At 43.4% G+C, this 60,750-nt stretch overlaps 1 protein-coding gene across 7 annotated transcripts; it reads right to left on the bottom strand.

The window, feature by feature from the left end:
- Window positions 1-38,634: 38,634 nt before the first annotated feature.
- PEX5 (peroxisomal biogenesis factor 5) lies at window positions 38,635-57,680 on the bottom strand. Of its 7 annotated transcripts, none has more exons than XM_042945709.1 (16): window positions 57,510-57,680; window positions 56,709-56,941; window positions 56,335-56,370; window positions 55,941-56,073; window positions 55,595-55,726; window positions 49,757-49,862; window positions 48,465-48,555; window positions 47,956-48,066; window positions 47,617-47,709; window positions 47,156-47,251; window positions 42,352-42,495; window positions 42,082-42,152; window positions 41,476-41,688; window positions 40,724-40,889; window positions 40,238-40,395; window positions 38,635-40,061 (listed from the first exon to the last, which is right to left on the bottom strand). In XM_042945709.1, the coding sequence occupies exons 2-16, from the start codon at window positions 56,853-56,855 to the stop codon at window positions 39,860-39,862; spliced, it is 1,899 nt and encodes a 632-aa protein (XP_042801643.1). In that variant the 5' UTR covers window positions 56,856-56,941; window positions 57,510-57,680; the 3' UTR covers window positions 38,635-39,859. The 7 variants fall into 7 exon arrangements, with proteins under 7 accessions (XP_042801643.1, XP_042801640.1, XP_042801642.1 ...); XM_042945706.1 differs by having other exon boundaries at window positions 47,156-47,275; window positions 57,510-57,679; XM_042945708.1 differs by lacking the exon at window positions 57,510-57,680 and adding an exon at window positions 57,218-57,308 and having other exon boundaries at window positions 47,156-47,275.
- Window positions 57,681-60,750: the final 3,070 nt, after the last annotated feature.

The following is a 60,750-nucleotide window of genomic DNA, read 5'->3' as shown; positions in this document are numbered from 1 at the left end:
AGTGAGAAGGAAGGCTTCCTCCTCACCCAGCAACAGCCCAGCCAATGAGAGACAGTTACAGTTCAGCCAATGAAAAGCTACTATGCTTAGAACTCCCCATTTAATCCAATGGACAGTTTGTTTATAACAAACTTCCCACTTTCCTCTGCAGAAGAATGTTCCTCTCCCTTGTTCAGACTTGCTTATGGTTTTGCCCTAGTTCCCTGGTCCTATATTCCAATTCTGTGTTATTCCTGAATAAACCATTTCTTGCTAGTAAATTAACTGCCAGGGTCTTACTGTTTAAGATATTTTTAGGGGCGCCTGGGTGCCTCCGTCAGTTAAGCATTCCCCTTCGGCTCAGGCCATGATCTCGCGGTTTGTGAGTTCAAGCCCCGCATAAGGTTCTGTGCTGACAGCTTGGAGCCTGGAGCCTGCTTTGGATTCTGTGTCTCCTCCTCTCTCTCTCTGCCCCTCCCCTACTTACAATCTGTCTCTCTCTCTCTCTCTCTCTCTCTCTCTCTCTCTCTTTCAAAATAAATAAACATTAAAAAATTTTTTTAAAGATTTTATTTTTAAATGATATCTACACCCAATGTAGGGCTCGAATTTACAATCCTGGAGACCAAGAGTCACAGGCTCCACCTACTGAGCCAGCCAGGCACCCCAGCAGCTTTGGTTTTTTCTTAAGGTTAACAGGTTTCATGAAGAATGCATTACATAATCATGGTTGATTAAATCACTGGCCGTTGATTCAAGCTCCTCCCCCGTCTTTCTCCCCAGTTGTTGGCGGGATAGAATCGAAATTCTAAGCATATGGTGGATTCCACTGGAAACCCGCTCCCATCCTTGGGTGCTTTCATGAGTTTGAGCCTCAGCACGGAGCCTGCTTGGGATTCTCTCTCTCCCTCTCTCGCTCTCTCTCTCTGTCTGCCTCTCCCTCACTCAGGCTGTCTCTTTCTCACAAATCAATAAACTTAAAAAAATAAAAAAAGGAAATGAAAATTGTCAGGCCATACCCAGACCTGCTAAATCAGAATCTGGTTGCCACAAACTTTCCAGGCTATTCTTCTGCACATCAAGGTTTGAGAAAGCTTCAAGGCACCTGGATGGCTCAGCCAGTTAAGCATCAGACTCTTGACTTCCGCTTGGGTCATGATCCCTTGGTTCTCGAGATGGAGCCCCACATGAGACTGCACTGACAGCACAGGGCCTGCTTGGGATTCCCCCACCCCTCTCACAATAAATAAATAAACTTAAAAAAAAACAAACCCTCCTTTCTTGACACTATGATCCTTTTAATATCCATGATCTGTTTAAGGGGCCAAGCGCCATGAACCAAATCCAATATATTACCTTTGCCAATTCTGTATTTAGTTGTCTGCCTTCAGAATTTCTTATCATTTACATTTTGATGACTTGGTGACAATTTCGGTTTTAACATTCTACTCCAGAAGCATAAGACAGCTATCAAAAACAAACGGGCTTTTTAAGCCAGAGACTGTCCTTACTGGTCAATATTACAGTCTGGTCTCCTGAAAGACATCTGATATTGTCTCTTTGGAATGGAAGTTACATCCATCTTCGTTGGAAGGATGGGTTTGTCAGTTTTCAGAGCTTGAGGCCATTAAACCTTCCAACTAAATATCCAGCTTCCCCTGTTCATTAACCAGGTTTTCTTTTTTCTTTTCTTTTCTTTTCTTTTCTTTTTTTTTTTTTTTTATTATTTATTTATTGTGAGAGAGACAGAGAGAGGGAGCAGGGAAGGGCAGACAGGGAGGGAGAGAATTGCAAGTGGGCTCGGGGCGGTCAGCGCAGAGCCTGATGGGGGGATTGAATTCATGAACCATGAGATCATGACCTGCGCTGAAACCAAGACTTGAACTCTTAACCCACTGAGCCACCCAGACAGCCCAACTAGCTTTTCAATCATCACATACCAGCCCCTCCCCCACCCTGTGGGTTATGGTCAAAAGATGCCTTGGTCATATTCAGGTAATATCCGGCCAGTCTGACAGTTGCATTTCCCAGTGTAAATTAATAATAATGGTATTCTGATTTTTTTAATGGTATTCTGATTTAAAATTTAAATTGCTTTCTGAAAAGTTGCAGTTACTAGACATATCTTTTTGAACATAAAAACATATTAACAGCTTTCTTAATGGTGATAATTTATCAATAATTATCAGTGAGGAAAAGGAAGAAAAGAATGAAGCATAGGAGGAAGGTGGAAAAGAAAATTCCATATTATTCATTTTCATCTAGCTAATGTCAACATAAAAATCTTTTCACATAAGTTTATCCACATCTCAGATTATTTATCTGCAATAGATGCCCAGAAAAGGAATGATTATTATGACATTTGCAGAAGAAAAATTTATTATTATTTAAGTGGCAAAAATGTTGTTTCTTACCATACTGCCATGTAGTACCTGGAAATCCTTCTATTCTCCTCTGAATCACCCAAACTTCTTGAAGCAGGAGAAAGAAAAAAATTAATTTATCTCCTTCATCCCACTCCATGTCTAAGTCACTGCCTCTTCTAAGATTGGCTGGAGTGGGGAGTATTTCAAGCACAGATGTGTTGAGGACTCCCCCAAGGTCCACTGCCCACTCTCCCTTCAAGTAGATATGGAGTCTTTACATAGTCTTTGATGGGTTCCAGGCTTCTGAGTTCCAAATACTTAAATGGCAATTTTTTTTTTTTAATTTCAAAATCAAACTCTAATCCGCTCGCTGTATCAGTGTCCTTGTCCCATGTGTGAAAACATCAGCTTCTACGTGGATGCTGAGGTTCCTGGCTGCAGGTGTGCCATTTATAGGATCGCCACAAGGTGGCAGAGCTGGGAATGACAAGTTCCTGGAAGCAGAAGGAGCCAAGAGAAATGTAATCGCTTGTTTTTTTTTAAAAAAAAAGATCACAATATTGGGGCGCCTGGGTGTCTCAGTCCGTTAGGCGTCCAACTTCGTCTCAGGTCATGATCTCACGGTTCATGGGCTGGCGCCCAGCCTTGGGCTCTGTGCTGACAGCTCAGAGCCTGGAGCCTGTTTGGGATTCTGTGTCTCCTTCTCTCTCTCTGCCCCTCCCTGGCTCGCTCTCTCTCTCTCTCTCTCTCTCAAAAATAAAGAAACATTTAAAAAAAATTTTTTTAAAGATCACAATATCTATTTCATAGTTAAATGTCCTAGAATGGGAAGCACTTGGGTGCCTCAGTCGGTCGAGCTTCTAACTTTGGTTCAGGTCATGATCTCGGTTCACAAGTTTGAGCCCCATGTCAGGCTCTGTGCTGACAGCTGGGAGCCTGGAGTCTGCTTCAGATTCTGTGTCTCCCTCTCTTTCTCTCTGCCCCTCCCCCGCTCACGATCTCTCTCTCTCTCTCTCTCTCCCCCTCTCTCAAAAATAATTAAACATTAAAAAAATTTTTTTTAATTTAAATGTCCTAGAAGATCTATTGACTAAGATATCAGCGTTCTGTTGTTTGAACTATGAAAGAAATTAATGAAGACAGAAATATGTTAGTATTTGAGGACAACAAAATTCTCCCACTTAGAAGATAGTTTGAAATAAAATTTATATCTACTCTGAGGATGCCATAGCTATAGAGTTAATCAAGTAAATACTTTGACAAGTGTTGGAACCTACCAATTAGGATAGATGCTAAATTATTCAGATGGCAAGAGATCGTTTCATGGAAACTTCTATGATGTGAAAAAATTTATCACATATTTTAAAGCATTGACACAAACTATACTTACTGAATCTCAACTGATGAAATCTCTGGAATTCGTAATTAATAGACTGTATAATTAATAATGGTAGGTAACATTTACCGTGGATCTACTAAGTGACAGAAATACTGCTAAGTGACTTACACAAGTAATATACTCTCTGTTGTTGTAGAAAACATGGGCTCTTACCTCCCACACTAGGAGCGTCTGCTCCGGAGATGTGAATTTTCATGACTTGGCTTACAAGAACGACTCAAATTTAGTCCTTTGTTCCACAAATATTTATTGAATACTTAACTATACATCAGGCATTGTGCTAGGTGCTGAGGATGAAAGAGTCATGTTTTTAGGGAATGAAACTTACACAGTTTTATCTACAATATTTGGTATGCCCAGCATCCACAGGGACCTATATCAGCAGGACCTACCTGGACCAGGAGTACAAATGGAACTCTGCCTGCTGTTGTCTGAATGTTTAAATGTTGTAAGTCAAGCTCACAATCCGTTAAATAACGTATGTTCTGTTCTCCTAAAAAAATAAATTTTTTTAACTTTTAAAAGAGAAATATAGACACTAAAGAAATGGATTAGTTAGATGGTATGATTGATGATGGTGGTGATGGTGATAGATGATGATGGACAGATAATAATAATAATAGATAAATAAATAAATAAATAAATAAATAAATAAATAAATAATAGAGGGATACAACATCTAGACATAAGGGGCTTTTTAATGATGCTACCCTTTTCTTTTATTGTGTTTCACTTTATGTGAACTATACTTTTCCGTTAGTGACCAAATGATCTTTAGGGGAGAAAGAGGTTGTTATTACAGAAAATAGAGAAAGAAGGAGTCGATATTCAACTCCAGCCCTCCAAAATAAGATTTTTAGGTCCTAAGGAGAAAATAAATAGTTTCCAAAGATTATGGTTTTCTAAAATTCTAATTTTTCCCCTTTGTATATTAAGAGTTTGGTTTGGTAGGGCACAGAACACACTTATATTATAAACCACAGCTAAAGAAGACACAAAATATAATTTAAGGGAACTGCCCCAGACAGAAAGGGGAAAGAGAAAGTCCTTTGCTAAGGGGTGGCTGCAAAGGGTAAAGGTCAAAGGAGAGGCATGTGAAACAAAAAATATAAGGGGACAGATGCTGCCTGAAACCACCAGTGACACCCCTCCTGCCCCCCCCCCGCCACGTCCTTAGATCTAAGGCCACGAGGAAAGGTGGGGGCAATGATGAAAGCCCAGATGGGTTGAAGGGAAAGCCAAAAGTGGAAGGGGCTTATGACCAATTTAGCCATTACTGCCTTACTCTGGTTTCCATTGATCAGAAATGTTCCCAAATGTTCCCCCAGAAAGTAGCCCTGGGGTAGGTATGGAGTGAGAAGGGCAAAGAAGGAAAGTGAGAAGGAAAAGCAAAATAGGGCCCCCGCTTCAAAATTGAACCTTGGCAACACCTGCTACCACCCCATTCTTCATGCCCCCTCAAGCTCAGTGCTCCCATAATGCACCCCTGTGGTGCACACAAACCCACCATGTGACCCTCTCACCCTGGCCCTCAGCATGTAAGCACACAGATATGGAAGGAAGCATCTGATGACATCCCCATTCGCAGAATTCCCCCACCCGCACCCCGGAAGCTCAGAGACAGCTTCATGCTCTGCCTCAACCTACACAGGAAGTTCTCCCTGGGGCAAACACTGAGGACAGCTATGAGTCAGTCCACAGCCTTGCCATGTTCTCCACGAGAAGGACCCACCTCATCCAGGTTAGCAGATACAGGTTCTCTGTTCCTGCCATGACCACTTTTTCTCCTCGGGATGTAGGTAAATTAAAAAAGAGAAAAAACAATTGAACACAGGCACTTCTCCCCCTAAATATCTTAATATTGACCTATTAATTTCCCAAGAATCACTTACTTGCCATCCGTTCCTTCCACCAAGTCCCATGGCTATACGTGACCCCTGTCTCCTTCTGTGTCGGCAATCTTACATATTAATAATAATAACTGATTATAAATCTCAGACATGGGATTTGAACTCAGGTGCCACAGGCAGGATGAGGATCTGGTCACTCACTTAGAGTTGATGCTATCCTCCCTCTGGGGCCCAGATTTAAAATTCCTTCCCCAGTTTGAGATTCTACATCATCACCAGAAACCATCTACCAGAAACCTAGAACACAGAATATGCTTGCTGGAATCCAGACATGCCTTCGCCCAAGACGGAGTGCATTGAATGTAATCCATTTAGTGTAACCAGTTTCACAGGATCTCATTTCCCTCAGGACTGAGATCTCATCCAGAAGGCACTGTTCTGGGCTCCACACCCTGTGATAGGGAATGATGGGCTGGAAAGGAGGATCTCAACTCAGGGCTGGGGTGCTGTCTCCACACAGCACCCTGTACTCGAGAGCTGTACAAGGTCAACATGAGTCAACTTGTCCTCCAATAAAGATAAGCTCTGCTTTGACACACGAGGAAATATCAGTGTTACAATCTCATCGAAGATGAGAGGGAGGAAAGTTTGAGAGGACTCCAATCCAGCTGAGTCCCACGTGACCTTGAGAAGGCCACAATGCGGTAGTCGAGAGAACAGACCCAAGAGCCAAACTGTTGAGTCTTGACTCCCAGCTCTGCCACATACTCTAAGAGTGACCTTTGTTAAGAAGAAAACCACAGTCCCAAAATGGCATCTCTTAGGCCAAGTCGCCAAACGGGGACTTGATACCTAATCGAATTGCAGTTTCAACCTCCTCTAGAAATGTAGTCTTAAATGGTCCGTCAGGAATTTTCTGATCAAGGCCAATGATCAGGGCTACTTGGGCCCTCTCCCTTCCAGAAAAGAAAATAAGGAAATCTGCTAAAGACCCCTGCTCTTCCCCCTAAGGGGAATGTACCTTTTTTTTTTTTTTTAATATTCATTTATTTTTGAGAGAGCACAAGCAGGGGAGAAGGGCAGAGAGAGAAGGGGAGACACAGAATCCTAAACAGGCTCCAGGCTCCAAGCTGAGGGCACAAAACCCCACACGGGGCTCGAATCCACAAACCGCAAGATTATGACCTGAGCCAAAGCCAGCACTCAACCAACTGAGCCACCCAGGTGCCTACCTTGGCTGGACCGATCCTTTTCTTTTGCTAATAACTTTCCTGCCCCACCCTCCTTCCTTTAAAAACCTTCCATTTAGGGGTGCCGGGGTGGCATTAATTTTAAATGGATGGATTTCCAGATTCAGCACTAAAGAATATGCCCAGATCAATGGATCCAGAGGATGTGCCTATTTTCAGAAAGGAAAGATTTATATTTCCTGCTGCAGCACTGAAATTTCTTGGATTTGTGAGAAGACAGCTACATTAATGAAGTTTGAAGATCTGGATTAATACGCATCTTCCGAATTCACTAAGATGTAAGGGACTTGTGATTACGTTCACGTGAGGAAAGCGAAAGCTACCTTATATTAACTCATTTATTGACTTGCCAATTTTACTTCATAAGTTCTAATGTTCTGGGTAAAAGTTCTGTGTCTCATTTACCTCTATATCTTCCATTTTAAAAAAAAGTATTTAAAAAAATCCCAAATTGTATGTATTAAGTGAATGAATAAATAAAATGGCACTCAGGTAGGTGTTTTACACAAGTTTTCTCAACTAAAAAGAATTATTTTGAGGAGCACCTGGGTGGCTCGGTGGGTTAAACGTCCAACTCTTGGTTTTGGCTCAGGTCGTGATCACACGCTTCGTGGGTTCAAGCCCCATGTCAGGCTGTGTGCTGGCAGCAGTGCTTTGGATTCTGTCTCTCTCTCTCTCCCTCTCTTTCCACCCCTCCCCCATGTGTGCACATTCTCTCTCTCTCTCAACATAAATAAATAAATAAACTGGAAAAAAAAAAAAGAACTGTTTTGAGAATGTTATTCAACTTGATGTCATGAGGGCTTCCCATCGCAGTGCAAATTATATCATTTGATAGAATGATAATCCAGTAGCATTAAATACTATTCTATTACCATTAAAAGGTAGGAGCGAGGGTTCAAAATAACACAGTGTTTCTGCCATGAATACAGTTAAATTCCCAATTCCAGAAACCAAAGCAGCCCATTCCCAGAGCAGCGATGAGACGGGCAGTTTTAAAAATATACAGTGGAGGGGCGCCTGGGTGGCTCAGTTGGTTAACTGACCGACTCTTGGTTTGGGCTGAGGTCATGATCTCACAGTTCGTGGGTTTGAGCCCTTCCTTGGGCTCTGCGCATTGAGTGCACAAAGCCTGCCTGGGCTCCTCTCTCTCCCTCTCTCTCTGCCCTTCCCCCATTCACTCTGTCTCTTTCTCTCAAAAATAAATAAACTTAAAAATATATATACAGATGCTGCAGGTTTCTCTGCGTGCCCCAAGATACAGAAGACAAACCACAACATACTGACAGGTGAAGACCATGCCGCCTCTAACTCTAGCCTTAATCAGATGTATCAGATACGGCTAAGTCGGCAGGATGTTATAGATTTATCACTTGGCACATTGCCAGCTAAGCCCACACATGACTGTAACAGGAAGAAAACTGTATTATAAAAAAAAATATTCATTCAGCATCTTCTATACTGAATACAAAATACGGAAGTAAAGAGCAGAAAGAATTTTGTTTTGTTTTGTTTTGTTCTGTTTTTTCCTTAGGATAGCTGCTTGATTGGCCTTACGGACTGGAAAGCAAAGCAGTGCGTCCCAACAGTGTCATAACATAAGATTATAATTCCCAATTTATCCATGGGAAAGTGGTTTAAGAGGCTAAATAATCTCTTTTGTGGGAAGTTAATCATGAAGCATTCTTGCACAAGGGACAGTTCCTCGAGAGCTATCAGAAATAGAGTGACTAAGATATTAGAATTAAAACATTCCAACTAAGATATAAAATAACCCTTATGAATTACAAAATACCTATACAAAAAGAAAGTAGTAATTGAGTTGTTTTAGTAATGGAGGTCCACCTCACCAATCTGTGTGCCTCGTGCAGATGGTGCAAGGGTTAGTAAAGGCTCCTTTACCAAAGCCCATTTCGTTTCAAGGGACAAGAGTCATGAGCTGGCTCAGGTCCAACCCATCATGTTTATTGAGCCTCCTGCAGCCTGTGGCTAGCAACATCTAGCAAAGACCTTGGCACTGAATAGGCCGCATTCCTTTGTCCACAAATCCAATACGGTGCCCAGAAACCAGATCAGATCAGACCTATTAAATGAAGACAGGTAGATACTTAAGCAAGGAGACCAAGGACGCTGCACTGCCATTCAGGTAACAAGCCCCTTGGTCCCAGACACCACCTCTGGAAGGAGAAACAGAAGAAATGCTTCCTGGAAAACCCAAACCAACTCCAACAGAGAGTTGCAGTCTAGAATTGGCAAAGTATTTTACTGCGCTGAACCTGAGCTAACTTGAAGAAGACATTTTAAGCGGTAGAGTATGAGTTAACTCTATGGATATTTTTTAATCCACACAAACACCTCTTGCTAGTGGGCACGACGAGATGAGTTATAAAAATAGAAAACACTACATTTGTGCAGATTTGAGTTCCAGAGGACATTCTTGAGTCCACTAAAGATAGATAATTCCTAAATCTACCTGAGGTTTGTTTCTTTTTCACTTTATCTTATTTCTTCATCCTGATAAGTGTACTCTTTAACCCCCATCCCTTATTTTCCCCACCCCCGTATCTGATAACCATCAGTTTGTTCTTTATAGTTAAAAGTCTGTTTCTTGGTTTCTCTCTCTCTCTCTCTCTCTCTCTCTCTCTGTCTCTTCCATTTGTTCATTCGTTTTGTTTCTTAAATTCCACATATGAATGAGATCATATGGCATGTGTCTACAGTTCTCTAACTTACTTCACTTATCATAATACTCTCTAGCTCCATGCATATTGTTGCAAATAGCAAGACTTCATTCTCTATTAAGGCCGAATAATATTCCTTCCATTGTGTATGTATACCACATCTTCTTTATCCCATTCATTTCTCCATGGACACTTGGGGCTGCTTCTATATCTTGGTTATTGTAAATAATGCTGCTATAAACATAGGAGTACATGTATCCCTTTGAAATAGTGTTTTTGTATTTTTTGGGCAAATACACAGCAGTGTCATTCCTGATCCTAGGGGTGTCCTGTTTTTAAATTTTCTGAGATACCTCCATACTGTCTTCCCCAGTGGCTGCACCAGTTTGCATTCCCCTCAACAGTGCACAAAGGTTCCTTTTTCTCCACATCCTCACCAACACCTGTTGTTTCTTGTGTTTTTGATTTTAGCCATTCTGACAGGCGTGAGGTGATCTCTCATTGTAGCTTTTTGTTTTGTTGAGGTTTTGTGTGTGTGTGTGTGTGTTTTAAGTAAGCTCTATACCCAGTGTGGAGCTTGAACTCATGACCCCAAGATCAAGAGTCATGGGCTCTACAGACCGAGCCAGCCGGGTGCCCCTCTCATTGTAGTTTTGATTTGTATTTCCCTGATCATGAGTCACATGGAGGATCTTTTCACATGTCTGTTGGCCGTGTGTCTGTTTTCATCAGAGAAACTTCTGTTCATGGTTTCTGCCCATTTTTAATCGGATTATTTGTTTTTTGGGGTATTGAGTCGTATCAGTTCTTTATATATTTTGGATACTAACTCTTTATCAGATATGTCATTTGTGAATACTCTCTCTCATTCCATAGGTTGCCTTTTAGTTTTTGTCGAATGTCTCCTTCACTGTGCAGAAACCTTTTATTTTGATGCAGTCCCAATAGTTTCTTTTTGCTTTTATTTCCCTCGCCTCAGGAGACACATCTAGAAAAATGTTGCTGTGGCTAATGTCAGAGAGATGACTGCCTGTTCTCTCTTCAGGGATTTTTGTGGTTTCGGGTCTCACATTTAGGTCTTTCCTGAATTTACGAATGCACAGAGCTGTCATCTCTGTGAAACACTTTCTACTCCCTCCAGCCAGAAATTACTGCCGTGTCTCCTTAACCTGTACAAACTTGCTTACCGTCTCCAAACTGGAAGCTTCTTGAGAGCAGGAACTATGTTTTATTCTTCAATGTCTCCTTAGGGCCAGGTAAAGGCACATTGTAAGAGATTAATAGATATTGGATAAAGAAATGAATGCATGAACGAAGGATGAAAACAACACTGCAGTTAAGAACTACTGGCATTCACAGGAGGTAAGGAATAGGAAAGACACGGGTCTGTCTAATCACCTTCGGCACTGACTAAAGTGGAGGTGAGGAGTTAGAGACTCTACCAGTCAAAGGAATCACATGTAAAATGTCTTCCAAACCCACTCTGGGGAAGTTCAAATCATGTTCAGTTTCTACACAAAGCTGGACCTCACAAGCTTCCCCAGAAACAGCCAACAGCATTGCTATCAAATGTTTGATCGAAGAATGTGGCATAGAGAGTAACATACTCATCAAATATTCATTTTCCTAGGCCCAAATGACTAGTTCTGGCCAGTGAAATGTGAGTACGTGTCACATGTGTCCCTTCCAAGTGGAGGCGATGAAAAGCCCAAGTGTGATTCTCTAGGCTCTCTCTTTCTTGCCCCAGAAGTTGCGTGTTCCAGATGGCACACGTACAAAATGGCGGAGACTTCAGTCAGCCTGGGCCCCTGAGTTACTAAAGAGAGCAGAGCCCTCTATTGACCACATGGTGATAGACAAACCTCCGTGCATGTGAACTACTGAGATTTTCGTGTTAACTCGTTCCAGCGGCATAAAGTAGTCTGTTCTGACTGATGTCAAGGAGAAAGAAGACCTGGAAAGAAGATAGAACCTGTCACATGAAGAAGGCGCTTCTCAATAGTTTCCTGCATCCAGGCATCCTTCTGTGTGTTCATTCCAAGCTGCTCTCTCGGATCTCAGTGTGCTTCCTCTGTTGGACTTTGCTGGTTCCCAGTCACCATTTCTTACTTTCTGACAACGAGAACTAAAACCCTTTTAAGATCAGCTAGACCCAGGGGCACCTGGGTGGCTCAGTCAGTTAAGCATCCGACTCTTGACTTCGGCTCAGGGCACGATCTCACAGTTTCACGGGTTCAAGCCCCACATCAGGCTCTGTGCCGGCAGTGCAAAGCCTGCTTGGGATTCTTCCTCCCCCTCTTTCTCTCTCTCTGCCCCTCCCCCACTCATGTTGTCTCTGTCTCTCTCAAAATAAATAAACTTTAAAACAGAAAAAAAAGAAAAGCCACTGAACCTGGATGCATCTCCTTTTCCCTTTTACATCAGTCTGTGCTAACAGTCACACTCCCCTTTCCCTGCTTGTTGTCTCTTAGCATCTTGACCTTAATCCGTAACCATCTCTCCTTTCCTCCAGGTTAATCAAGCTATCACCTTTGACTTTATTTTTCTCCTTCCACCATTCCCTTACTGATGAAAAGGCAGCATGTGCTTTAAACCTCTTCAGTCACTCCTTAGTTTCCTGAGCAAGCCTGATGCCCAGATTCAGGGCTCCATGCTCAGTCCCCTTTAATTACCTCCTTGGCCTTTGGGTAAGAAATAACCTCCCTGACTTGCGTCTTTTCCTCAACCCAAGAAAATGGCACATGCAAAACATATGCCTTTGTGACCACAGTGTTGGGGCCCCCTCCCAGGGCCTCGGAAGGGCCGGTGCAATGCGAGGCCATGACATTAGGCTTTGTTAGTTTCGTGAATCATCCACCACTGATCAGAGTTTATGTGATTAACAACTCCAGAGCAATTTGAGGAGTCCTTGTGGGTGGTGATTCCTTTTTTTTTTTTTAATGTTTATTTATCTTTGAGACAGAGACAGAGAGACAGAGCATGAGCAAGGGAGGGGCAGAGAGGGAGACTCAGAATCAGAAGCAGGCTCCAGGCTCTGAGCTGTCAGCACAGAGCCCGACGCGGGGCTTGAACTCACAAACCGTGAGATCGTGACCTGAGCAGAAGTCAGATGCTTAACTGACTGAGCCACCCAAGCGCCCCTTGTGGGTGGTGATTCTTAAGCCACTTAAGTCCAAGGTTAGTGCTACCAGTTTGTTCTCTAACACGGAAGAAAGTTCAAAGCAAATTAAAAGAGGAGTAGAATTTGGGGGTCTGAGCCATCTATGGCTGGCACTCAGATCTCAAAGCTAGATGCTCCCACATTGGTTGCACATGGACCTTTGGTGCTGCTTTAAGTCCTGCCTGCAGACCTGCTTGAAAACACTGAAAATACAGAAAAATCTGTTATTCCTTTTAACATCTAAAAAGTCTGTAAACGCCCGCCTCCAGCGCTGGGCTGACTGGCTGCCCCCTCGTCTCGTCCCACAGAAGCGGACACTCGACAGAGGCTGCTGCGCACCGTCAAGAAGGAGGAGCAGATAAGATTACTGAGAAATACTCTATAACCAGAATGTCCAGAAACCACGTGTAGCAAAGCTACTGCATTCTTCTTGGCAATCCATGAAAAACATGAGAGCAAAACGTGGCACTGTGAAACCAGAAGGTGGAACCTTATCTGAGGACAACAATCCTGATTCTGAAAATTAAGATATGGCTGAAACTCCACACCAGTAGCCAGAGTTTATGGCGATCCTCTTTGTGTTTTACCATCATCTAAATCTCTTCTGAAATCTTCTCTCAAGACGTTAGCTGTCCTTGGTCTTGCAAAGATGGCGGCGTAGGAGGACGCGGGGCTCACAGCGCGTCCTGCCGATCACTTAGATTCCACCTACACCTGCCTAAAGAACCCAGAAAACCGCCAGAGGATTAGCAGAAGGGAGTCTCCGGAGTCAAGCCCAGACTAGAGGCCCACGGAAGAGGGTAGGAAGGGCGGCGAGGCGGTGCGCGCTCCACGGACTGGCGGGAGGGAGCCGGGGAGGAGGGGCGGCTCGCTGGCCAAGCAGAGCCCCCGAGTCTGGCTGGCAAAAGCGGAGGGGCCGGACAGACTGTGTTCCGACAGCAAGCGCGACTTAGCGTCTGGGAGGTCATAAGTTAACAGCTCTGCTCGGAAAGCGGGAAGGCTGGAGGACAAAGGGAGGGAGAGCTGCTGAGCCCCCTGACGGCAGAGCTCAGCTTGGCAGGGAACAAAGGCGCCAGCGCCATCTCCCCCGCCCATCCCCCAGCCAAAATCCCAAAGGGAACCAGTTCCTGCCAGAGAACTTGCTCACTCCGCGCAAACACCCAACTCTGTGCTTCTGCGGAGCCAAACCTCCGGCAGCGGATCTGACTCCCTCCCGCTGCCACAGGGCTCCTCCTGAAGTGGATCACCTAAGGAGAAGCGAGCTAAGCCTGCCCCTCCAGCCCCCGTGCACCTTGCCTACCCACCCCAGCTAATACGCCAGATCCCCAGCAACACAAGCCTGGCAGTGTGCAAGTAGCCCAGACGGGACACGCCACCCCACAGTGAATCCCGCCCCTAGGAGAGGGGAAGAGAAGGCACACACCAGTCTGACTGTGGCCCCAGCAGTGGGCTGGGGGCAGACATCGGGTCGGACTGCGGCCCCGCCCACTAACTCCAGTTATACACCACAGCACAGGGGAAGTGCACTGCAGGTCCTCACCACGCCAGGGACTCTCCAAAATGACCAAACGGAAGAATTCCCCTGAGAAGAATCTCCAGGAAATAACAACAGCTAATGAACTGATCAAAAAGGATTTAAATAATATAACAGAAAGTGAATTTAGAATAATAGTCATAAAATTAATCTCTGGGCTTGAAAACAGTATACAGGACAGCAGAGAATCTCTTGCCACAAAGATCGAGGGACTAAGGAACAGTCACGAGGAGTTGAAAAACGCTTTAAACGAATTGCAAAACAAAATGGAATCCACGATGGCTCGGCTTGAAGAGGCAGAGGAGAGAATAGGTGAACTAGAAGATAAAGTTATGGAGAAAGAGGAAGCTGAAAGAAAGAGAGATAAAAAAATCCAGGAGTATGAGGGGAAAATTAGAGAACTAAGTGATACACTAAAAAAAAATAATATACGCATAATTGGTATCCCAGAGGAGGAAGAGAGAGGGAAGGGTGCTGAAGGGGTACTTGAACAAATTATAGCTGAGAACTTCCCTGAACTGGGGAAGGAAAAAGGCATTGAAATCCAAGAGGCACAGAGAACTCCCTTCAGACGTAACTTGAATCGATCTTCTGCACGACATATCATAGTGAAACTGGCAAAATACAAGGATAAAGAGAAAATTCTGAAAGCAGCAAGGGATAAACGTGCCCTCACATATAAAGGGAGACCTATAAGACTCGTGACTGATCTCTCCTTTGAAACTTGGCAGGCCAGAAAGGCGTGGCACGATATCTACAGTGTGCTAAACAGAAAAAATATGCAGCCGAGAATCCTTTATCCAGCAAGTCTGTCATTTAGAATAGAAGGAGAGATAAAGGTCTTCCCAAACAAACAAAAACTGAAGGAATTTGTCATCACGAAACCAGCCCTACAAGAGATCCTAAGGGGGATCCTGTGAGACAAAGTACCAGAGACATCACTACAAGCATAAAACATACAGACATCACAATGACTCTAAACCCATATCTTTCTATAATAACACTGAATGTAAATGGATTAAATGCGCCAACTAAAAGACATAGGGTATCAGAATGGATAAAAAAACAAGACCCATCTATTTGCTGTCTACAAGAGACTCATTTTAGATCTGAGGACACCTTTAGATTGAGAGTGAGGGGATGGAGAAGTATTTATCATGCTACTGGAAGCCAAAAGAAAGCTGGAGTAGCCATACTTATATCAGACAAACTAGACTTTAAATTAAAGGCTGTAACAAGAGATGAAGAAGGGCATTATATAATAATCACAGGGTCTATCCACCAGGAAGAGCTAACGATTATAAATGTCTATGCGCCAAATACCCGAGCCCCCAGATATATAAAACAATTACTCATAAACATAAGCAACCTTATTGATAAGAATGTGGTCATTGCAGGGGACTTTAACACCCCACTTACAGAAATGGATAGATCATCTAGACACACAGCAATAAAGAAACAAGGGCCCTGAATGATACATTGGATCAGATGGACTTGACAGATATATTTAGAACTCTGCATCCCAAAGCAACAGAATATACTTTCTTCTCGAGTGCACATGGAACATTCTCCAAGATAGATCATATACTGGGTCACAAAACAGCCCTTCATAAGTTTACAAGAATTGAAATTATACCATGCATACTTTCAGACCACAATGCTATGAAGCTTGAAATCAACCACAGGAAAAAGTCTGGAAAACCTCCAAAAGCATGGAGGTTAAAGAACACCCTACTAACGAATGAGTGGGTCAACCAGGCAATTAGAGAAGAAATTAAAACATATATGGAAACAAACGAAAATGAAAATACAACAATCCAAACGCTTTGGGATGCAGCGAAGGCAGTCCTGAGAGGAAAATACATTGCAATCCAGGCCTATCTCAAGAAACAAGAAAAATCCCAAATACAAAATCTAACAGCACACCTAAAGGAAATAGAAGCAGAACAGCAAAGGCAGCCTAAACCCAGCAGAAGAAGAGAAATAATAAAGATCAGAGCAGAAATAAACAATATAGAATCTAAAAAAACTGTAGAGCAGATCAACGAAACCAAGAGTTGGTTTTTTGAAAAAATAAACAAAATTGACAAACCTCTAGCCAGGCTTCTCAAAAAGAAAAGGGAGATGACCCAAATAGATAAAATCATGAATGAAAATGGAATGATTACAACCAATCCCTCAGAGATACAAACAATTATCAGGGAATACTATGAAAAATTATATGCCAGCAAATTGGACAACCTGGAAGAAATGGACAAATTTCTAAACACCCACACTCTTCCAAAACTCAATCAGGAGGAAATAGAAAGCTTGAACAGACCCATAACCAGCGAAGAAATTGAATCGGTTATCAAAAATCTCCCAACAAATAAGAGTCCAGGACCAGATGGCTTCCCAGGGGAGTTCTACCAGACATTTAAAGCAGAGATAATACCTATCCTTCTCAAGCTATTCCAAGAAATAGAAAGGGAAGGAAAACTTCCAGACTCATTCTATGAAGCCAGTATTACTTTGATTCCTAAACCAGACAGAGACCCAGTAAAAAAAGAGAACTACAGGCCAATATCCCTGATGAATATGGATGCAAAAATTCTTAATAAGATACTAGCAAATCGAATTCAACGGCATATAAAAAGAATTATTCACCATGATCAAGTGGGATTCATTCCTGGGATGCAGGGCTGGTTCAACATTCGCAAATCGATCAACGTGATACATCACATTAACAAAAAAAAAGAGAAGAACCATATGATCCTGTCAATCGATGCAGAAAAGGCCTTTGACAAAATCCAGCACCCTTTCTTAATAAAAACCCTTGAGAAAGTCGGGATAGAAGGAACATACTTAAAGATCATAAAGGCCATTTATGAAAAGCCCACAGCTAACATCATCCTCAATGGGGAAAAACTGAGAGCTTTTTCCCTGAGATCAGGAACACGACAGGGATGCCCACTGTCACCGCTGCTATTTAATATAGTGCTGGAAGTTCTAGCATCAGCAATCAGACAACAAAAGGAAATCAAAGGCATCAAAATTGGCAAAGATGAAGTCAAGCTTTCGCTTTTTGCAGATGACATGATATTATACATGGAAAATCCGATAGACTCCACCAAAAGTCTGCTAGAACTGATACATGAATTCAGCAAAGTTGCAGGATACAAAATCAATGTGCAGAAATCAGTTGCATTCTTATACACTAACAATGAAGCAACAGAAAGACAAATGAAGAAACTGATCCCATTCACAATTGCACCAAGAAGCATAAAATACCTAGGAATAAATCTAACCAAAGATGTAAAAGATCTGTATGCTGAAAACTATAGGAAGCTTATGCAGGTAATTGAAGAAGATATAAAGAAATGGAAAGACATTCCCTGCTCATGGATTGGAAGAATAAATATTGTCAAAATGTCAATACTACCCAAAGCTATCTACACATTCAATGCAATCCCAATCAAAATTGCACCAGCATTCTTCTCGAAACTAGAACAAGCAATCCTAAAATTCATATGGAACCACAAAAGGCCCCGAATAGCCAAAGTAATTTTGAAGAAGAAGACCAAAGCAGGAGGCATCACAATCCCAGACTTTAGCCTCTACTACAAAGCTGTCATCATCAAGACAGCATGGTATTGGCATAAAAACAGACACATAGACCAATGGAATAGAATAGAAACCCCAGAACTAGACCCACAAACGTATGGCCAACTCATCTTTGACAAAGCAGGAAAGAACATCCAATGGAAAAAAGACAGTCTCTTTAACAAATGGTGCTGGGAGAACTGGACAGCAACATGCAGAAGGTTGAAACTAGACCACTTTCTCACACCATTCACAAAAATAAACTCAAAATGGATAAAGGACCTGAATGTGAGACAGGAAACCATCAAAACCTTAGAGGAGAAAGCAGGAAAAGACCTCTCTGACCTCAGCCGTAGCAATCTCTTACTCGGCACATCCCCAAAGGCAAGGGAATTAAAAGCAAAAGTGAATTACTGGGACCTTATGAAGATAAAAAGCTTCTGCACAGCAAAGGAAACAACCAACAAAACTAAAAGGCAACCAACGGAATGGGAAAAGATATTTGCAAATGACACATCGGACAAAGGGCTAGTATCCAAAATCTATAAAGAGCTCACCAAACTCCACACCCGAAAAACAAATAACCCAGTGAAGAAATGGGCAGAAAACATGAATAGACACTTCTCTAAAGAAGACATCCGGATGGCCAACAGGCACATGAAAAGATGTTCAACGTCGCTCCTTATCAGGGAAATACAAATCAAAACCACACTCAGATACCACCTCACGCCAGTCAGAGTGGCCAAAATGAAGAAATCAGGAGACTATAGATGCTGGAGAGGATGTGGAGAAACAGGAACCCTCTTGCACTGTTGGTGGGAATGCAAATTGGTGCAGCCGCTCTGGAAAGCAGTGTGGAGGTTCCTCAGAAAATTAAAAATAGACCTACCCTATGACCCAGCAATAGCACTGCTAGGAATTTATCCAAGGGATACAGGAGTACTGATGCATAGGGGCACCTGTACCCCAATGTTTATAGCGGCACTCTCAACAATAGCCAAATTATGGAAAGAGCCTAAATGTCCATCAACTGATGAATGGATAAAGAAACTGTGGTTTATATACACAATGGAATACTACGTGGCAATGAGAAAAAATGAAATATGGCCTTTTGTAGCAACATGGATGGAACTGGAGAGTGTGATGCTAAGTGAAATAAGCCATACAGAGAAAGACAGATACCATATGGTTTCACTCTTATGTGGATCCTGAGAAACATAACAGAAACCCATGGGGGAGGGGAAGGAAAAAAAAAAAAAAAAGAGGTTAGAGTGGGAGAGAGCCAAAGCATTAGAGACTGTTAAAAACTGAGAACAAACTAAGGGTTGATGGGGGGTGGGAGGGAGGGCAGGGTGGGAGGGAGGACAGGGTGGGTGATGGGTATTGAGGAGGGCACCTTTTGGGATGAGCACTGGGTGTTGTATGGAAACCAATTTGACAGTAAATTTCATATATTAAAAAATAAATAAATAAATAAATCTAATTTTTAAAATTTAGATATGTCACATACCAAAAAATTCATCCTTTTAAAGTGTACAGTGCATGGTTTTTAGTGTATTCATAGACTTGTGGAACTTTCACCACTGTCTACTTCCAGAATGTTTCCTTATGCCAATACCATCCCAAGTACACCCTGTGCTGTGCCCATCAGCAGTCACTCTTGCTACAGATCTACTTGCTGTTTTTATGGACACTGTATATAAATGGAACAATATTAAAAAAAAAAATAAAATAAAATAAAAAATAAAAATAAAAAGTCTGTAAACAAACTCTTCCTTATCATTAAATCCTTCCCCATCTGGGCATACTAAGACCCCTGCAGGCTACAGACATCTGCTGAGGCCTGGGAAGAAACACGGTGGGGGGAAAAGCTATACCTCCTTCATGCCCCATTTTACCTCCCAGGTACTGCTACCAGAGTGCCTGAAAATGTTAACTCATTTATTTATGTGCCACTTAATCTCCTAAACTAGATTTTGAGAGGAGCAGCTCTGTATTTCCAATGTCTATAACTTACTAGATGCTCAACTAACGTTTATTGAATGAATAACGCTGTGCTGGACATTTAAGAGAAATGATCTTATGTAAGAAGAACCATTTCTGAGAATACTACTTGGTAATTGATATTTTAGCTCCAAAGGCATAAGATTTCAGCAATCAATAAAGCAAATTCCAATTTAGAAACAGAAGCAGCTTGTCACCACAAATGTATGACATCAAACTCTGCCAATCTCTCTGTCTCCAAAGATATACAGGACAAACCACAACTACTAACAGGTGGAAACTCTGAGTCCTCTTATTAAATCTTAATCAGACACAACGGAAGAGATAGGATATTTATGTATGTATTTATCATTTGGCTGATTTTCAAGTAAAACCACACAGGAATATAACAGGAAGAAAAGAATGTTACTAAAAATGTTCTGCAATACTGAAGAAATTAGTCATTCAAAACTGAAATTAAATGGCCATCCACAAATGTGTTACTACATGTTACCCCATCGGCTCCAGTAACATAGCAAGGTGTCACCTTAACAGTAAGAAGGGAAGAAAAGAAATCAAAAGAAAGGATAGAAGAAGACTAAGAAATAGGGACTCATAGACGCCTATCTAGAGAAAAAAAGGCAATAGTATAGAAAAGTTAATAGATGATCTGTTCCATCCTCTAGATGTCACAGATGCTCATGATCAACTATGAGAAGTTTGGGTCCTTTGGAACATGAACTGTGTCTCATGGCTTTCCAAATGTTAGACAGCATGGTGGCTTTTCCACATTGGCTTTTCCAAGATGGGCAAACTGTAATATACCAACAGGAAACTAGCTCTCCTGGTCAAACCACTCAATAGAAAATACCAAAGAATACACCATTGTGCCACCCAAACTGTTAACAGAATGGTACTTGGTGGGGATGGGAGTGGGGGGCTGCCAAGGAGATTCCCTACGAACAATTATGGTGCTAAGAATAGATTCTCAGAGAAAAAGGAATTGCATGGGTGGAGAAAGAATCAAGATATCGGAACCCAGAAGAGAGTTATTTCTAGAATCTAACTAGAAATCCAGAACCATTGTCTATTATATGAATTCACTGGAATGATTCCTGCAGGAATTGTCCCCCATTAGAAAGAGTGGAAGAGAAAACCCATCGAAATCCTCATGTCACTCATTCATTTCTTGAAGAAAGTTGTATTCCTTGAAGAAGAAGGAAGATCCATACATGATACAGTTATGTTCATGGGAAATCCTTTGGCACAACCTGCTGTGGCTTTAGGATTGGTAATAGCAAATGGTTTGGATTTCCTATACAGCTGAGGTTTTCCTCTTCTTATTGGAACATCTGCGTATGATGTTTTCTTCTACTGTTGGGTCATTTATTGCAACAAAGATTGAGATTACTTGGATCTTTTTTAAGCTAAAAAAAAAAAAATGGCGCCTTGAACTAGCCGATGGAGAAGAAGCAAAACGCAGAGAATGAGGACTCCAGGATGAGTTCACGTCCCTTTGACAACTAGGTCCTGACTTGAGCTTTCTTCTAACAGGATCCGAACAACTTAGGGTAACTTTGGCTGAGAACCAGCAGAAAGTAAGAGAAACTCAAATATCTGATAGCGGTAGCAGTCATTTTTGCTGCATGGTGGTGGTTGTCGGATGTTGTTAGTGGAGTCAGCATAGGAATTTTTTGAACTGATAAAGCCTGTGTAGTCAAACTTAAAGGAAAAGTGGTTTAGACTCTGTCTTCTTGGAAACTTTGTAAATTATTTGGAAATTTTAATTATTTCAATAACCCAATTTATTAACCCAATTTGAGACGAACAGATTCTCTCTTTGTGACACGTGAGATTAAGCCATTCAGCAGGGATCAAAGGATAATAGTTCCCAGGCTACCAGGAAACTTTGGCTAGAGCAGAGCTTAAAGGAGAACAAAAGATATGGCCCCGGTGGCCGCCCTTCGTCAAGACCAGGGGCCTGCTGCCTTAGAAGTTGAATGATGTGTGGGTTGCTGGAAATCCTAGAACAACCTGATTAGATGTTTTTTTCTTGAGTTTATGGATGGGATTTTCCCCCATATCTAACTATTTCTTTTCTTTCCCTTTCTTTGAAATACAAGGCTATCGTGAATATCTAGTGGGACTGAACTTCAATGATTATCCTCTTTTGTTTGAACAAGTGGGTTATTTTTTTTCCATATGAATGCCCAAGAAAACTGAAAGATGGTGAGTAAAGAGTCCAAGATGATTTCAGGATCCCAGGGAAACTCCAGCCTTTTGATTCAGAGGCTGTGTCTGCTGTCTAGTTCTGGATAAAGAACTGGGTAAATTGAATGAAACCAGCCAGAAGAAACTTTGATCTAGATTAGTGTGCCCATCTACCGAATATTCCAGGACAGAGAGTATCTCGATTGCAATGGATTCCGACTTTAGTTGCTGTAAGAAAGACTACTAAGCATTCTACATAAATCCTGGGAGGAATCTTAATGGCTGCTGTGGTAGATCACTGTAATCACAGTCCTCAAAAAGGCCCACATCCCTGTATCTGCATCTCTTTGTGAAGCATCATTTGTTCTCTTCCCATCAAGAGATGAAGTCTATTTCTCCACACCCTTGATCCTGCACTGGACTTAGAAGTTTGCAAAGCAAATGGTTTGTCTTACCTGATAAAATGTTGCAGAAGTAAGATTGTATGAAATCCAAAGACTTGATCTTAAGACGCTTTGTTGTTTCTGCTTTCTCTTTTGACACCCCGAGGCCACCACCATGCTGTAAGAAACCCAGTCCAGTCAACTGGAGAATACCAGATCACCTGGACGACTGAAGAAGCCCACCCAGCCAGACACGTCAGCCAGACCTTCTTGGAACCTCCCCATTGGGCTCTGTGCTGACAGCTCGGAGCCTGGAGCCTGCTTCCGATTCTGTGTCTCCCTCTCTCTCTCTGCCCCTCCCCTGCTCATGCTCTTCCTCTCTCTCTCTCTCTTGAAACATTCCTAATTGGGCCATCAGATGACTGCAGGAAGTCCCACGAATGATCCCAGGTGACTACAGCCGAACCTGTCAGATTGGCAACCCACACAATCATGAGAAATCACTAATCGTTGTTGTTTTAAGCCGCTAAGTTTTAGGGTGGTTTTTATGCAGCAAAAGATAACTAATACACCTCCCAAAAGATCTAAAAATCACATCAAACTCTGAATGCTTTAAGTACACTAGCTCTAAGAAAAACTTTCCTACTTGAAAATGAAAGTAACAGGGGCGCCTGGGTGGCTCGGTCGGTTGGGCGTCCGACTTCGGCTCAGGTCATGACCTCACGGTCCGTGGGTTCGAGCCCCGCATCAGGCTCTGTGCTGACAGCTCAGAGCCTGGAGCCTGTTGCAGATTCTGTGTCTCCCTCTCTCTCTGCCCCTCCCCTGTTCATGCTCTGTCTCTCTCTGTCTCAAAAATAAATAAACGTTAAAAAAAAAAAAATTTAAAAAAAAAAAAGAAAATGAAAGTAACAATCTTTGTTGTCACTATTCTAATCTGTCGAAATATATCCATATCCCCGTGAACTAATAGTTTTTAGGACTATTATTTTTTGCACGTATATAAAGAAGCTTATTGGGTTTTTTTGTTTGTTTTTAAATAACAAAGCTAGCATAGATACATTGCAGACACTGCAACAAAAAAGCAGTATAAAGATAAAGAGAATCTCTTTGTACTTCTGAAAGGTTCACTTCATCAAGAGGATATTACAGTTTTAAACTTGTAGGCACTTGATAGCATGCATTCAAAATATATAAAGCAAAATTTGACAGGACAATAAGGAAAATAGACCATCTACAATCATAGGAGATTTTAACATATCTTTCTCAGTAATGGTGGGGGTTTTTTATAACAGTTTTATTGAGTATTTATTGGTATTTATTCATATACCATACAATTTGCATATTTAAAGTGTACAACTCAGTGGGCTTGAGCGTATTCACAGAGTTCTTGCAACCATTACCACAGTCAAAACGGTGATTTTCTACTTGGGTAAGGATTTTTCAAATAAAGCATTAAATTGTTTTGAATTAGGGGCCCCTGGGTGGCTCAGTCAGTGAAGTATCTGACTTTGGCTCAGGTCATGATCTCGAGGCTGGTGAGTTCAAGCCCGGCACTGGGCTCTGTGCTGACAGCTTGGAGCCTGGAGCCTGCTTTGGATTCTGTGTCTCTCTCTCTCTCTGCCCCTCCACAGTTCGTGCTCTGCCTCTCTCTCTCTCTCTCTCAAAAATAAACATTTAAAAAATTTTAAATTGCTTTGAATTACAAGTCCTTTATTTAAAAGTAAATATGTATATGTGTGTATAAACTAATAAATTATTAATAAAAAAACAATCTTTTTTTAAAACTTTTTAAATTTTTTTTAATGTTTTATTTATTATTTTTGAGAAAGACAGAATGTGAGAGGGGGAGGGGCAGAGAGAAAGGGAGACAGAATCCAGAACAGGCTCCAGGCTCTGAGCTGTCAGCACAGAGCCCGATGTGGGGCTTGAATTCATGAACTGCGACATCATGACCTGAGCCGAAGTCGGACACTCAACCAACTGAGCCACCCAGGCGCCCCAAGAAATTAAACATTCTTATTCTATAGTAAATACAACTGATCCCTTTAAAAAGGATTTTGGATGAGAACAAAGGAAATACTATTTTGGTTTATTACCTTCAGGTCCCTTCCATGTTACAAGAAAAAGCACAAAAGAAATATAAATGGACAACAGGCCAATGATAAGTTATCATGAAAAGTCTGAAGAGAAAATAAAAATAAATACAAAACATTCCCTGGGACTCCTGGCTGGCTCAGTTGGTTAAGCATCCGACTTCGGCTCAGGTCATGATCTCACAGTTTATGGGTTCAAGCCCCACGTCAGGTCCTGTGCTGACAGCTCAGAGCCTGGAGTCTGCTTCAGATTCTGTGTCTCCCTCTCTCTCTGCCCCTCCACCACTCGTGCTCTGTCTCTTTCTCTCAAAAATGAATAAACATTAAAAAAAAAAATTTTTTTTAATACAAAACATTCCAGGTCTAAATTCCTTTCCAATATGTTGTTACAAATTGAAAGATACTTTATTAAAAAATTTTCTTGTCAGGATCCTAAGACCTTAAAACCCAAAAATAGAAGTTACAAAGGCAAAAATAAAGATGAGAGTTAAATTTTAATGCAAATTTACTTGGATTAAACTGATGTGTGAATCTTGGACATACAAGATTTCTATATACATTCCTCCCATTTTTCCCAATTTAAAATAAAACTACAAATGTGACATTATAGCTTATGTAAGACTAGATTTTTCCTACTGAAGACTGGATTAAGGGATGCCTGATGGCTTAGTTCAGCGTCCAACTCTTGATTTCGGTTCAGGTCATGATCTCATGGTTGGTGAGTTCAAGCCCCACATCAGGCTCTTCGCTGACAGCGTGGAGCCTGCTTGGGATTTCGATTCTCTCTCTCTCTTTCTCCCTCTCTCAAAATACATACATACATACATAATAAAAGACTAGATTAAATGAAACCTACTAAATAACTTGCATTTGCTTAAAGAGAAAGTAAGTTGAGGGCACTTGGCTAGCTCAGTGGGAGAGCATGCAACTCTTGATCTTGGGGTTGTGAGTTTGAGACCCAAGTTGGGTGTAGAGATTGCTTTAAAAAAATAAAATCTTAAAAAATAAATAAATTCACTTTAAAAAGAGAGAGAGATAGGGGTGCCCGGGTGGCTCAGTCGGTTAAGCGGCCGAATTTGGCTCAGGTCACGATCTCGCAGTCCGTGAGTCCCGCGTCTGGCTCTGGGCTGATGGCCCAGAGCCTGGAGCCTGCTTCCGATTCTGTATCTCCCTCTCTCTCTGCCCCTCCCCCGTTCATGCTCTGTCTCTCTGTCTCAAAAATAAATAAACGTTAAAAAAAATTTAAAAAAAAAAAAGAGAGAGATAAAGTAAGTTGCTACCTTTGCCATTACTTAACAGCATGTAAGTGTTTATATGTACAAATGGATGTTTACATACTTTTATGTAATTAATATCTAAATTTAATAATTGAAATAATTAGTATCTTTATAAAAGGAGTTTTCTTAATCATAGTCATTAGTACAAATTATGTAGACTGCAGAGTTACCTTATATCCACAATCTGAGTAAAATTTTAAGATGCCATATTTCTCTGATAAATTCAGATTATCAACAGTCATTGTATTGTTCATTGAAGCTAGCTTCAATATAATTTCTAACATCCCAAAATGACTTTAACTTTGGAATGATAATGGTAATAGTTAATAGCCTATATTTATTTGAAGATTTCTAAAGACATTAAATTCAATGTCCCTTTGTTGCATCCACATGACCCCTGAAACAGAATGCTACGGGCACCAGTGACAGTCACAACAAAGTTTATGGCAATGAGAGTCAAGGCCGACCGATCGGGACCAACAGTCTTCATCAGAGTGTGGCACCGAACAGCCGGGGTACAGAGTTTGTATAGCCGATCCCATCGTTTTATCATCACCTGGGAGCAGAACAAAGAAACAGTTCCCAGGTGAGTTAGAAACAGTTCCTGGATAAGGTGATTATTTTAGACTTTCTGCCATTAAATTGCAACCAGTGGATCTCCTTGACCCTGCCTCTGATGCTCTTTTCTTTGAACTTTTGTTTCCTTAATTGGGGAAGCCTAATTTACAAGAATATTGAGCGTAATTTACAAGAGTAAAGCAAGGCTGTTATCTCTTAACCTTCAGTGTCAAAACAAAGCTGTGATTTTTCAAGCTACAGTGTCAACACAAAGCTGTTATCTCTCAAGCTACACGTTAGCGCTACACTACAATTTAACCCTTACACCTTCATGTTTTTTAAATGTAATATTCACAAGTTTTTTTTTTAAAGCTCTTAACAAATGAGGAAGCTTCTGTAAACTGATAAATTGTTTTTACCAAAAATATTACAACAAAATCATTCCTACTTGTGAAAAATTAGAAGCATTGCATGTATGAACAAGAACAAACTCCTTTTTTTTTTTTTAAGATTTTATTTTACGTAATCTCTACACCCAACATGGGGCTCGAACTCACAACCCCATATCAAGGGTCACACTTGAGCCAACCAGGCACCCCAACAATAAATTCTTTTATTAAATATTATGTTGGCGGCTTTAGGTAGTACAGTATGGTTTAAAAAAGAGAGTAGTTACAAGGATTGAAGAGGAAGAAATAAAAAAGTCATTGATTTTTTATGATACGATTCTCTCTGATTGTCAAAAATATAAAAGAATACATTGTAGACTAATTAAACCTACTGAATTTCATAAGAGAATCTAACAATTGGATATAAGATCATTCTACAAAAAAATCACTTGCGGGGTGCGTGGATGGCTCAGTCAGCTGAGCGTCCAACTCTTGATTTCAGTTTAGGTCATGATCCCAGGGTTGTGGGATTGAGCCCCATGTTGGGCTCCACACTGAACATAGAGTCTGCTTGCGATTCTCTCTCCCTCTGCCCCTTTCCCCTGCTCACATTGTCTCTCTGTCTCTCTCTAAAAAAAAAAAAAAAAAAAAAAAAAAAAAAAAATTAATCAGTTGCATTTTCATACACCAGAAATAAACAATTTTAACACATAATTGAATAAACACAATAATAATAATAGTAATAATAATCACAAGTACCTAGAAACAAATCTAACAATTCTAAAACCTTACATTAAAACAATAACAGAAGAAGGCACCTGGGTTAATAATAATAATAATAACAGAGATCTAAGTAAAGCTAAAAGATATTTCTACAAGTTTTACAGAAGAATCATTATAAAGATGTCAGCTCTCCCAAAATTGATCTACAAATTAAATGCAACCTCATTACAATCTCAATAGGTTTTTTCATGCACCTTTATAAACTCTTTATATATATAATAAATATAGATATAAGCAAAGTCATGAGAAGTTTTTAAAAAAAATTTTAAATGTTTATTTATTTTGGGGAGATAAAGACAGAGCATAAGCGGGGAGGGAGCAGAGAGAGAGCAGACACAGAATCCGAAATAGGCAACAGGCTCTGAGTTGTCTGCACAGAACCAAGGAGGGGGGGGGGTGGGGGGAGGGCTGGAACTCACCAGCCTCAAGATCGTGACCTGAGCCAAAGTTGGACCCCTAACCAACTGAGCCACCCAGGTGCCCCAGTCATGAGAATTTTTTTTAAAAAAACTTAAAAAGAATAAACTGACAAAAGAGACTTTCTCTGAAAGAAACAAAGACTATGAGAAAGTTAGATAATGAAGGCAATGTGGTATTAACATAGGGATACACAAAAAGATAAATGAAACCAAATAGAGGCAGAAATAGACCCACATGTATTTGGTCTCTGTATAGACAATAGAGGCAACATTGTAAATCGCTAAAAAAAAAAAAAAAAAAAAAAAAAAAGAAGTCGTTCAATGTATGGTGCTGCAGTAATTAATTATCCAAATAGGAAAAAAAATTAATTTGGTCTTATCTCACACAAAGTGTAAAACTCAATTTGAAACGGGTTAACGTTTTATTTTTTAAGTTTCTTTATGTGTTTTTGGGGGGGCGGGTGGGGAGAGTGAGTAGGGGAGAGACAGTGAGAGAGAGGGAGAGACTCCCGAGAGAATCTGCACTGATGGCAGAGTTGGATAAGGGGTTGGATCTCACAAGCTTCAAGATCATGACCTAAGCTGAAATCAAGAGGTGGATGCTTACTCAACTGAGCCATCCAAGGCACCCCAACATGGGTTAAAGTTTTAAATGTGAAAATCAAAGCATGAGAACTTACAGGATAATATATAGGATATTTTGATGACCTTGAGGTAGGTTAGGACTTTTTAAATTTACACACAAAGTTTTTCAAAAAGCATGAGAAATCCAACTACATTAAAATTAGGAACTTCTGGGGCCCCTGGGTGGCTCAGTCGGTTAAGCGTCCGACTTCAGCTCAGGTCATGATCTTACACTCCGTGAGTTCGAGCCCCACATCGGGCTCTGTGCTGACAGCTCAGAGCCTGGAGACTGTTTTGGATTCCGTGACTCCTCCTTCTCTCTCTGCCCCTCTGCCTCTCGCGCTCTGTCTCTCAAAAATAAATAAACATTAAAAAAACATTTAAAAAGATAAATAAAATAAAATAAAGAACTTCTGTTAATCAAAAAATACTAGAAAGTTAGTGAAAAGACAAGCCACAGGCTGGGAGATTTTTGTAATACATTTTTATAATATAATACATTTTTGTATTATACATTATACATTATATTATATTATACATTATTATATTATATACATTATATTATATATATACATTATATTATATTATACATTATTATACATTATACATTTTGTATATTGTATAATATAATACATTTTTATAATACATTAATCTCCAGAATATAAAAAATCTTCTTAAAAATCAGAAATAAAAAGATAACCCAATGGGAAAATGTGCAATAAACATAAATTAGGCAATTCACAAAGGGGAAATATGAACAAAGGAGGATGTTCAATCTCTTTATTAAAAATCAGAGAAATGCAAATTAAAATCACAATGCAATATTTGAAATCACAGTAATGTAAAAATAAAAATTCATGTCTAACAATACCCAAGTTAGAGAACAAGTTGGAATCCAACAATATTAAGTGTAGGAGTGATATAGATCAACAGGAATTCTTATAAACACGGACGGGTGTATATGCTAGAATGGAAATCGGCACACTCACTTTTGAAACAATTCAGCATTAACTTATAAACATTCACAATTCTGCTCCTTGGCACATGCCCACGAGGAGACAGCCACAAGAATACTTAAGCAATGATTTGTTCCTTGTAGCCAAAAGTAGAAACAATCTAAGTGTTAATCAACAAAAGAATGAACAAATAATTTGTGGCATAGTTGTAAACTGCAGCTGTATACAGAAATATGAATGAGTCTGAAATAAAATGTTAAGTGAATAAAAGCAGATCCCAGGAGACTACAACAGAATGATACCGTTTTTAGAAAACTCGAAAATAAACACACTATTGTTTAGGGAAGCATGCGTGTGTGATAAAAGTATTTTTGTAAAAAGCAGAATAGTGGTTACTTCTGAGGAAAAGGCAAGGAGAGAAAACACAGGAGAAGCACAGAGTTTCAATGTTACTGATAACATTCTGGGATGTGAAGTTGAAGGGAATGAATTTCATTATTGTGCTTTGTAAATTACATGTTAAATGTATTCTTTGTATCGAATGTTATATAATAAATGATTTTAAACAATGAACAAGAAAGGTTCAGTTACAATTTAGTAACTGATGAGATGTGGGAGTGAGGGGGAGTTGGGAACCAAGGTTTCCAGTCTGGGGAACTGAAAGGGGCTGATGGTTTTTGTAATAATAACTAATTGTATTAGTCCGAAAAAGCTAAATGTTGAAAAACACATCACATGAGACCCATTATGAGAAGGACTTGGGCCAGGACGCCATTTACTTCTGACTTCATTCACTCCCCAGTATACCAACCAAGATTATAATGGCGTTAAATCCCCTGAAAATCTGGGTATTCTCCTTTCCCTAGTATACAGTTACTCTGGTATGTGGCCGTAGGTCCCGTCAGAGAGGATTTGGAGAATATTTATTAATATACTTGTGGTGGCGTTGCAAGTTTCCTTTTGAAAGGGACCTACCCTCTCTTTGAATCAGTAATTGACACAGATCTGGAACCTGGGCAAGGGATCATGATTTTCCACACCCCCTGCAATGCTTTCATTGACTACCCATCTCTTGCTCTTAGGAACACCATGTCTAGCAACCTTCAGTGTAGTTTCCTAGGGGTCAGGGTCCCCTGATTCCCACTCCAACCTTACTGTCTACTATGGTAATTAGGCCCACCTTGCTCTCATGCTTAAGTGCTTCCACATGGCCTCTGCTGGTCTAGAATCTTACCCCATTGACACTAGCAAACCTACCCTTTTTTTAATGTTTATTTATTTATTTTGTGAGAGAGAGCATGTGGGGGAGGGGGAGAGAGAAAGGGGGAGAGAGAATCCCAAGCAGGCTCCACGCTCAGCACCAAGCCTGACACAGAGCTCGATCTGCCAACAGTGACATCATGACCTGAGCTGAAATCAAGAGTTGGATGTTTAACGACTGAGCCACGCAGGCGTCCCGGTAACCTAGCTTTCTATGGACTCAGTATAGCTTTTCAATCAAGTCTTGAGCCCAGGCACATTTCCTATTATTCGTTTATTTGAATGAATCTGTTCTTCTTTTGGAAGTTCTCTAAGTTTTGTGTATTAGATTTCCTAGATCTGTCCCCCTAATCCTGTTTTCCCTCATGTGCATTTCTGTGTTTATAGGTATCCATGATTGTTGTTTGAGTTTCAGATCATTAATTTAGTTCTCAGTGGGGTTCATCCTCTTGTTTGTCTCCCCATTGCATTTTTTAATGTTTTTTTAATTTATTTTTGAGAGAGAGAGAGACAGACAGAGCTCAAGTGAGAAAGGGGTGGAGAGAGAGGGAGACGCAGAATCGGAAGAAGGCTCTAGGCTCTGAGCTGTCAGCACAGAGCCCGATGTGGGGCCCAAACTCACGAACTGTGAGATCATGACCTGAACTGAAGTTGGACGCTTAACTGACTGAGCCACCAGGTGCCCCCCTATTGCATTTGTACTTAGAAAATCATGTCTATTGGTTCTAGAAAGTTCTTTTGTGCTCTATTGGCATTTGTGTGCGTGTGTGTGTGTGTATGTGTGTGTGTGTGTTATTTGCCGAGGATCTCTTCTGACTCTCTTACCATGTGGCCACGGGCTATGGTTGAGTTCTACCCCAATACTCCCTCCTCCCCAGCCTGTTCTACCCCAATACTCTCCTCCTCCCCACCCTGGTCCTCAAAAGCAGGACCAACTCGAGCACCCAAAAGCAGTTCATCCAGACATTGGGGGCCTCTGCAATGCCACTGGTGGTCAAGGCAATCACCACTCAGTCACAGTCAGTGTGGTTCCCTGCCACTGTCGCCATCTCTCTCGTGCTGCTCTCCTCTGACACAAAACATCAGGGTCCCCTCACTGATTACTCACGAGCACGGTGGCCAAGCTGCAGCTTGCAAAGAGCTCCCCGCCCATGCCACACAACTGCTGCCACGTGAGCCTGGCTCTGTGACACGCCTCTGTGTGGGACATACACCCCATCCCCTGCAAAGGTCCCTCTCCAGGAGCTGTGCTCTCCCTGCCAGGACAAAAGCAGTTGAACAAGGTCTCTGGCTCACTCATTCGATGGCTTTGTTCTGAAAGAGAATATACCCTTAAGAGTCTCTCCTTTAGCAGAGCCCTCCAGAAAAGTACCTGTCCTATTAGGACACTTTGTCTTGACCAGGGGTAGGCACAGTGACCAAGGGTTTCAATTCATCTTCCCCAATTAGGGAGGGATCATAACATCTATCTCCATATGTGCTGCAGCTCCTTTGGTGTTTCCTGATTCTCAGCCCACCTTACCAGGATGTATTCAGTTCCTTCAACAGGCATTGATTAAACTTCTATGGCAAGCACAACTGTGAGACATCAGAGGCAGTAGACAGCAGGTCCTGCCTAGGAAAATACGTTAGTTTCAGTGGTGAGGGGTTGTGAACAAATGAAATGAGAAACACACACACACACACACACACACAGAGCTATCGAAGTAATCTAAGATACATGACATGCCCCTAAAAGAAAAGTAATAGCAAAGCTACTGGGGTAGAGTCCCCTCCCTAAGGAATGTGGTGAGAAAAGACCTCAAGATAAGGAAGGCAAGCTGACTACAAGAAGTCCCTCACGCCCGCCCGTGTGACATGAGACCACCCAATCAGACTGTCTATACATTTCCCGTATACGGGAAACAAAGAAGTCGAAAATGCATAAGAGACTATGCCAAGTAGCGTTCAGGGCTCAGGTTTTCGGGTACAAACCCAACTGAGCCAGTGCCGGCACAAATCAGGCTGCTTCCTGGAAAGAAAAGCCTCAGTGTCACAACTCTCTGGGCAAGACTCCTGCCACACTACGGAGACCAGAGGACACTTGCAAGCTATGTTACTGGGTGACGCCTATGATACCGGGTGACTGGAGGTGTACCACAAGACAATAAGAAGGAGTCATCCAGATCCACTCGCTGTTTTCTCCCATGATGTCTCCAAGAGTGTACAAAACAAGGAGCAAAGTTTGGAAGGAAATTCCTGTTTGGAATGTGTTGAGTTTCCTTCAAATGGAGGAAACAGAACATAAGGGTGCGATGTACCTGAGCCCCAGGATGGAGATCTAGGTTAAATTATCATCGACATTCAAATGGCAGTTCCAGCCACAGGGGTAGATGAGGTCAGCAAAGAATCCTGTAAAGCAAGGAAAGCAGGGAAAGAACAGAGCTCTGAGGGACATCAGCATTTAAGGAGCGAATAGACACATAAAGGAGACTGAGCAGAAGTAGAATCTTAGAAGAGAAAATATAAGACAAACAGGGGAGAGGATTTACGACAAAAGAGAGTCATCATGAAGCACTTGGGCGACTCAGTCGGTTGAGCCTCCGACTTTGGCTCGGGTCACAAACTCGCGGTTCGTGAGTTCAAGCCCTGTGTTGGGCTCTGTGTTGACAGCTCAGAGCCTGGAACCTGCTTCAGATTCTGTGTGTGTCTCTCTCTCTGCCCCTCCCTCATTTGCACTCTGTCTCTCTCTCAAGAATAAATCAACGTTAAGCATTTTTTTTTACAAAGAGAGTCATCATCAATGCATCCATATAGATTGTTCACTGCACAACACTGGCTAGCATCGGCCACGTGGGCCACATTAATGGTGCCCCCACCCCCCCCCCAAGAATTGTGCAGCATACCATCTGCACAACGAGGTGTGGCAGCGTGGCCTTAGGATCAAATGCCACAGTTAGGCCAAGAAAGATCAGAAATGTCCACAGGCTTTGGCAATAAATGGAAGTCACTGGAGATCTCAGCAAAGCGGGTTCAGTGGTGTGGTGAGGGCAGGAGACAGTACAGTGAGACGTGAATGAAAGAGACCTGGAGGCGGCGAGCATGGCCCAACCCCTGAGGAAGCCTGGCTCTGAGGAAGGAGGAACGCACTGGTAGGGGTGGGCTCACGGCTGAGAAAGGGTTATTTTGTTTGGTTGCTTGATGGGTGGATCCGGTGGATTTGTATTTGGCTCAGGACGGGAAATAGTTGAGCATGTCTATTTAATGAAGGGAAAGGGCCTGTAGGGAGGGAGACATTAAAGATACAGGGCAGATGAGCAATCCTGCCAAGACAGAAAGTTGAAAACCAGAATAAGGGATTATCCTTGAAGAGGAGGAAGGTAGTTGTTCCCTTGAAACACAAGGAAGGCGGAAGGACCCAACGGATGCAAGTGGAGATAAACTCATAGGGGGCAGGTGTATAAACACGTATACAGTGTGTTCCCGATGACCTTGCAGGATCTCTGCTGAGAGGGAAGAGAAGGAGTTGCCAAGTAGAAAGCTGTCATGTAAGGCCTCCAAGTTCAAAGGAAGAATAACCGAAAGTTTAAGGTTTTAAAGAAAGTGTCTAAAGATACAATCATCAGGAAGAGAGATGATAGTTGGGGAAGCAGAGCATACACCTCCCCCAAGAAGATACACAGACGGCAAACAAGTGTATGAAAAGGTGCTATACGTCCCCAGTCGCTGGGGAGATGCCAATTAAAACGACGAGGGACCACCACACGCCCATGACAATGGCCTGAACTCGAGACACTGGCAACACCATATGCCAGTGGGGATGTGGAGCCACGGGAACTCTCACTCGCTGCTGGTGGGACTACAAAATGGTACGGCCACCATGGAAGACAGTTCGGAAGGTCCTTACAGAAATAAGCATAGTCTTACTGCACAGTTCAGCAGCCATGCTATTTGGTTATTTACCCAAAGGACGTGAAGACTTTTGTCCACACAAAACCCAACACACGAATGTTTGTAGCAGCTTTATTCATAATTGCCAAAATTTGGGGGTGACCGAGATGTCCTTCCATAGTGAAGGGATGGACAAACTGTGATACATCCAGACAATGGACTAATACTCAGCACTAAGAAAAATGACCCAACAAGCCATGAAAAGACATGAGGGACACTTAAATGCATATTACAAAGTGAAAGCAGCCAATATGAAAGGATGCATACGGTATGATTCCAACTATATGACATTCTGGAAAAGGCAAAGCTACGGACACCAAAGTTTAGCACTTGGGGGTGGGGGGATGGGGGGGGCACATGAATGGACAGTGCAAAGAAGATTTTTAGGGTAGTGAAAATACTCTTATGGTGCAATGATGGATACAGTCGTTATACATTTGCCTAAACCTATGGACTTTGGGTGATTATGATGTGTCAACATAAGCTCATGCTTGGTTAAAAAAAAAAAAGTACCACCCTGGTGATTGATGTTGTTAATGTGAAGAAGCTGTGCCTTTGTGGCAGCAGAGGGCATGTGGGAAATCTCTGCACCTTCCTCTCGATTTTTTATAAACCTAAAACTACTCTAGAAACTTTTTAACTGAAATTAAAAATTAAAAATAATTTTTTAAGTGGGGCGCCTGGGTGGGTGGCTCAGTCAGCTCAGATCACGGTCTCGCGGTTTGTGAGTTCGAGCCCCACGTCAGGCTGTGTGCCATCAGGTCCTCCGTCTCCCTCTCTCTCTGCCCGTTTAAAAAAATAATAATTTTTGTAAGTTAGAACAAAAGAGAAAATATGGAGGAGCCTCAAGGAGGCATTCAATGCCCATGCAAGCCCCAGTTAAACAGGGTGCCTGACACGCTTCTGTGTTTGCTTGGTTGACAGGATTGTGGGGCTAGCCCATCAGCAATACCCTGAGGCCATTAACTCAGACTAATTTCCCTCACCCGCCAAGCAGCCTTTTTTTTTTTTTTTTTTTTTTTTAAATTTTTTTTTCAACGTTTTTTATTTATTTTTGGGACAGAGAGAGACAGAGCATGAACGGGGGAGGGGCAGAGAGAGAGGGAGACACAGAATCGGAAACAGGCTCCAGGCTCCGAGCCATCAGCCCAGAGCCTGACGCGGGGCTCGAACTCACGGGCCGCGAGATCGTGACCTGGCTGAAGTCGGACGCTTAACCGACTGCGCCACCCAGGCGCCCCCCGCCAAGCAGCCTTTTAATCATTCACTGATCAGTTTACCTATGGAGGGAGAATGCCCTGGTTTTATTGAAATGAACACACAGATCATCTGCCAGTTACACTTCTTCCTGGAAACTGGAAAACTTGGACTACAAGTTAAACTGTTTCTTTAAAGGTGCAGGCCCACAGTCATTTATTTTTTGTTTTTGTTTAAGAAGGTGGCCCTTCACAGATTTGTATCAGCCAGGAACAAACAGCTGCTCTGATGGATCCCGCATGCCTGGTCACCAGTGCCTTTTGCAGCCTTACAACCTCTTTGTCTCCATTCTCTCTTCAGGCAAACCTAGCCAGTTCCATGGCTTTAAATACCATCTATATTTATACACCCAGCCCTGAATTCTCACCTGAGATTTATATATCCGTTTTCTCTACTTGAGATCTATTTTTGGAGATCTCTACTTCCAATCTAATGTGTTCAGTTCTAGAACTTCATATTTTCCTTCCCAAACCCACTCTGCCCACGGCTTCCCCTTTGTCAGTCAGTTAAGGGCTCGCCATTCTTTTTTGTTGTTGTTTTGTTTTGTTTTTAATTATTATTATTGAGAGACAGAGAGAGAGAGAGCGTGCGCAGGGGAGGGGCAGAGAGAGGAGGCAGACACAGAATCCGAAGCAGGTTCCAGGCTCTGCACTGTCAGCACAGAGCCTGACACGGGGCTCAAACTCACGAACTGCGAGATCATGACCTGAGCCGAAGTCAGACGCTCAACCGACTGAGCCACCCAGGCGAAGGGTCTTTCAACACTAAATCGCATCACATCATTTTTCTGTCCCAACTCTCCAGTGATTTCCCATGGAACTCAGAATATAATTCCAACTCTTCACCATAATCGAAAAGGGCCTACCTGCCGGGCTCCTGCCCACCCCTCCACCCTCTCTCTAGTGCTCCTCTCCTCTCCACTGCAGCCCTCTTCCTGTTGGGGTGCACAGAGCTCTTTTAAGCTCAGATCACAGCCTTCACATTTGCCCCCCGGGACCTGGGCTGTGCTTCCACCCAAACCTCCATGGCTGAATCCTCACACCCCACAGCCCTCCTCTTTACTCGTAGTGCAATGTGCCATTTTGGTTTCTTCTTAGAAATTAGGGGTGCCTGGGTGGCTCAGTCGGTTGGGCGTCCGACTTCAACTCAGGTCATGATCTCGCGGTCTGTGGGTTCGAGCCCCGCGTCGGGCTCTGTGCTGACAGCTCAGAGCCTGGAGCCTGTTTCAGATTCTGTGTCTCCCTCTCTCTCTCTGACCCTCCCCCATTCATGCTCTGTCTCTCTCTGTCTCAAAAATAAATAAACGTTAAAAAAAATTAAAAAAAAAAAAGAAATTAAAACACATAAAAATTACACAAAACTAACTGGTATTTCCTCATTAACTTGTATATTCTCTCTTTAGTCAACTAGTACCTAAGCCATGAGAACAGGGACCCTTGTCTGCCTTGTGAATTGTATCCCTGAACAGCACCTGGCACATGCTAGGGGCTCAAGAACTATTGGCTGGATTCGATTTGGGTTCAAGAGATGCCTAGCCCTGGCCGTGCAAGAAAAGCATCCTCTTGGACATCTTCACGCCCCCAAAGGCAGGCAAAGCAGGTAAACCTGGAGATTTCAATTAAACCAGAAGTTAGCTTGACTCTCAAGCCAGGCAGCTCTCCTTGTATCTATCTACACATTGTAGAAATTGCTGCCTCAACATGCCCGGCCCCAGTCAGGCCTGTGGCTTTGCACTGCCCGCCCTGCGGAGCCCAGGACACCAGTGTCCTGAGGTCACCCAGGTGGTGACAACAAATGCCTCACCCTTCCCACCATGTTTTTTTTTTTTTTTTGGAGGGGGGGGGGTCTTTCCTATGAAAGTATTACCCATCCATGCACTAAGAAAAATTGAAAATGACAAGTAAGTATGGCAAAGCAGGAGAAAAATCACTCTCATCTTCACACTCTTAGAATACTGGGGTATTCCCTAGTCTCTTTTCAGGACATGTTTTTGAGATACCCTGTAAACAGTTTGCTAACCTCTTCTTTCTCATTATATTGTTAGCACTTACGGTCATTGGAAATTGTTCCATAAACAGAATTAGACAGCTAAATGACATTTCACCGTCTGGATAATTTACTGAACGCATTTTCTTTTAGACATTTTTTCCCCAACACTACCATGGCCATGGACATTTATCTCCACATATAAATATGTTTATCTTTAAAAACTTTTCCCCACGGATAGATACCCATCTTTATATGGCCCTTGATACAGTTCCTAATAAAACCAGGGAGAGCCAGATGAAAACCTTTAGAAAGCGTTAAGCGTTGAAAACACTACCAAAATCCTCCCATGTAATTCACAACGAAAACAACACCAATTATATCACACCCCGTGTTTCCCTTTATAGTATCATCATTAAGTATGAAAAATGCACGATTGTTAACCATCAGTCTCTCCTGCTGAACCGTAAGTTCCATGGACACAGGGACCTTGTACATCTTATTCATGGTACCAGGCATGTGTTAGGTGCTCAATATTACTGGATGGATGGATGGGCAATCAATATACTAGTGAGAGTTTGAAAGGCAAAGAGAGAAGAAAACTGTTGAATGCCAATCCTCCAAACACCAACCCACCTCCCACACCCCAACTTCTCCCCTGGCAGCAGAACTCACACCCATGTCAGTTCCACTTATTCTTCATACAAATTTTATTCATACAGTTTTATTTTTAAATCATTTACACATATTCATACAAAGAAAAATAAATTTCAGGATGGAACCTTGGGACCGTGGTAGTTTAAAAAAAATCTCTCTGATCATTAGCTACTGAAGACAAGGCAAGAGGCTTAGCAGTCATTTCTGGGGGTCAGTGGATCTCCCCACGCAGGGGGCAGCTGAGGACATTCCAAGCTGCTCCCTCACGTTCCCTCAATCTACACCTTGTGAAGGTAATATGCGGGAAGGGGATTTTTCAATGCTCTCCCCTAGAAACATTTAAAGAAGTTCAGCAAAAGGCTTACAGTAACACTGAACCGCCTCTCTGCTAGGAATCTGGCAAGACTGCAATCTCCGAGCCAACTTTCTAAAAGAGCTGGCTCAACTCCTACTCGCACGCCTTTCTAGGAGGGGGGCTTGCTGCCCTCACCACACCCCGCAGCCCACTTGCTCTGTCCTCCCACCAACGGCCCCAGAACAGAGCCCTTAATCTGATCCCATCTGGTCCCTTCTAGGTTCATTCCACAAACAAGCATCCTCCTACCCCACACACACACACTCTCTGTACAGTTGACCCCAGCCACTCCCGGGGACCCCTCAATGATGACGCCAGCCTTACTGCGTACGGCACCGCACCCAGGGCACCTGACTACAGTCGGGAGAGGTCCAGGCACAACCGAACTGTGGGCACCCCCATCAAAACTCAGCTCTGCTGAGCCAAAGCAACACTTAAATCCAACAGGCCGACTCCTAACACCCCATCCCAGGTACAGTCATCACAGAGGTGCACGGTAGAAGAACCCACCACCCACAACTGCCCAAGAAGGCTGCACTATCACCAGTTCCCAGTAAAAGGGGGGGGAAAGGACGGACATTACAAATCTGGTAGACCCTATCAGAAATGGCAGCTGATGACAACAGTTACCCTAGATCTTTGGGTCCTACCCAAAAAAGCAGCACCAAGAAAGGGCATGATGAGCAGAGAGATCTGTAACTGGGGTGTACAGCCCCTGAATTACCAAGGGACTCAGAGTCGACACAGCTCATTTTCCTACAGTTACGTAGGAAGGACACAGACTACCCCCCACCCCCTACATTGAGGCAGCTCCTGAGAGGCCGTACCGCTTGTGGTCATCAGCCCACCCCCTTGGTAGGCCCATTTGGGGAGAGGGAGTCACATCCAGAGCAGGGACCCCTCCAAGCAGACACTCACAGGGCAGCCCATCCCACTGTCACTGGGGCAGGCCAAACATAGTTAGGAGCGTGGGCAGATCCCGGGCATCAGCTGCCCCATAGGCATCACTCTGGCCTAACATAGACAATGCCAAACGTAGGGTGCTCCAGATATTCTCTGACATGGCACCCCCTTCTCCCCGAGGGCCCCGGCTTTTCCTCTGCATGTTCAGGGCCTCCAAAAAGTGCTCCACAGCCTCCCTGTAGGGAAGAAAAGTGAGAGATGGTGAGCAGAACATCACTGGAAGGAGACAGGTCAGCCGGCCTGGGGAGAAGGCTGGGGCTAGTCAGTCAAATACAGGATCAAAGAATGAGGAGCCAGGGTCAAAGGCAGGGGGAAAGAATTTGCCCATTAATTACTCAAGAGCTGCTCTCACCGGTGAGCTCCAAGGTTGATGCAGCTGATGCCCAGGTTATAGCGGGACCGTATATAGCCAGGCTGTAGCTCAAGGGCCCGACGGTAGGCAGCTACTGCTTCTTCACTCTGGTTCCCGTTGGCCAGGGTGGCCCCTAGCTTATTCCACAGCAAATAGTCCTGGGATAGGAATGGAGAAGGGTTAGAAACAAGAGCCAGGCACTCCAATTCTGCCCGTCCCTCCCCCTGGTTCACCATTCTGTTTAGCTAATACATGTTCCTTCTGTTCCTCTGTCCTCCACTGTTCCCCGTGTGCCACAGTGCAACCGCTCTCATCTCACGCAGACTCTCCGAAGTCCACATGACCCTGTACTCCCAGCCTCCTTTTCCCAATTCTCCCATGGCAACCAGTCTCTGGAACGAAATCTCCCATGACTCCGAAGTTCCCAACAAATGATTCTTCAGTAAGACACATTCATGTTCTATTTCTATTCCTCCCGAGGCTCACATTGGGACGGACGCTGAGGGCAGCTGTGAAACAGTCCACTGCCTTGTCATACTCCCCGCTCAGGTTGAAGAGGACTCCCAAGCCACACTGCACATCAGGGTCAATGGATGTAGGGTCCAGGCGCACAGCAGCCAGGAAGAGCTCCTTCACTTCAAGAAATAGGGAGCTGGATAAGTAGGGGGGAAGAAAAAAAAAAAACAAAAACACAGACATAGGTGGATGGATGTGTCTATATTCCCACCCTCCCAAAATATTTCCTTAGTCACTCATACCCTGAAGATTCATCAGTCTATCAGTCATCCTCCGACCCCCAAACTCCACTTTAGAAACCTGTTTTTCTGTTTCATGCCGGTACTGCACCATGGAGTGCGGACCTCCTTCAAGTGGATCCTGGGTCTCCCATCCCACTCTTTTTTGTGTGTCATTTTTTTTTTAATATTTACTCATTTTTTGAGAGACAGACAGAGACAGAGCATGGAAAGGGGAGGGGCTGAGAGAGGAGACACGGAACCCGAAGCAGGCTCCAGGATCCGAGCTGTCAGCACAGAGCCCGAAGTGGGGCTTGACCCACAAACTGAGAGATCGTGGCCTGAGCCGAAGTCGGACGCTTCACCGACTGAGCCACCCAGGCACCGCCTGCATCCCACTCTCAAACCACTGAGTCTAAGTCCATCCCAGCTTCCCAAATCAAGATCCTCCCTCTCCTGGGACTCCGGTTACCATCTGTCCTCCCAAGAATCCCTCGCACTCACTCCGACAACAGGGATCCCAGGATGCGCTTGCTGGGGCCCTGTCCCGCCCCACCGGCCCCTTCTTCGCCGCGCACGACCAGATGGGCATAGGCCGGCGTGTAGCGCAGCCAGTCTCGCAGGGTTTCGCAGGCCTGTCGCTGCAAGGACTCGTTGGTGAAGCTCACAGCCAGCGCCATCAGTGCCGTCCGGTTATCTGGCTTTAGCTCCAGACACCTGTTTGGACAGAGGTGGGCAGAGCTGGCATCTGCAGGACACTGGAATACGGTCACGGAATGCAGAGTCAAGACAGCCTCACCTGCCAGCTCCCTCAGATTACGAGGCAAAGGAATCCTCCACACGTGAGTTACTAACAAAATTACAGACATGAGAAGGCGGGATGTTTTAGCAGCCAAGGAACCAGTAAGGGTCCCACATATACAATTAACGGCTCGTGAAGAAACGTAACCAGGTGTCTCCAATTCCCTCCAAACCTTAAGAGTTTCGCCACAAGAACACACTCTCGCTAGTGACCGGAAAGAAGACAAGGATCTGGGTCTGGGATGCTAGCGTTCTAAAGGCTATTTGGAGGGCCTCGGAAGCACCTCACCCCACCTTTCACGCACTCACCTCCGCAGGGCACTGATGGCTAACAGTTCTTGTTCATTCTCTGCCTGGGTGGTACCCAGATACTGCCAAGCCTAGAAAGAAGGTGCCAGATCCCATTACTCGTGTATTCACCTTGCCACCCTCCTTTCCTCTGGCTTCCCCCTCTCCACCCTTACCCCCCGACCTCAGGCCACCACCCAGGCCCGCATCCATCTGCACTGCTCTGTGGGGCTTCCCGCAAAACTGAAGGAAGCCGTGTCTCACGTGAAGGCAGACCAGTGAGTCACTCACTTCCATGTGCTTGGGATCCTGCTGCACAGCTGCCTCAAAAAGCAGCACCGCGTTTGGCAGGTCCCCCTCCTGAAGCCGCCGGAGCCCTTCCTCAAAAGGCTGGGGGTGGTCACGCAGGGGGTTCTCCTCCTCAAACTGGTACCCCTACAGGGAAAGGAAGCCAAGTGAAAACCTCTGGGACAGAGCCGTCGCAGGCAAAGCAGAAGAAATGGGAGATGACAACCCACACAGAGGTGGAGAAGTTGGAGGCCTCCAAAAAGTATCCGAATTAAATGCCAACAAATTTTCCAAATTATAAAGGGGATCGTCTAGGACTACAGTAAAATCATTCGGTATCGTGCTCATGCTGCTGTCTCCTGTTCACAATAACTGAAAAGCGAAGGTCTACAAACTGGGATCCATGCTGGGAGTAAGCTTATTTTAGGAAGTCTTTAAAGGCCTGTATTTCTACATCCTTGACTCTCACTACTGGACAGAACACATTTCTTACAAGATCCGCTTATAGGAATGAGATAAGCTCTCCTCAGCTATCCAAAGGGCATTTCTTGGGGCACCTGGGTGGCTCAGTCGGTTGGGCTTCTGACTTTGGCTCGGGTCACGATCTCGCATTTGTGGGTTCGGGCCCTGCATAGGGCTCTGTGCTGACAGCTCAGAGCCTGGAGCCTGTTTCAGATTCTGTGTCTCCCTCTCTCTCTTCTCCTCCCCCACTCACATTCTGTCTGTCTGTCTCTCTCTAAGAATAAATAAACATTAAAATATTTAAAAAAACAAAGGGCATTTCTTGTTTTCCTGCAGCAATGTGATAACAGATAACGGAAATGCAATTTGGACTCAGAGGTCCTGCCACTCAAATCCCACTCTTGCCTAGCTCAGAGAATCACTGTGTGCACTGACTGGATAACATGTATTCAAGCACTTTGAAAACTTTAGTTGTTCCCTAATTTCATTCTTGAAAGTTACTAATATTAATCTGTATCTCATAGTAAATGAAACCTAGATCCCAAAATCCTGATGGCAAAAAATGCTTCAGAAAAACACCGTTCTCTTCTGGCTGAGGATTTCTCATTTCAGGGAAGGATTATGATGCTATGTGCAAAGCTTTGTCTATTGGTATTTCATGTTAGGCAAAGAGGTAATAAGGTAAAAGGGAAGTCTCTAGTAAGCCGCATGACTTGGGACAAGCAAATAAAATGTTCCTTTCTGGGGAGTAAATAGTTACCATCACAAAACAATATACCAGAATGAAAAGATGCAAAATACCAGGCAGAGCCCTTCTAAATGTAGCTAAGGACAAATAAGAATGAAACCGTCTACAATAAAGACGTGAGTGAGGCCCTTTTTCACTATTACTACGGAACTGCTAAAGAACTGGAAACACCTAAATTTTACCAGCCAAATTCTAAACCATCATAAGTCATCAGATGAAAATCACTTGTGACAGACAAAACTTAAATAATTACAGTGGAAGTCTAAGCAGCAAGATATATTACAGGAGATGGATTAGGAATAAATGTATTAAAAGTATATTCATGTTGAGAATAAGTAGTGCTCCTGGGATGTCTCTGTACAATATGAAAACTCTGAAGGTAGAAAATGACCTTCTACCAGGGATCAGCAAACCTTTCTCATCAGGGCCAGATAATAAGTAATCTGTCACTAGTCAACTCCACCTTTGGAGAGAGAAAGGAGCCACAAATATGTAAAACACATAGGCATGACTGTGTTCCAATAAAACTTTATTTATGGACACTGCAATTTGAATTGTATATAATTTGCACAGGTCACAAAATATTTCTTTTCATTTTTTTCAACTGTTTAAGAATGTTAAAACCACTATCAGCTCATAGGCCAGGCAAAAACAGTTAGCAGGCAAGATTTACCTGTGGGCCATAGTTTGCTAACCCCCATCCTAGACATAAATCCCTCCACAACCAACTTCAACTATCATCTATCATCGATCTATGTTTTAAGCCACCCTATAGGAAACAGAGATCATTGTCATCTATAACAAAATTTCCTAATGAAATCAATTCCTGCCTCTCAGAACTACAGAGTTCTGAGATTATTAATTGCAGAGTTCTGAGATTATTAATAATCAAGTGAGATTATTCACCTAAGTCTTATTATCAAAAAGCATAAAATACTATTCATAAAATAGGCATCATCCTCAAAAGACAATGTAACAAATCAATGCCATCAGGAGGTTCTCCAAATACACTCTTGTCCATGCTATCTATCCTCCTTGCCATTTTTATCAACTGCTGATCAAAGAGGAATTTTTCAGAATTAGAACATTTGCATAAATGGAAAAAAGAATATGCGGGAGGAAGCTTCAAACCAAAAGAATGCAGCATGAGCTTATGATCACTGTTGCAACCTAAAAAGTCTAAGCCGAGCCAATCAGGTCTGATCCACTGTCTGGTCTATTCCAAAATCTCACAGGATCATGCAGCAGAAATAGGATACTATTAAGAGTCTAGCCCATCAGAGAAACTTCTTTATGCTAAAGGGATACAATATGTGCTTGAGCTACAGATGTTGTCTTGAAAATTTAAGGACCATCCAGTAAAAAAATAGTATATTCAGAGACCCATGAATTTATATGACAATCAGGATCAGATCCACATTTAAAAACAAAAAATGCACTATTGACATATAATTCAATAATAGCATAGGGGCGCCTAGGTGGATCAGTCAGTTGAGTGTCCAACTCTTGATTTCAGCTCAGATTACGATCCCAGTGTTGTGGGATTGAGCCCTGCATCAGGCTCTGAACTGAGCATGGAGGCTGCTTGGGATTCTCTCTCTCTCCCTCTCTCTCTGCCCCTCACCCCCTCTTAAAAAAAAAAAAAAAAGCATTCAAGAAAATTTTATTCCACCTAGCATGTCATTAATATGAGAGCAAAAAATGCTAAGAAATGCTACTCATACAAAATCAATGATATATCTATATTTATTAAAAGCATGGAAATTTTCATCTAAAATATATAATTTGCCACTTGTAAGATGATGGAACTCTGCAACTTATCAAATTGCTTATACAAATTAATAAATGTATTATGTGCAGGTACTTCCTTCAGTTCTTTCTCCTCAAAATTCCACAGAAGAAACTCTTATTGTGGCAAAACATAGGGCAGGGTCCAAGAAGTAAGCTCTCTTCCCTATAAGAGGATAGCTCTTAAAAACTAAGACTGAAATAAACAGTAAACAAAATCCCATTTTTCCCAGTACTAAGTTTTTCATTGGCTTTCAAAAGCTAGCCTTTTCTTTTTTTCTTTTCCTATGTGAGAGAGCAAGAGTGCACGAGCAGGGGAGAGGGGCAGAGTGAGAGAAAGAAAAAGTCTTAAGCAGGCTCCACGTGGAGACCGACTCAGGACTCGATCCCACGACCCTGGGATGATGACTTCAACTGAAATCAAGAGCCAGACACTCAACCGACTGACCCACTCAGGCGCCCCAAATGCTAGCCTTTTTATAGTTATCTTGAACCTTACTCTTTCCTACCTTTGCATAGCTCCCCTATGTCAAGATCTACCTCAGACATCCTGCTTTACATCTCAGGCCCTGGTTCTAGCCCCAGAATCCTTTCCCAACCAGATCTGAGCTGAGAAGAGGTATTGCTACTCTCCTCCCCAGTTCCTGTTTCGTCTCTTCCAAAACCAAACAGTTCCCTCCCTTCCCCCTCATGCTTCAGCTCAGCAGTTCAATTCTTTTTTTAATTTATTATTTATTTTGAGAGAGAGAGAGAGAGAGAGAGAGAGAGAGAGAGAATATCCCAAGCAGGTTCCATGCTGTCAGTGCAGAGCCCCAAGCAGGAGTTAAATTCACAAACCGTGAGATCATGACTTGAGCCAAAATCAAAAGTCGGACGCTTAACCGACTGAGCCACAGGTGCCCCCTCAGCAGTTCGGTTATTACCCACATCCCTAAATACCTCACAGTCCCAAAGCAGATTTTTTTCCACAGTGATACCTCTGAAACAGCATAAGCTTCTTGGTCTAAAGTATATGCTATATGCAAAACTAGATCAATTTTCACCAATGACTGCTGGAATATTTTCCTAACATTTAAGTTATTTAATATAATTCTTTGAAAACACCTAAATTGGCACAGGTGGTCAGTACCTACAGGAACAGATCCAAATTTAAAATGAATCTGTGAGTTAAAAAAAGTAAACAGAGGGGCGCCTGGGTGGCTTAGTCGGTTAAGCATCTGACTTTGGCTCAGGTCATGATCTCGCGGTTTGTGGGTTCGAGCCCCGCATCGGGCTCTGTGCTGACAGCTCGGAGCCTGAATCCTGATTCAAATTCTGTGTCTCCCTCTCTCTGTGCCCCTGCTCCCCCCCTCCCCCCCCCCGGCACTCCGCTCTGTCTCTCTCTCTCAAAAATAAACATAAAAAAAAAAAAAAGGAAATAGATATGAAGGTGGGAAGACAGATAATCTACCAATTACCACTCTCTACCAAAGGGGTACCTATCTCCTTAAAAATGTTCTCAATCAACCTCCAAAGCAGAGCTCTTTCATCTAGGTTCTGAATGCATCATGGGCAAATCTCTATCATAGGTACTATGTCACTGTATTACCATTATTTGACAAGGATGGTCTATTATTATTAATCTTTATACCCTAAGAATAAAGCATACCTTCAAACACTGGAGAGGAGCGGGGCAAGGGAATGATTTAGACCTCTCTTCGTGGAAAGGGGTTCAAGGAAGTAATTACTTGAAAGTAGGTACCCTCCAAATTCAAGATTAAAGGAGGCACAAAACAAGGAAACCCTGCAATCTGAAAACTGAGTTCTTACCTTATCATAGGAAGCAGACGTGAGATCATCATAGTCAGAGAGCCAGGGATGAGCCTCTGCGTCCCGTTTCGCCATCTCCTCCAACTCTGCCTGCAACTTGTCCCAGAAATCGACATCGGACTGTAAGGAAGGGAAGGCAGATAGAAAAAGGAGATCCATCATGACCACCCCACCTGACGCTCAGCGCCGCTAGGATAGATTCCATAAGGCAGTAGTTCTTAAATGTCAACGCATTTAAGATCTCCTGAAGAGCTTTTTTTAGTGAAGATTCCTAGATCCTACGCTCAGATCCTGATTCTGCAGTGTGAGCTGATGCCCTACCCCAAGCATTCTGACACAGAGGGCCCAGGAACACTAGGACATACAACATTCGTGGTATGTTTCTTTGCTGTTAAAACACCCACTCTCTCCAAAGGAGTATTTTCTCTTGAGGTGGCTGCTCCTGTGCTACCTGCTCTCACCTCTATAGCTGACTTGGCTCGTTCAAACTCCATATCGAGGGCAGCTGTGTTTACTGGTCTTGTGAACTGGTCAACCCAGGCATCTGATGTACCCTGTGACAAAGAAGGATGGTCAGACCGCCACCAACTTTCTACTGACTAAATACCCACTAAACACCAGCAACCTGCACACTTCTGAGAACATTCTCAGGATCTCTTTCCCACCCACTCAGGACCTCGATGCTACCAAGACAAGCTGGCAATAAAATCCCTTCCCCGTCTAGGACCACTGAACACTGAACCCAAGGCCTGGGGCACCAGCCGGCTCTCAAGTGGGACTGGGAAGTGACAATGTCCTACCTGCTGCTGTATAAACTCTGCTGCCCACTGTTCTGCCTGAGCTCGGCCCGACCCTGCACCGGACTCCAGGGACACCTGCCCCTCGCCAATCTGCCGCACGAATTTCAGGAACTGGGGCACAGAGACACACATAGGCCACTTGGGAGAGGACTTCCAGGTGTGCACTCTCAACCATGCCCAAGAGAAGCCTGCACTCACCCTCCCCCTGACCATCTCTAGCTGTAGGCAAGATTTGCTAAAAGACCCTGAAAAATGTAGAGAACAAAAACAAAGGAATTTCTGGCTTTAAAGATTTGAGAAGACACAGAAAAGCAAAAGGGTGAGTATGCAAGGAAGTGAGGGAAAGAATGCTGAAAGTAAGAGGCAGGATGCGAAGTCTCTATTCTCAAGACAGGAAGGAATGGACCCGGGATCTTATTTCCTTCTCTTTAAACTGGGGTATGAAAAGCTAGACTCTTGGCTTTGAAGGCCAGCTCTGCTGGGCAAAATAGCAGTGGGATGTGGCTCACCTCAGAGTTAGCCAACTTGGGGTCATCCACCTTGGCCACAAAATCACTGGCTGTGTGCTGCAGATCCTCCTCAGGATGATATTCATCATACCTAGAACAGGTAAGGGCAAACGGGTCCCACACACTCGTCTGCCACCACCTTCCCCATGCTATTCCCCACCCCCCAGCCCCTGGCATCACAGTTCTTATCAAGGAAAAGACACACATTCTTGTTGAGGTCCTACAATTCCAATTTACATTAAAAAAGGACACTTGGCGGGGTTGGAGGTCGGGAGGGGGGGGGGGCGGTGGTGCCTGGGTGGCTCAGTCCGTTAAGCATCCAACTCTTGGTTTCAGTTCAGGTCATAATCTCACAGTTCGTGGGTTCGAGCCCTGCTTCAGGTTCTGTGTTGACAGTATGGAGCCTGCTTGGGATTCTCTGTCTCCCTCTCTCTCTGCCCCTCCCCCACTCACACTGTCTCTGTCTCTCTCAAAATAAATAAATAAGCAAAAAAATTTTATAAAGAAAAAAAAAAAAAGACACGGGCAGAAGTGGCAAAGAACTAGCTACATTCTCTTACTTCTCCCATTCACAAACACACCTTTGCAGAGAGAAGGAATATAGTAGCAGCCTCCAAATTAAAGAGGCAATAGGGTACGTAAGGTAAAGTTACAAACTTCTGGTTACAACACTTAGGATTCTTGACTCACTCACACTTTGAGTAGGGGTAATAATACAAGTGAGAACCTTAACACTGAAAATGAGGGGAGGTGCTTAGGTGGCTCAGTCAGTTAAGTGTCCGGCTTCAGCTCATGTCATGATCTCATGGTTCCTGAGTTCAAGCTCCACATGGGGCTCTGCACTGATGGTGCAGAGCCTGCCTGGGATTCTCTCCCTCTCCCCTTCTCCGCCCCTCTCTCAAAATAAATAAACTTTAAAAAAAGGACGGGGGGGCTCCTGGGTGACTCAGTCAGTTAAGCATCCAACTTCAGCTCAGGTTGTGATCCCACAGTCTGTGAGTTTGAGGCCCGCATCAGGATCTCTACTGGCAGTACAGAGCTCACTTCAGATCCTCTGTGCCCCCCGTCTCTCTTCCCCTCCCCCTCTGGCATGCTCTCTGTCTCTCTCAAAATAAATAAGAAAAGAAAAGAAAAGAAAAGAAAAAAGAAAAAAAAAAAAAAGAAAAGAAAAAAGAAAATGAGGGGACTGCAAATCAGTTTGAGAATGCAGATGTAGGAGGTGAGGGAGGCTGAGAAAACTACCCAATGCTCCTTTCACAGGGATCCATCCAGAAAGAAGTAGCTGGACTCACCAGCGATCAGTGGCAGCTGTTCCCTCAGGCTCTCCCAGCCACAACTTCTCCTCGGACTGTTCCAGATATTCCTCAGCCCAGCGGGCTGGGGACACAGACAAAGGATCTGCAAGGAACGGAGTTGGAGAAATCACACTGGGCTCAGTGAGGGTCAGGGAAAAGGAGAGTACCACGCATATTCAACTGACCCTCTTAACCAAGCCAAAGCAGATAAGACCCTACTGAATTCCTCAGAAAGTCCTGCTCAAAAGAAAACACTACTAAACTCTCAATATCCAACCCACTCCCAAGGGGCCTGGGGCCAAAGTTTACTGGATTGGAAACAGGAAAACAAATGAGGAGACTCAGAAAAGGAGTCCAAACCCTTTTGCTTGAAGTGCCAGAGGCCTCAGTAAGAAATAGCAGGCACTTGGGGCCTCCACCTTCCTCAAAGGCACTACAAGAAACTGGTAAGGAGCTAAAGGAGAGCGGAAGACCTCTGGTCTGGTCTCCATCGACAGAGCTCATGCTTTCCCAATATAACAAGCCTCGTATTTCATTGTAATAAAGCTACCAGGAGAACCTGAGAAGCAGAATGCTGGGCTAGAATTAAAAAATACCTAGGGCCACTCTTCCCACTGGATGTTGGTTTCATTTTTTTAGTTGAGATGCAACATGCAAACATGAATGTACACAAAGTGTACCAAGCGTAAGCATACTGCTTCATTAACTCCACACGTGAATACACGCAAATCACCACCAGCCACATCAAGACACAGAACGTTTCAGACCTCTCACAGGCTCCGTCAGGCCCTCCCTCCCCCAAGAAGAAACATTATTCTGACTTGTCACTTTTGATTCGTTTGTTTGTTTTTTGGTTTGTTTATTTTGAGAAAGAGTGAGAGAGCAGCAGGGAAGGGGCAGAGAGAGGAAGAGAGAGAATCCCATGCGAGGGATTCAATGCAGGGCTCGAACCCATGATCCATGAGATCATAATGATCTGAGCCTAAATCAAGAGTCAGATGCTTAGCAGACTGAGTCACCCTGATGCCCCTCACTTTTGATTCATTTTAGGGCTATGTTTTTTAAGTGTAATTCTAGGAACTGTCCTAAAAGCTCTAGTGACAAAGGGCACTGCCACAACATCATAGTAAAGATTAGCAAGGTAACAGATTGAATGAGGGCACTGAACTCTTTCTCAACCTCCAGGACTTTGTCCTTTACTATTTTGGGGCCAGGGGGAAAATGAAAACAAAACAAAACAAAACAAAAAGCACTAAGACATTATTCAAAGGGGCCCTAAAGAGAGGTACCTGGGTGGCTCAGTCAGTTGAATGTCCGACAGCAGCTCAGGTCGTGATCTCATAGTTCATGAGTTCAAGCCCTGCATCGGGCTCTCTGCTGTCAGCCTATCTGCATAGAGCCGCTTCAGAAGCTCTGTTCCCTCTCTCTCTGCCCCTCCCCCGCTTGCACTCTCTCAAAAATAAATATTTAAAACAACAACAACAACAAAGGGGCCCTAAAGAATGAGTCAACACAGACAAGGCACCAGCCAGCAGTGTGCTTTCCTTCTGCCCTGCATCCACACTTCTCCACATCAGTACTGAAATGGTCATCCTATCTTTGTCCCCAGTTTGGAGATCTGTCATTGCTTTCAACACAGAAGGCAGATGTATCCCTTTGGTATTAAATGTCTACTCCATTTAACTGAGACTTTGCCTGAACAATTTCAACAAAGTAAGCTCAACATGTGGGAAAGTAATGTCAAAATCTGGAGGAGAAAAAAAAAGGGGGATACAGACTCTCAAAATACACATAACTATAAATATCACTAATATAATAAATTAAGATATGGTTGACATTTTTTTTTTGTCCTTAATTTCAAAGACTCTCAACATTTTTATCCAGATTCCCTCACTAGTTATTATGGGCAATAGACTGCTGGCCCAAAAGTGGAGACCTAAGAAGGAGACACATAATACTAAAGTAGACTTTACAGTGCCTTCTGATCCCTTCGTCCCATTCTGTTGAAAATTAACCACCGCTCCTCTTACTCTCCAGCCACTCCTTACTCTCAACTAGAGTGTTTTCCAGAAGCATACTCTGGCCACAAATGCTCCTCAAATTAGAGAGAATGCTATTTTCTGTGAAATGCTCCTTTCAAGGACAAGAAGCAACGGAAAAAATATAAAGCATCTGGACTTTAAGAGACATGAGACAGATTAGAAAAAAAATCGCAGGATGAGAAAAGTCATCCTCAAATAGCTGTAATTTGGTATTTGGCCATATTTAGCCATCAGACTCAGAATTTTCTGGCATTGTGAACCTGCTCCAACAGAGTCAAAGTGAAAGAACCAGAAGAATTCTGTTTGGCCCTCACACTGTTTTTTGAGAAATTCTTACAGAAAATCAGACCTATTTGGATACTCGAGATGGGAGCAATTAAGGCCTGCAGAGGAGAAGGGACTGTCCTAGCTTACGTAAATCAGTAGAGTCAGAACCCACAACCTTGACACCAAATATCCAATTCAGAATGTTCACCTTACTTACTTTCTCGCTGTGTGTTCCTTCCACCTAGGCGCATCCAGCCCAAGCTCAAAAGTCAAAAATTCAGAACTTCCCACCCTCATCCATAAACATTCCTGAGTTTGCTAAATAGCCCAGTGGTAAAGAATGTAGGTTCTACTTTGTCCATAAAAGCCCAGAAAGACTGAGTTCTTACTCTGGTTCTATAATTATGATTCTCTATTTTATTGGATAAATTATTAAATCTTTCAGTGCCTCAGTTTTATCACCTGTTAAATAAATTTTTATGTTTCTCCCTAAAAAAAAAAAAAAAAAAAAAATGTAGGTTCTAGAGTCAGCCTCCAGGCACTCAAATCCCAACACCACCTCTTATTCACTGTGCAAGTTACTTAACCCTTAAGTTTCTATTTCCTTATCTATAAACAGATATAAATAGATCTATGAATAGAGATAAGAACAGCGACCTCATAGGATGGTTGTAAAGACCAAAGGAGATAAGGCATGCGTGAGGCACAGGGTAACAAATGTTCTCTATTATTAACATCACTGTCTGCTCACAGGGAGCAAACCCATAGGGAAAGCAGAAAACATCACGATGAGATCGTTACTCCTTTTATTCCACAGTCTGTTCCTCTGCCACAGGGGGAGATCTGTTGCCACTCATCGTCTGCCACTGCTGCTTGCCTACAGCGCAGGTCTCTCTCTCGTGATTACCATGGGAACCTCACACACCAGGTTAGCTGAGGCTGCCTGAATTCAAAACCCCTTAAAGACGTATTTCATCCCTGCAGCCAAGTCATAAGATGGGGAATTATTTGGCCCAGGAGATTTAGGGGTAGGGGTCGGGGGGGTGGATTCCATCAAGAAATATGGCAGACTGAAAAATGAGCTTCATGTGGCAAATGGAATAATTCTGTAACTCGACTGTGATGGCAGTTACAAATCTACACAAGTGATAAAACCGCATAAAACCATAAACACACACACACACAAAGGCATGTCAAACCAGTGAGATTTAATACACTCTGTGGATCGTACCAATGGCAGTTTCCCGATTTTAATATTGGACATAACAAACGGTCATGCAAAATATTACCACCAGGGAAAACAGAATGAAAGATACACAGAACCTTCTTCTACCTTTTTTGCAACTTCCAGTGAAACTATCAATTATTTTCAAATAGAACAAGACAAGACAATAAATGCACATCTAGGTTCTTTGTAAACTTGAGTCTGGAATCTTAACAAGAGGGGTTTGAAAATAATAAGGATTTAAAGCATATAACCTTTCATCTTAAAGTCAACTTATCCGTAAAGTAATAGGTAACCTATATCATCAATATAATAATATCAGCCACAAATGTTATGAGAATAATAAAAAGTGAATGACCAGAGAATTAATTTCCTTTAGCTTTCTCCCAGATCTCAATTCATTTGTTCAATAAATACTGAAGGTCCACTACGTACAAAGCAATAACTAATGCAATTGCACATTTTTATGAAGGCAGGCCCCAAACAGTTCAACTTCCCTTTCTGGCTCTCCCTATCCCTGCCTCCATGAAGCAGGCACAGTCCCAAGAGAACAGACAAAACAGAAGAGATCTCCCAAAGAGAACTTAATGAGACAAGTCCAACGTGTTTTTCTAAAGGTAATTATAATAGAAATCTCATCAATCTCAATGCTTACGGTAGCAATAATATTTTTTTCTGAGTTATCAAAAATGACACCCACGCATTACAACAGAAGTCTCTCTACAATAAGACACAGCATTTAAGCCTACAGTTTGTATGAAAAACAGTGTTGGTCTGGGGGAGTGTCTTTGTTACAGCTCAGAGTTTCACTTGAGGAAATTCCACAAAGAAGATTCTCAATGATAGTGTAATGGCTCTAAGTATGGAGCCTGGAGTCAGAAAGATAGGAGTCTGAATGTCATCTCTGTTACTGAATAACTTTGGATAAAGTATTTAACCTTTTGAAATCTCAGTGTCTTTATCTACACAATAGGGAAGGAATACCTACCTTGTAAGTATAACTGTGAAGACCAAATGACTTTAAGATTATAAAGTGCAAAGCATGATTCAAGAAACAAAGAATATCTGCTGTTCTACCTTAAACTCCAACTTCAGCGTTGGAGGAAAGGGAGTCATGTTTAAAGAGGCCAACAGCTTTTAACTGTTAGATTTGGGGGTTTTTTCCTAAATACAGAAAGCCCTACTTTTAGAAGAATAAAAACGATGGAGGGAGAAAACAATTAGGTCCCTTTAGTGACCTCAGGAATATTTAAAAACGATGACAATGTGAATGCCCTGAGAGTCTATAATCTCTGTAACTTTGTCCATTTGTATGTCTTGTTATTCTTAATTTGTTAAATTGGAAAAAGGCTAACAAGTACTTCCCTTTGACAGCAAAGAAGAAGAGGAAAGCTGAAGAGAATGCCCTTCCCCCATGCCCCTATTCAGACAGGCCTGGGGGAAAGGAATCAATCCCGAGGGACGTAATGAGCATGGACCCTCTCAAAGAGCAAGAAATAGGCTGGGACCCTGAAGAGCTTAGGGTGCAGGCCCACCAGTAGAGCACCATGGTTAAGCCCACAGGGTCTGGAATCATTCAAACCCAGAGTCAAATCCCAACTCCACCACCTACAAAACTGAATCACCTTTGGCAAGTCCCTTAATCCCAAAGCCTCTGTTTTCTTATGTATATGCTAGGAATAAAAACAGTAGCTATCTCGAGAGTTCTCATGGGTTTTAAATAGACAATGCATTCAGAGCACTTAATACAAAATCCAGAACATGATAAATAAATATTAGCTATTAATTTTTATTATCATCATCAGGATATGGTCTTTGCCCTCTAAGACCCTGTACTTCAAGCCCTTGAACTCCCCAATCCCACTTTCCAAGGCCTCAACTCTTTTCAAGATGACTTAATGCCAGAATCCCACAGGCTGTGCTGAATATTTCTTCCTGGGCAATACTGCCATTCATCCAATCTGTGGATCCTCACCACCAAATTACAGTAATAAAGTTCCAGATAAGAAAGAAGTACCTAACCCCTCGTGTTCTCTCTCCCTGTCCTCTCTCCCATTCTCTTTAAATAGAGAGAGATACAGAGATGCAGAGATATAATCTCCAAAATCTCTTATCCAGTTCAAACCCAGTCCCCTGCTTCATATAAGTTTCAACAATTCCCTATTATCACCTGAGGGAAATCAGGTTCAGTGCCCTAGAGAAATGAGTCAAGAATCCAGAAAAATCATAGAAGCTAAAATTGCTCTATATCCTAAGATGAACTGGTGAACCAAAGAGAACTTTGCCCCATGCAAGCCTCACCTGTGACTTCAGAGATGAATTCTTGGGACCAGTCAGTCTCATTATAATCCTGAGTTACATCCACAGCATCTCCAGCTGCAAGAAACTCCTGGGCCCAGTTCTCAGACAAGGCCAAGTCTGCCACACCAGGAGCTTAAAAGAAAGAGAGAGAACTAAGAAAAAAAAAAGAAATACGTATCATTCTATCATGCCTAAGGAGCCCTCAGTGCACATGAAAAAACTCTGTCCCATTTGTCTCCTTCTGCATCTCAATTCCCCAATGCCAGCAGCATCCAAATATGGAACCCCCTTGGCCCTCTCTGCACGGAAAATGGTGAACTCCCCTCCCACCAGACTCTGGACCCACCTCTCTGGGGTGCCTGGCGGAAGTTTGACTGTTCAATCTCTTGCATCTCTGCCAGGAGATCATCCATCTTGAAAGTCTGAGGGGCGCGGGATACAAGTGGTGCATTCTGGTCCTGGAGAAATTCGGCCACCAACTGCCAGGAGAGACGTGATGAAATGAACTCAGCAGGAGATAATGCCCCATGAATGGGGGATGCTAAATACAAGGAAAGGGAAGCAAAGAAACTATAGATTTGCAAACACTCAAAAGAATACATTTTTAAAAGCAAGCAGGTGGAATAAGGCAAATCTCATTTGGTCAGGAAGGTCCACAGGTTGAAATATGGGTGAGCCAAGCTTAAAGTGAAAACGCAACGGGCAAAAGAAAAATGCAACGCAAGAGACTGGTATTTTACCTCATCTTCCGAGGCTACTCCCAAAGGCTTAGAGACCTAAGACAGAAGAAAAGAAAGGGGGGGGGGGCAATATGGTACAGTGGTGAAGACCACACACAACTCAGTTAAACAGGGGTTAAAATTCCAGCTCCGGCATGTATAAATGACCTTGAGCAAGTCACAAAACTTCTCTGAGCCTCAGTTTCTTCATCTATAAAACGACCGCCTTCATCCGTCTGAAGATGCACAATGCTTAGCGCGGTGTTAAGTAAACACTCATTAAGTGATAACTATCATTTGCAACACATCAGAGAGAGCAGTTATCCCCCAGTGTTCCTTTGCCCCCCCCCCCCATCCCAGGCCACCGCTTGTGTTTCTACATCAAAAATACTCACCGCCTCAGAGGCGGGGGCTCCTGGGGGCCAAGGGCCAGGCCTCAACCCCTCCTGCCGAAGGGCCTTGTCCTGGGTGAAGTGCCCGGCCAGCTTCATGAGTGGGTTGGCACCCCCGCATTCGGCCTCCACCAGCTCCCGCATTGCCATGGTGACCGCCAGCTCACTGACGGGCAAGGGTTTGGAACTGAGGTCCGGCAGCCAGATCCTTCCCCAGCCCACAGCTCAGCATGTATCTGGGGGAAGCGGGCAGACGTCCGTCCCAGCTGGTTAGCCCCTGGCCACGCTCCACCCCTGTGCCTTTGCTACGGCCCCCACCTCTGCCAGGAGGTCCGAGAGGGGGCCGGTGCCCTCCTGCCGCCCCCCCTCAAAGGCCTCCGCTTTCAGTCTGGGCCTCTCCGGCCGCCTCCACGACTGCGGGGTCGGGCAGCGGGACCGGCCGGCAGCCACCCCCTACAGAAGGGCCTGGACCCCATGGGTCTGAGGGGGACAATTCCGCGATCGGGCTGTACCGGAGCACTGGCCGGGCAACGGAGAGTGGGAACGCCGCCGAGCGTAAGCCGGGTCCCCCACACCCGCCGTCGTCAGGCGAGCTCCGAGGGGAGCCATTCCTTCCCCCGTAAGTCACCTGAGCCCCTCCCCCTCATTCGGTCGGTCCCGGCCCACCCCTGCCGCCCCCTGCCCACCCCTTTCCCCCGCCCCAGTCACAGCTCCGGCCCCGCCCCCTGGCACCCGCGAGGATCTGGCCAGGGCCGAGGAAGACCGGGAACGTGTCCTCGCACCCCCTCGGGACCCGGCGCTCACCGTCGCGCGCCGCGCCGCGCCGCACGACCCGCCAGGGCACCTGGTGCGGGCAGAAGGGGGAGGGGAGGGGAGGGAAGGGAATGGGGAACCAGGGGCGGGGCTCGAGCTTAAAGGGGCCGTGGCGGTCGCACAGCAGCCGCGGCCCGGCGAAAGCTGTTTGAAGGGGCGGGGCCTTAAGACTGCGACGCAGCGTGACGGGAGGGGCCGTGAATCTTAAAGGGGAAGAACGCCTTAAAGGGGAAGTCTCAGAGTAGAGACGCAGAACGTTCAAAAAGATCACCGGCGCTAGGACTTGTTTGATGGAAAGCTCAAAGAAGAGTCGAGCCAAGAGGGGCTTCCTGAGCTTTGGGGGAAAGCCAAGGGCGCATAATCCTGGACCCAGCTCCTCCTGACCCATCCTTGACGGCACATTGTGACCCAAGGGGATTCCCTGCCCTTTCTGGGCCTCAGTTTCCCCTTCTAAAAAGGGGCTGACTAGTCTTTTGGTAAGAGAAAGTCCCTAACGCGGGAGTCGCGAGGGTCAAATCCGAGGCCTCCCTCAGCCTTCTAGGGATGCCCACTTCCAAATTGCCGCTACTGGGACATCGTCACAGTCTCCTTGGAGACAGAGGCCTGCCCCCTCCCCCCAATCCCTCTGCCACCTCTGCGTAATGGGGAAAATAGCACTGGATGATGACAATTCCGGAGACTAAAATTGGGTCCAACGCATCCTGAGTCCTAAGCTGGTAACATACAACAAAGGTGCACAGTGAATCACTCCTCTCCCTTCCTTCTTCCCTCACTACCGTCAAGGTCACCATGGTGGCCACATTCCCCACTGCTCCAGACTGAAAGGATAGACATGATGCAATAAATGATTTTTAATCACAGAATAAGCCTCAGGCTCACCATCTGCCACAGAATTGGCTCTGGTGTCAAACTTCAAGTTCACTGGGAAATAAACCCTAATATCTCACCTGGCTCCAAGACCAAGAGAGTCCCGGTGCCATAAAGAAGGGCAGAAGGTGCTCAGAGCTGCTGGTAATTGAGCAAGGATGAGTTAGTACCAAAACACGGAAGCACCATCCCAGTCCGGGGTGCAGGAGAGGAGGCAGGTATACAGCAGGTGGCGCTCTGGACCAAGCTTGTTTCCTGGTGTCCCGCAGATTTCAAAGGCCGAGGCACAAGGGGACCAAAGGGGCTTGGCTCGGTAAACTCATCCCTGGGAAAATAAAGAGGCTGTTATGACACCTCAGGGGAACGGAGTGGCAGGACAGACCTGAAGATTGTGCAAAATTTCTCCTTTTCCTTACTTTTTCACCATCTTCCAGACCCCCCCCCCCCCCCCCGCCCTTTTCCCTGGAGAACACATATCCCCGCCCTTGCCTGTTCACTGTTCCCAGGCTGCCCTCTTGAGAGAAAGAGAGAGAGAGGGAGGGAGAGCGAGAGACAAGAGCAAGCGACAGAGAGAGGAGAGGGGAAAATGCCTAGTAGCTAATAAACTAAACCATGCCAAGGAGGAAGGGGTGCTCTCTGTAAAGTGTAAAGGAACCCTGGAGAGGGCAATGTTTAACAGAAAGCATATGATATGGTAGAATTTTAGAAAATCAAGGCAACCGGAAAAGACTTCCGAGTACCATTCAAACCGTAGCACACACATAACCACCTACTCTGCTAGGAGTTTAGTAACCGATTAGCAATAATTCATTATGTGCCCACCTGCTAGGAGAATGATAATAATGATAGGAACTGATGTTTATTTAATGCTTACTAAAACCCAGGCATTGCACTAAACACTTCATGGGTATTAGTGCTTTTAATCTTCATAATACCCTCTGTGAAATAGGAATCACCAACCAACCCCACTTTACAGATAACACTTACCCAAAATCACACAGCTAGGAAGTCAAAATTCAATCCAGATACAACTCCAAATACCTACCCATTATGCAACACTGCCTCCCAGTCTTAGAGAAGCCTTGTTGATAAGCCCTGGAGAACTTTGTCTCCCAGTCCATAGAATTCTGCACAGAACCTGGCCCACAAGTTCAAGGGGGACTCTGGTGCTAAGAAAAGACTAATAAAGCTAGTTAGGTGTTCAACATTCAATTTATTGATGTTTTAGATTTAAAATCCCAGGTTCAACTTTAAATTATTATTCTATTCATAAAAGTAATACTTTTTTTAAAGAGATTTATTTTCTATTTTTTTTATTTTAGAGAGAGAGTGTGTGAGCGGGGGAGAAGGGTAGAGGGAGAGAGAAAGAGAGAGAGGGAGAGAGAGACAGAGAGAGGGAGAGGGAGAGAGAGATTCTCAAGCAAGTTCCACACTCAGCACAACGCCCGACACAGGGCTCAATCCCACAACCTTGGGATTGTAACCTGAGCCAAAATCAAAAGTTGGGTACTCAACTGACTGAGCCACCCAGGAGCCCCAGTAATAATTTTTATAGAATAGAAATTTTACTTCATGCTTTAGTTTTTAATTCTACATATTCTTTAATTAATGTTTGATTAATTCAAATTGAACAGGTTAAAGCCCCCTTAATTTTAGATATAGACTATATTTACTGTGTGCCAGGCATTGTTCTAAGCATTTTTCAATTATCAATTTATTTAATCCTCACAATAATTTAATAATAGCAACTATAATTAATCCCCACTTTACAGATGAGGAAACTGAGGCACAGAGCAGTTAAATGATTGGCCCAAGTTTATACTAAATAGCAAAGCTATAATTTGAACCTACACCAGGATCATCAAACTTTATCTGTAAAGAGCCAAACAGTAAATATTTTTGTCTTTTCAGCTCATACAGTCTCTGTCACAACCACTCAGCTCTGCTCTCATAGCACATACCCAGCCAAAGATAATATACAAGTGAATGAGCATGTTTATGTTCCAATAAAAAATTTTATGGACACTGAAATTCAAATTTTATATAATTTTCATATATCACAAAAGAATCCTTTTGATCTTTTTTTAACCATTTAAAAATGTCAAAACCATTCTTAGATTGCAGACTGCATAAAAACAGTCAGCAGGCCCTAGTTTGCTGACCTCTCTACATAATCTGGTTCCAGAGTCCATGTTCTGAAACATTATGCTACACTTTACCTTTTTAAAAATATAAATTAGATTTCCTTGAACATTTTTAACTACCTGGCATTTAATATACATATATTTTTAGACATTTTATTTTTTTTAATGCTTGTGTTTTTGAGAGAGAGAGAGACAGAGCATGAGCCGGGGGGGATGGGGGG

This window comes from Panthera leo, chromosome B4, assembly GCF_018350215.1.
Source record: "Panthera leo isolate Ple1 chromosome B4, P.leo_Ple1_pat1.1, whole genome shotgun sequence".
In the NCBI taxonomy this organism is placed as follows: domain Eukaryota; kingdom Metazoa; phylum Chordata; class Mammalia; order Carnivora; family Felidae; genus Panthera; species Panthera leo.
This window is presented reverse-complemented; position numbering and strand designations above follow the sequence as displayed.

Bases quoted from the DNA above. Each gene is read 5' to 3' on its own strand.
- PEX5 (XM_042945706.1), bottom strand. From the start codon at position 56,855: ATGGCAATGCGGGAGCTGGTGGAGGCCGAATGCGGGGGTGCCAACCCA. The intron at 47,276-47,616 runs GTGAGAGCAGGT...CCTTCCTTACAG, and splicing joins GAGCCAAGTCAGCTATAGAG to TCCGATGTCGATTTCTGGGA. The intron at 42,153-42,351 runs GTGAGTGACTCA...CCTTCTTTCTAG, and splicing joins AGGATCCCAAGCACATGGAA to GCTTGGCAGTATCTGGGTAC.